Source organism: Procambarus clarkii, chromosome 64 (genome assembly GCF_040958095.1).
Source record: "Procambarus clarkii isolate CNS0578487 chromosome 64, FALCON_Pclarkii_2.0, whole genome shotgun sequence".
Classification (NCBI taxonomy): Eukaryota; Metazoa; Arthropoda; class Malacostraca; order Decapoda; family Cambaridae; genus Procambarus; species Procambarus clarkii.
In genome coordinates, this window is record NC_091213.1 from 13798905 (window position 1) to 13870993 (window position 72089).

The following is a 72089-nucleotide window of genomic DNA, read 5'->3' on the forward strand; positions in this document are numbered from 1 at the left end:
GGTACTCCACTTCATATAGTCTAGGGTAGCTGCACTAATGCAGATGTACCTAATATGTTAATAAAAAAAAAAAATCCGAAATTCATACATTGACTGCAAGGTGAACAGCAGCATTAGGTGTAGGAAAACGTGTCCACATAATGCCCAGAACTCGAACCCAGGATCAATCGGCTGTGAGCAAACTATATATATATATATCTCAATATACTAAAGCTCATATTCCCCAAGATTAAGTCTGCTCTATTATACTTGTCCTGCAGCCAAAGAAAGTCCAAACGAAATATTTGTTTTAAGAATCTTGAACTCCTAAAAATTTAGGCCATGGTCTTGGAAAATAATATGAAAAGTTCTATAAGTTGTTTCTAAGAGCCAAGTTGGAGAATGAAATTAAAAAATGCCACATAATTCCGTTCCATATTAGAGGAAGTTATTTACTTTCCAAAGACTAAAGATATTGTGTAATGGGAGAGTGACTAATGTATACACTTTAATGTATACATTGTATACATTAAAGCTACAATATGTATACATTACATATGTAATGTATACATATTGTAGCTTCAGTTGAGGTCAGTAAAGAAAATAAATTTACAAAAACGCAGACGGTTAATCAAGAAGGGTGACCTTTCTACCCTCTTATACCACCACATACTTATCCCCATTCTTCCCTAATACTGCTCCCCATTCCCTTCCTTTCTCCTACCAACCCCAACCCTTTCCCTCACACCTGTCACCCTCATCGTGCTTTCTACCACCCCTCCACTCCTCATCCTCCATCCAACATTCCTTCCATCCTCTTTCCTCCCTTAGATTACCCCTCTTCCCTCCTCCCTAACCCCAGCCACCTTTTCTCTCCAGACTTCCCCAATAGGAGGGCCCACTGCCTCTTTGACTTACGGTAATATATCACAACCTTCGAGTAATCGATACACCAGAGAATTAAAACCCGATGGATCACTGGTCGCGTTCCCCCATAAAGGAAGAATAAAGTCTCCGGTAAGTCCCAAGCAGAAGGGCTCCGGAAAACTCCTCTTGAAGGGAAAAAACAGCAGCAATCGCTACGCGTAATGGTAGTTTGAGCCCTGTGTAGGCCTGTCTAAGAGGCGGATTTTTGGTATAATTGGGAGTGCTGCCTACGCCTGGCTATGCTGAAGCCTCGGGGGAATCACGACCCGGCCTCTCCACCCACAAGACTTTTATATATATACATTTCTTACTAGATCGTGTTCCCATACTTTGTGTCCTTTTTGGCGCGTGCCTCTTTTGTCTCTATTTCTCACCCTCGATTATTTCCTCTTTGTCTCTTTCCCTCTTCCTGTTCTGCTTCCTCTTGCCTTGTATCTTGCTCTCTCTTACTTCCTGTCTCCCCTCTCTCTCCTCCTCTCTTTCTCTCGCTGTCTTTCGTTCATCTAATATCAGGGCTCATAAGAAATTGTTGTTTCTAATGAAACTACATGCTAAAAGATGTTATCATACATCTGCTCATCTGAAGCCTGACCCTAGAAACTCATTTTCTTCATGAGCTTTTCATTTATTATCCATTATGAATAAACTAACATTTAATACTTAGTAGGGATCAGGAAGAACTAAGAGCCTTCTGTGTGCTGAAGCCTTCATGAGATTGATTGATATGATTTCATGTATTGAGCAATCATCTTCCAAATTCAAGTAGTCTGAAAATGTAAGATCGGTGATGGAATGAAGTTCTGTGAGAGAAACATAATTTGTTGACCAAACCACACACTAGAAAGTTGACCAGACCACACACTAGAAGGTGAAGGGACGACGACGTTTCGGTCCGTCCTGGACCATTCTCAAGTCGATTGTGGTCCAGGACGGACCGAAACGTCGTCGTCCCTTCACCTTCTAGTGTGTGGTCTGGTCAACATACTTCAGCCACGTTATTGTGACTCATCGCCTGCACACACTAGAAAGTGAAGGGACGACGACGTTTCGGTCCTGACAGAGTATCCCCTCACCTGTTGAAATAACAAAGCTTCTCCTTACCTGCTGGAATGACATAGCCTCCCCTCACCTGCTGGAATGCCATAACCTCCCCTCACCTGCTGGAATGCCATAACCTCCCCTCACCTGCTGGAATGCCATAACCTCCCCTCACCTGCTGGAATGCCATAACCTCCCATCTCCTGCTGGAATGCCATAACCTCCCCTCACCTGCTGGAATGCCATAACCTCCCCTCACCTGCTGGAATGCCATAACCTCCCCTCACCTGCTGGAATGCCATAACCTCCCCTCACCTGCTGGAATGCCATAACCTCCCCTCACCTGCTGGAATGCCATACCCTCCCCTCACCTGCTGGAATGCCATAACCTCCCCTCACCTGCTGGAATGCCATAACCTCCCCTCACCTGCTGGAATGCCATAACCTCCCCTCACCTGCTGGAATGCCATAACCTCCCCTCACCTGCCGGAATGCCATAACCTCCCCTCACCTGCTGGAATGCCATAACCTCCCCTCACCTGCTGGAATCGCGTAATATTGAGAAGCGAGAGCTGTTGACGCCTGGAAGTCCACAAACTAATAATGCTGTGAAGTGGATTGGGGAAGATGGTGAGTCCTAGGAAGTGTTATATTGCGCTGACTCTCACATCTGAGTCCAGGAGAGTGTGTGTTGAGTTGGCTGACGTTGACCAGACCACACACTAGAAATTGAAGGGACGACGACGTTTCGGTCCGTCCTGGACCATTCTCAAGTCGATTGTGATGAGGAGGAAGGGACAGGCAATAAATAGGCAAGAGAGAGCTGAGGAGGAAAGTCAGGTGTATATGGTCTTCGTATACATACACGCGTTTGTATGCGTGTATAATGGTCCGTGTTGTTGGCTGACGTGTATGATATTCCAGAGACTCAACAGCTGACACTGGAAGATTGTGTTAAATGAGTTGATCTATATACTATTTTTAAGGACTAATAGAGCTGACAACTATGATGCCTATAACGTCCTGTATAACATTCCATCAAAATTAGTTAAAGACTGATGTCAGTGTAATTTTTAATCTTTACACCAGAACAGAAGGTATCTTGTCAGATCCACACTATTACCTGCGACCCATTTATAATGTCGAATTTCTCCTCTTGTTGAGTATGTCCAAGAGATTCTTTGATACAAATTATCTAAGAGGAGCCACCACCACTTGTAAACAGTTCTTAGGACGTAGAGGACGGAAAAAACACACGAACATGTAATGCGGGATCGAAGCAGGATTAACTGGAAGATAATTTGATTCTGCTGATCATCTTTGTGTGTGTACTCACCTATTTGTGCTTGCGGTGGTTGAGCTTTGGCTCTTTGGCCCCACCTCTCAACTGTCAATCAACTGGTGTACAGGTTTCTGAGCCTACTGGGCACTATGTGTGTGTGTGCGTGTGCGTGCGTTGTGAGTGTGTGGGTTTTATTAAATATAACCGAAATATCTTCTTGGAATTATTTTTGTATTAGATGGGAGTTAATAAATTGCGAGTTTAGGTATGAGTGTGTAGGAGTTAGTCAGGAGGATGTGTGAGGCTGCTTGGAGTGTGTGTGACATATTAAGCGTGAGTGTGTGAGTCAGAAGAACGGTAGTGAGGGTGTTGGAGCGGCAATAAGTAATGGGACACTGAAACGTCGGGAATGTAGCGTTAAGGGGGAGGTGAGGGAAGAGGAGTATGATAGCAAGGCGTAAAGGGAAGATCAGGGCAAAGGGGAGAGGGTAAATGACCGGGGGAGGAGGGTAAAATAACCCTAGCCAGGTGTCAATCACACAGCTATATCATAATATTTACCACAATCCGTAAAAAATACATTTTTTACCTCACCAGAAACTTACAAACTGAGGCAACCCACCTACTCAATCCAGGCACTTGTATAGAAAACGTCAGTATTAAAAGGCTTGCATTTAACACGTTTCAATTCGAAAGGATTGGTTAATTCCATTAAAAATACGTTGTATTAGGTGGGAGAATTGATTGGATAAGGTGGCTGTGGGGTAGTTGTTAGTTACCTATGTTTGGTCTTGCTTGTATACATGGTCTTCGTATACATACACGCGTTTGTGTGCGTGTATAATGGTCCGTGTTATTCATGATTTTAATACTTACAGTATAAAAAATACACAAGAAGACTGGAGACCTGTGTTGACCAGCCAATGGTAGATACTCTCACGGTAACACTGTTTGCGTTCTATGTCAATTACTGCTCTTTCCCCAGCGTTCTTATGGCGCCTGACGGTACTGTCTCCTTCAAGGTCTTGTTAGTTAAGAAGAGCGTTACCCCCTCGTCTTCTCTCTCTCTCTCTCTCTCTCTCTCTCTCTCTCTCTCTCTCTCTCTCTCTCTCTCTCTCTCTCTCTCTCTCTCTCTCTCTCTCTCTCTCTCTCTCTCTCTCACCCATCCACATTCCGTCCGTTCCTCTATACGTTTAATGCCAGATGGTCAGAAAATGAGACATATGTTTACTGTCCACAGCAATTCTTGCGTATTTTTCATGGTTTTAGCATATTCTGAACACAAATCTGCTGTGTGACACTTAAACACATTTTCCTTGTGGCTATAATATTTATAGCACCATTTATTACGACGCTCTACACTTTTGTTTTCGTGAACGGAAAAACCTGGGAATGATATTAATGATTTAAAGTGGAACAAGATTTTCATGAACAACTGTAATGATCTGTTTAATTATATGGATATGATTATCTTAGTTTCAGAAATTATCAGAACTTGATAGTTAATATGAATTCTAATAAGGATTTTCTGCAATTCAGGTTTACTAAATAATGTAATGTCCCGTCTGTTTGGACTTGTCGGTAGAGCGACTGGTAATCTTTTTGCAAGGTCGGCGTTCTATCCCCGAAGGTACAAGTTTCTGGGTACTGTTCCTTCACACCTTTTAATACCGGCTCCTAGTCTTCATATCCTGTGGTATATTGTTATACTGCCTTAGTGTTTTACCCCTTATTATTATCTAGCTAAACAGAGGCATTTTTTATCTTTAAGGCAAAGGTTACCTGCCTTTCGAGACGTTTGACAATGGGGCTAGATGATGGTCAGGAGAAATGCAGAAAGTCATTTCGACTATATAGCACTTGGAAGGGATTTGACCAATAGTGCCCAACCACTTGAACGGTTGAAGACTGAACTTCAACCTACACAAAGCGTGGACGTCGCTCTTCCGTCCACTCTAAGTGGTTGATCGATGGTGCATGAGAACCACTTTGCTTATGGGTGAATTTGAGCCTCAATGTTAATGAGTTTTATGAATAATTCGGTGTTCACCTCGCTCTCCTTTGATGTTGAACGAGCAGTTCTTATTGCAAAAGTTGCGTAACCATAGGGATCAAAGTGGCATACACTATATAATTTGTGTTGGTACATCAGTGTCTGCCTCTAATGAATTATACAATGACTTTCATTCCTCATGTTCATCATTATATTTCCTTTTGAAGTTTGTTATTGAGCTCCACTCAACTAACTTTTCTTGTTGCATATTTCCCCTTGTTCTCACTCGCATCTGCTTCGCTGATGAGAAGCGTCATATTTTTCCTTCTGACTGATGAGAAGTGTCATATATGTTTTTACTCGCCTTTGCTTGCCTATTGACTGATGAGAAACGTTATATACGCTCCCCAGAAAGGAGACGAGAGAGATATCACATAACATAAACATGGAAGATACTGCAAGGCCAGACCCTAAATTTGCACAATAAAATAACAAGATACTGGAGCGATAGATACATTAGGAAATGCAGAATGTACCCGGTGATGGGAAGAGGTGCCATAGGAACACCCAGAGAGCACTATCTTAACACCTGAAGTTTCCGGCTATTCAATATCCTTCCGGCAAACGTAAGAAATATTGCCGTTCAAAGATAAACGTGCTGAAGAGAAAATTAGACACATTCGTGGGAGAAATGCTGGACCAACCAGGTTGTAGTTGAGATGTGGGCCTGCGGGTTCCTTCAAAGAACAGCCTCTAGAACTAAGTTATCATTAGACAAGACGGGCCTCCAGGCTGGGCCCAGGGAGAAGAAGAACTCCCAGAACTCAGGTCCAGGTATATTGGTAAATGTTCCTGCTCGCATCTGCTTGCCTGCTAACTCCCTGTTTATATTACTGATATATTTCCCACTCACTTGATCGTATCATACTATGCCATAAAGAACATAATTTAGATATCTAAATTCACCTGGATTACATTTTAGCCAAATAATTATTGTAGATAGTGTTAATAAATTATGAACACTATAATATTGTTAGTGGAACATTTCGGCCCTGGTCACTATATATTCTTCGCTATACACGTTTTTCACTATATAGACCCAAATGACAATCGTGGCCCGTGAAGCGTTTTGCTATACATTTGAGGATTTACCTGTATAGAATTCAAGAGTATAGGGGAAGATTCCCCGTCGTGTTATGCAGGTGTAAAAGGGAAGATTTACCGGTGGATTGCACAGTAGTATAAGGGACGTTCCACCTGCAAGGAATACAGATGTATAGAAGATTTACCTTCATAGTATGCTGGTGTACATGGAAATAATTCACCTGCTTAACATACAGGTGTCCAGCAGAACATTCACCTGCTTAACATACAGGTGAAGACAGCAAATAAAAAAGAGCAATATCTCGTAACCACAAGAGACAGATGAAAGACAAGAGGAATGTAGCATCAAAGAGATGTTTATAAGATAATAAAAACCCAACGTAATAAGAATTGAAGAAAAATAGGAGAGAGAGAGAGAGAGAGGCTGGAAGCTGTAGTCTTTCCATAGAACTTCGAGCTGTTCTCGTAGGCAGAGGCGTACACACTCCTTGAGCACAGCCCAGGCTTCTCCTCTGATGGGCTCTTCTCTGTGTTGGGAAGAGGGGGCTGAATAGTGAGGAGACAGGATGCTATATCAGGGATAGAGGGTGCAGAAGAGATATGGGGCATTATTGGGAAATGATGTGGCTATATGGGGATGAGTAGGCTAGGGACGGGGCTGGTTAAGGAACTAGGGAGTGGGATAGAGGCCGGAAGGAAGAGATAGGACTATTTTAGAGAGTACTGGGTAGAGAGTGAGTGACTTAGGGACACATGGGTTAGTTGGGGGATAGGTGGTTGAGGAAATGGGACTATGGTGGGGCGAGAGAGCTGGGGAGGGTGGGCATGGGGGATAGATAATGTTCTATATTGAGAAGAGGGGGCTATGACATGGGGCTATATTGGGGAATAAGTACAAATAAGGGGCTCGGGGAAGAGAGCTGGGGCTGTCTTGGGGAGTAAGTCTTTGAGAAAGATAAAAATGCTATGTTGGGAAGAGAGGACAGTGTGTAAATAGTGCGGCAAGCGAAGGGTGAAAATGAGGTGGGGAAAAAAGTAAGGGAAGGAATAGGATAAGATGATGCGTAGCACAGTAGGACACGAGTTAGAAGAGATATGAAGAGAGGTGAGAAAAAGAGGTTAGTTGCTCCTATCCGGGACTCGAACTCAAACCAAAGGGCTCGCGAGGCCTTGTGGAAGTATCAGGGGCTGGAAGTGAGGATGCTTCATGATCGTGTGAGAGTATAAGGGGCTGGGAGTCAGGAAGCCTCTCAGCCTTGTGAGAGTATTAGGGGCTGGGAGTCAGGAAGCCTCACAGCCTTGTGAGAGTATAAGGGGCTGGAAGTCAGGAAGCCTCACAGCCTTGTGAGAGTATAAGGGGCTGGAAGTCAGGAAGCCTCACAGCCTTGTGAGAGTATAAGGGGCTGGAAGTCAGGAAGCCTCACAGCCTTGTGAGAGTATAAGGGGCTGGAAGTCAGGAAGCCTCACAGCCTTGTGATAGTATAAGGGGCTGGGAGTCAGGAAGCCTCACAGCCTTGTGAGAGTATAAGGGGCTGGGAGTCAGGAAGCCTCACAGCCTTGTGAGAGTATAAGGGGGTGGAAGTCAGGAAGCCTCACAGCCTTGTGAGAGTATAAGGGGCTGGGAGTCAGGAAGATTCACAGCCTTGTGAGAGTATAAGGGGCTGGGAGTCAGGAAGTCTCACAGCCTTGTGAGAGTATAAGGGGCTGGGAGTCAGGAAGCCTCACAGCCTTGTGAGAGTATAAGGGGCTGGGAGTCAGGAAGACTCACAGCCTTGTGAGAGTATAAGGGGTTGGGAGTCAGGAAGCCTCACAGCCTTGTGAGAGTATAAGGGGGTGGGAGTCAGGAAGCCTCACAGCCTTGTGAGAGTATAAGGGGGTGGGAGTCAGGAAGCCCCACAGCCTTGTGAGAGTATAAGGGGGTGGGAGTCTGGAAGCCCCACAGCCTTGTGAGAGTATAAGGGGGTGGGAGTCAGGAAGACTCACAGCCTTGTGAGAGTATAAGGGGGTGGGAGTCAGGAAGCCCCACAGCCTTGTGAGAGTATAAGGGGGTGGGAGTCAGGAAGACTCACGACCTTGTGTTGGAACATTATCGCCTTTTATAGCCTCGTAAATTGCTAGTGTCGTGTGACCAATTATACCAGAGGAAGGTCAGCTGACGATGAGGACCCTAGCTGACGAAGGGAAGGCCAGCTAACGAAACAGAAGCAAGCTAACGAAACGGACGCATGCTAACGAAGCGGAAGCCAGCTAACGAAAGAAAGGACTGCTAACAAAACAGTAGCTAGCTAACAAAACGGAATACATCTAGCGAAACAAAAGCTAGCTAACAAAACGGAATACATCTACCGAAACAAAAGCCAGCTAACGAAAGATAGTCAACTAACGGAGAGCCGGATAACAAACAAGAGTGAAGGATATGCAAGAGGAATGTATGTATAATATTCAGGTGGTGAAGGTCTCGGGCCGACAATCACCGCGTTGAGGAACGTTAGAGAAGTGAAGTTCCTCTACGAAAACCCCGTAGTTCCCCCTTACGAAACCTCTACATCTTTTTCTCAACCCACGCGACTATTCACATTTATTAAGCAGTTTTGTGAACTCTTAAACACATCGAGGTTGTTTATATCAATAGTAATCTTGGGTTGTGAAGTTTCCAAGCTTTTAAACTGCTTAATGAATTATTAAGGACGGATGTACAGGTTTTCGTAAGTAGTTGCGTAAATGCTTGGTGAATCCTGGTCCTGGTGGAAGCCTCTATGGGAGTAGTAATACAGAGATTGAGTTAATGTTTAGAATTCACTGCCGTGTTTCAGCCATGTTATTATTAACATCTTTATTGACAAAAATAAATTACAATTGGCCTAATGTGAGGAATTCAATTAGGTCCTATTAGAGTGAGGATAAGGCTGGTATTCACTGTCAAACAGGACAGAGGATAACACACAAGACAATAGGTCTAAACTGTAGGCTGAAGTACTTATATATCATGGTTACAATCAACTACATTAGACTGTATTCCCGTTTCAATGTACGAATATGTAAATACAACTTTCTATTGTGCACTGCCACACAAGGGCAGGGATGGGTTCTTAAGAGATGCAGCTTAAAAATAATATAAATCAAATTATTCTTCATTCTTTAAAAATGGACAAATTTGTTAGGATGTCGTCCAAAACACCAGATTCAGTGAAATAGTTACACAGTTGGTGGTACAAGAGGCCAGGAGATCTAAAGTCTTTTACGGTTTCACATTCAACAATATAATGTTCTAGTGAATGCATTAAAGGTTTTTCACAGAGTTTCTAATCTGAATATTCTGGTAGTGGCTCAGCTTCACTAACCTGCCAGATGTGTCTATAGCCAAGGCGAATACACACATCACATTGCCTGGTCCGGTTACTGTGCTGACCATACAAATACCTATTATTACAAAAGTTGTCATAGCTTTTAATACTGCAGCTTTCAGGTCTCTGGGCATTTCTTAGTTCTTCTAAATCTGAAGTAACCTCTTTGTATGTTTCTAATAATTGCACTAGATAGTCTAAAGTCATAATCCGTTCTCTGTATTTGCCACTACGTCATTAATGCAACTGTTTTACCTAACCACAAGTGTTCGAACCTAAGCAACCTACATACCCAATCAATGCCACAGCTGAGTGCCCACGATCAATCCAGTGACTGGTACCACAATCCAGTGACAGACACCATAATCCAGTGACAAAACTACCCAATATAAACTACTAAATCTAAAAAAAAAAATCTTTTTTAAAATATATTTGCTCTCAAAAAGCCCCTTTTCCCCTTGGGAAAATCTTCTGAGCAAAATAATCATAAAATATCTCCAAGAAAAGCCACAAAAATTTGTTATATAAAAATGGGAAAACAATATAATTACGGCTTCGTGATGACAGCCGAGGCAGGCGTCGAGGTGAGGGAAGAGAGAGGAGGGAAGTGGAAGAGGTAAAGAAAGGAACGAGGAAATGGAAAAGGAGAGATAGGTGGAGTGAAGAACAGAGGGGGATATGGAATATGGGACGGAGATCGGGGATGGAGGAAAAATGAGGCACATGTCGGTGAGGAAAAGGTAGCCGATGAGAAAGAGAGAATGTAGATGGGAGGGGGGGAAAATGTGGAAAAGAAAAACTATTTAGAAGGGAAAAATGTATCCAAAGTGTTTGTCACTCTATCCCACTCTATCTCTCCCACGTTTCTCTTCCTTATCGGCACCAATTATCTCTCTCTCTCTCTCTCTCTCTCTCTCTCTCTCTCTCTCTCTCTCTCTCTCTCTCTCTCTCTCTCTCTCTCTCTCTCTCTCTCTCTCGTCCCTCTTTATTTTATTATTTGCCTATTTCACATTAGTTACTCAACACTATTCAGCAATAAACTCCTGGAGTCTGTGTTGAACAACGACCTTGATTCTTGTCCTCATAGCCGTACCATGTGTCTTAGTCATATTGGTTTGTCTCCTTCTCGTAATTATCTTACCTTGGCCCTCAGGAGCTTATGTTGACAGAAGATTATATTGAAAAAGCAATCCATACGATCGTAGCTTTTCAATTGCTATTTGTGTAATTTTCCTGCCACTCGAGTGACTTAACTCATTTCATGATTTGTTTCCCAGTCTGATCTCTCTCTCTCTCTCTCTCTCTCTCTCTCTCTCTCTCTCTCTCTCTCTCTCTCTCTCTCTCTCTCTCTCTCTCTCTCTCTCTCCCCCCTTCCTTTCTCTATCATTCCTCCCCACTTCTCTTCATCCTTCCCTCTCTCTCCTTGCACCTCTTTACTCTTTCCGAATCCTCATGTCGAAGCCACTCTACAACTACCAAGTTTAGCCCCTCCTCCCTCCTTGAGCACGTAGGGACACCCTGGAGACATATCCAGGTAAATCCTTAAAAAATAGACTTCCTACAGCCAGGCACGTACAGCGAGTGTGTATGTTTTCTTGCAGTGATTCTGGATGATGGAGAAGGTAGTACCTATGATACCTAAGATATCTAAGCTATGGTACCTAAGATATCAAGCTTTTGTTGCTTTTCATTGAGTCTTTTATATAAAAAAGTAGTTCGATTAATAGACGGATGTTTTAATGGTATTGTCTTAGCTGTGATTAGATGAAGGTTTCGATTTTATTTTTCGTGTTTGATTTGTTGTGTTATTTATGAGTATGGTAATTATGAGCCTCGTTAGGAATGTGGTTTGATGATGGGCGTGATTAAGTCCTATCAACTGCGGGAGGATTATTAAAGCCGTCATTGGAGCTTGTTTAAGAACCAACAAGAATATCTTAGTTCTGAACATAGTCCAGGAATGAAGTATACTCTTAGTGATTGTATATTTCTCTCAGTGAGTATATATTTCTCTCAGTGAGAAATGGAAGTTTACCTCTCGTTCTTTCCTGCTTGAACTGGATGCTGTGATGGGGGTGATTTCATTCACAGTTTCGAAAGTTATCATGACAAAGAACAAGAAACGTTGGAGGCGCTGGTCCAGATGGCGCAAGAAAATTGATGTCAGAGAATAAGAAAATGAAGTGATGGGGACAGGATTTACAGGCTTTAAATCTAACGATTTTCGAGGAGAGTAGAACCGGAGAAACTACGATCACAACATAGAAAATACTCTGGGGAACATATATATATATATATATCTATAATTATATATCATCAAGAAGCAGCAGGAGATACCACACCAGTTCAACACTCGGCACAATATTCATCTTCTTGACTGTGTGCTCATCAGACCTACCCTCCTAGAGCTGAGAGAGACTTCCTCCCCCCTTATTAAACCATTTGGGGTGAATTTCCACACAATCTCGCCTGAAAACAAGTTCATTAAGTCTTCATACTCACCCTCACACTCTCTAACACACACACACACACACACACACACACACACACACACACACACACACACACACACACACACGCACACACTCATTGATTTGAACACTTTGTTACCTGTGTGTTTACCTCCACACATTTCCTTCTCTTTCCAGAATTCCATTTCACGGAATATTACTCAACAAAACCATTTGTTTTCACTTTCTCCTGAATCGTGGTTGATAATGGCATTTCCCCTGTCATAAAATACTTCGCCAGAGCCTGAAATTCATTTTTAAATTAGACTGTGGCCATAATCCTATGGAATCTATCAGGGATTTTTCGAAGAAGCTTTTAACATGTTTTGAAAAGGGAAAAAGTTACTTCTTAATTACACCTAAGCTTCCAACTATCTTAAGAGAGCTGGGAACTATAATCTGAGCCCACACAGCTATCATGAGATTACTGGGAACTTCCACCTGTGCTTCCACTTCCCAGCTATCATGAGATAATTGGGAATTTCCACCTGTGCTTCCACTTCCCAGCTATCATGAGATAACTGGGAATTTCCACCTGTGCTTCCACTTACCAGCTATCTTGAGATAATTGGGAACTTCCACCTGTGCTCCCACTTCCCAGCTATCATGAGATAACTGGGAATTTCCACCTCTGCTTCCACTTCCCAGCTATCATGAGATAACTGGGAACTTCCACCTGTGCTTCCACTTACCAGCTATCATGAGATAACTGGGAATTTCCACCTGTGCTTCCACTTCCCAGCTATCATGAGATAACTGGGAATTTCCACCTGTGCTTCCACTTCCCAGCTATCATGAGATAACTGGGAATTTCCACCTGTGCCTCCACTTCCCAGCTATCATGAGATAACTGGGAATTTCCACCTGTGCCTCCACTTCCCAGCTATCATGAGATAACTGTGAACTTCCACCTGTGCTTCCACTTCCCAGCTATCATGAGATAATTGGGAATTTCCACCTGTGCTCCCACTTCCCAGCTATCATGAGATAACTGGGAATTTCCACCTGTGCTTCCACTTCCCAGCTATCATGAGATAATTGGGAATTTCCACCTGTGCTCCCACTTCCCAGCTATCATGAGATAATTGGGAATTTCCACCTGTGCTCCCACTTCCCAGCTTTCATGAGATAACTGGGAATTTCCACCTGTGCTTCCACTTCCCAGCTATCATGAGATAACTGGGAACTTCCACCTGTGCTTCCACTTCCCAGCTATCATGAGATAACTGGGAATTTCCACCTGTGCTTCCACTTCCCAGCTATCATGAGATAACTGGGAACTTCCACCTGTGCCTCCACTTCCCAGCTATCATGAGATAACTGGGAACTTCCACCTGTGCCTCCACTTCTATTCCACTCTTTACAAGCACTGCTGTATGCTCTCCCTAGTCCCCCTCCTCCTCGCTACTTCCCCGGCCCCACGTTGGTGAAGATTCAATATTTACCACTCAAATATGTGCTCTTGCTGACAGCCAGAGTCAGGTGACAGGGTGGAAAGATCCTGTTTGTCTCGGGGTCTTGCTGCTATGTTTTTTCCCCATCCAAACATTTGTTTTTATGCTCGATTATTTCTTTAAGTTGATGGTCCTTTAGCTTGTACAATTACTTTATCCAATAATTTTCTTTTGTGAATTATTTAGGTCGTTCTCGAGTGACTTGTCAATATGGTTGTGGTAGAGCTTTGTTCATACTACTGAGTTGTTTAAGCCCCAAAAATTGGTTCTTCACACTATGCTGTCATTCCATCTTTTGTGATTTTCATTTTCTTTCCCTTGCATTCCCTTCTTCATCTTTTTTGGAGGAAAATGAAGACTAGAAATAAGAAAGAAGGGCGTAGGTGAAGGGAGGCATTGATGATTGAGTGGCGGCAATCACTGAAGGTGAAGATAAGTGATAACAAACATTGAAGGTGAGGATAGAAAGGGGAAGACATTGAACATGAGGAGATACATAGAATGTAAATGTACGTGAAGGATAACACTTAAGGTGAGGGAATATGGAAAGGTAACAAGGAAGGTGAGGGGGGGAAGGGAGTGACCAGAGACATGAACAATGAGGGGAAGTGATGACGGGGAGTGTCAAGAAGAGGGAGAGAGAATCAGCTGATGTAGATGAGGATGATAGAAGATTAGGGAAATGGAAAGGCAAGGGGTGGGGATGGGGAAGACTTAAGATTGGAAGGGGGACCTGAGGGGTAGTGAATCAGCGGGGAGCTGGAATGGGTATGTGAGGATGATAAGCTTTCTAAGGATGATTAAAGTCAAGAAGGGTAGAATAGTGAAAGTTAAGTATAAGTGGTGAAAATCAATTGAGATAGTTTATGTCTAGCAAGGATGGTGATTGCTGTGGTGAATGTTGAGTAGGATGAGGGAATCTCATGTGGGGGATGGTGAATCCTATGGAAGATGACGGCTGTCCCTGGAGCTATGTTGGTTAGATTAGGATAAAGCGCCAAGCCAACACAATTATATGGAACTTGGAAGGGATCAGGATAAGAAATGGGATGGGTCGGATAGAGAGAGAGGAATGGTGCCCAACCACTTGGACATTGGGGGATTGAACGCCGACCTGCATGAAGCGAGCCCGTCGCTCTACCACCCAGCCCAAGTGGTTGGGTGGTAGAGCACGGGAGAGAGAAGAGTGCCACGTGAAGAATGAGTAGGGTCACAAAGTGCTGCCGAATTTGAGACGCAAAGAAAAGTACGAGAGAGAAAAGGGGGAAGGGCAGCAAAATACACAATAACTGTGGGTAAGTGGCAGAAACAGAAGAGAAGAGAGGGGAATTACGCAAAGGAGAGAAAGGGGACACCAGCAATGGGTGAGAGTAGGTGAGGGAGAGAGAATAGGTGAAAGCAAATGTCAAATGTCATCAAATGGCAATAAAAAGAGTAAAATTTTGCATGTTATTTATATATATATATATATATATATATATATATATATATATATATATATATATATATATATATATATATATATATATATATATATATATTAGTATATTTTGGTAGCAGTCTTTCCTGTAGACATATATTATTAAATATGAAGCAATGTATTTGTGAACTAAAGTCTTTGAAAATGTAATAAGTTTTACGAAACGCGCCCGTGTCGCGTCAGACTAGAAATAAAAATGAATTTTGGAGAATTGATTTTTGATTTACCTCCAACAGTGAAGCGTAATGTACGAAAGATTGAGAAAATTCGTGTTAGAATTATTAATCTTACTTTTTCGGTCATATGTAATAATATATATATATATATATATATATATATATATATATATATATATATATATATATATATATATATATATATATATAATGGAAATGTTTATCTTTATGCCTCTCAGTTCAAGGTTTAATACCAGATGTTTGGTTCAACCCAACCTCACCCAACATTGCACCATGATTCCTCTAGGATAAAAGAACAAAATGGTCGGTTTGGGGCTAGTTTAAATGAAATAAGTGCAGCCTGACTCAGTGCAAGTGGGAACCCCACAAATGATTCTTAGATTATCATATTTATTTGACTTAGGATTATTTTTTATCTCTGTTCTTTCCAAGTATAAAATATTATGCACTGATGTCTGCAAATTAATAACAAATTTAGCATTACATGTCATGACCTGTATTATGTGCGTCAGCATAAGGGTTGTGAGTAAATGAAATGACGTTAAGGAGCAGGTTGTAGAGGCAAAATCTATTCATAGCTTTAACAGCAGGTATGATAAGGTGATAGGTCAAGAGGCATTGCATTAGACAATCAACAGCTAGAAAATCGGGGTCCAGAGCTAGAGCTCAATCCTGCAGGCAAAAATAGGTGAGTACAAATAGGTGAGGGCACACACACACACACACACACACACGCCTCACTAATCCTACAATGTTACTAACCGTCACCTATGACGTTAATTAACTCACCTTCAATATGGTAAATGTGTACAGTCTGAGCTATAAGATTAACAACACGAGTTTAGCAAACACTCTACCGGTGGTTTGATGAGCTTATGAAATATTTGCTGTTAGATCCGACAGCATGCATTATTAAATCATTCCTGTCCATTTTAGATTCCTCCTGCTGTTGCTATGACAACTGGTAAAACGTAGATGTAATTGGTTAGGATGCTGCTATTTGGTTTTCGTGCTTTCAGGCGTTTTTGTGTTGGTTGGTGGTGATAGTCGAGTAGAAGTAGAAATAATAATATTAGAAGTAGAAAGAATAGTAATAGTGATAGTAGAGACTCAGTATGAGAAGTAGCATCAGTTATAGCAGTAGCTAAGCTATAGCAGTAGCATCAGTTATAGCAGTAGCTAAGCTATAGCAGTAGCATCAGTTATAGCAGTAGCAGCTAAAATAACAGCAGCAGCTGCAGTAAGTGCAGCTAAGGTTCCACTATATGAAGCAGCAGCTGAAGTAGTAGCCACAGCAGTTGAAGTAACAGACAGCATTAGTAGCATCAAAAGCAGTAGAAGCAAGTAAAGTAGCAACAGCTACTTTATTACCTTTTCTTCTGGTCAGGTAAAGTAGCAACAGCAGAAACAATAGATATAATTATTTTCTTAACCAGTACTAGACTTTGTGGTATGTGAATATCAACATTCCATTTTTGATTTGGTATTTTTGCAGCTTCATCTGAAATGTCATTCCCTAGTATTCCTACATGACTTGGCACCCAGTTGCCAAGTATTTGACGGTCTTGAAATTTGAGTATTTACATAAATCTAAAATGTTTTCAATATATGATGAAGTGTCATTTGTGCACAGAAGGAGCGTTTTCTGTATCATTTTATGCCACTATCTATCTACTAGATCTGTCTGTGAAGTATGTGACGTTATCAGAAACCAACTTTTGTCTCTATGGTCATGTGCATTTGTAATGATACATAGCAGATGTGGGATTAGTCTGATTCCTTTTTACATAAGTTGTTATTCTAAAGTTCGCTCCCATATCGAAATCAGCATGTATTTGGATAGCCGTATTTCGTGATTTTAATTTTAATTTCAGAGGTATTGACGGAGTTTATTGCTCAGTGCGATCACTCGTTACTATTGAAGAGACTCATGTTAGTGTTAATGCTACGGACTCATGCGATTATTGGACTCATGTTGGATATTGGACTCACCCGTGTAAGTGCTCCATTGATTACATCATTAAGTGAACTATATCTTGGTCTAGTTAACGTCTTGGTTGTTTGATCTTAACAAAACGTAGTGATGGTCTAATCTATATTATGACATGTCCTGACACACTGATATCATCACTATTTTTATACAATATTTGCTTAATAATTCTGCATAGTCTGATGATAATAACGATTTGTTGAAACTTTGTTGGTGATGATGATTCCTCATGTTGCTGAATCTCCATGTTGCTATTAAGCGTGAAAGATATGATACACACACTTAATATATACAAGTATATATGGCATAAATTCACACATGACGTAAGATATAATCGTGTCAAATGCGAACGAGCGAGCATATTTTCTGAGCTATAAATACGAATGTGTTAATGTAAGGACTCATGCAAATGATTTAGATATAATTTATAATACGAGGGCATGACCCCATAAGGGAAGGAACTAATAATTATAGATTCTCGTAGTAGCCCAAGACCCCCATACGAGGAGAGGCTAGCAGCTCGTAGGGTAAGGAAGGAAGGGGTGAGTTTACTTCACAACCCAATATAAATACCAACTATGGTCATTTGGACCTATTTCCAGTGATGTACTACCAAAGCTCATGCTATCCTGTAATGAGTATATGGTTAATGGGATAAATAGGGGAGGTGAGACGGTGCTACCTGCGACCTCAATAAACGAGCAATTCGTGTGTGTAATATCCCTGAGTGAATGGAGGTGGTTTCAGTTCATGGGAATGGGGAATGGACTGGACCTCTCAGAGGCATTGTGTGTGAGGTGCCCCTGTTCGTGGGGATTTGCAGGCAGTCATATGTGGGTAAGTACGCCAAAGTGGGGAAGTATATACTCTGTAAGGTCATTTACGTATATCAGAGACAGGATTGGTCCGAGAATTGAATCCTGTGGGACTCCGCCAATCTGAGATCTCACCCTTCACAGAAACATTTTGCTCTGTATGTGTGTGTGTGTGTGTGTATGTGTGTGTGCGTGCGTGCGTGTGTGTGTGCGTGCGTGCGTGCGTGTGTGTGTGCGTGCGTGTTTTGCGAACTATGAACTATGGGAGTTTGTGTGAATTAGCTTATAATAGGGTGTAAATCAGCTGGTGATTCGATAGGGGATTATTTTTTTTATTGTGTCTAGTATGTATTTAAAGTTTTAAAATAATGAAATAAAATTATATGAATCCAAGTTTCAGCAGAAAAAAAAATAGATGAGAGACTGTGTGTATATGTGTGTGTGAGTGAGAGAGAGAGAGAGAGAGAGAGAGAGAGAGAGAGAGAGAGAGAGAGAGAGAGAGAGAGAGAGAGAGAGAGAGAGAGAAAGAGACATATACCCACAAACAGAAAAGGGAAAGAAGCAAAGACAGACAAAGTACTTCCTATTCCCCCTTCCCCATCGCCCCAAGAGCACCTCAGACTCCCCTTTCATTGTTTGGAACCTCTGTCCTCCTGGGAGGGGAAGAGCTGATTGCTTGTGGAATAAAGAAAATTATGTGAGTTTGTAATTATCTTGTAGGGAGCGAAAGCCCAAACTTTAGATTAATTTTTTCTTCGTTGCTGACACGATTCCTGCCTAAACTTCTGTACAGTTATGGATGACGTTAAAGAAAAGTTAGAGAGGTCTTGAATAATGGAAAGTACTCGGCCTTGTTAAAGCAGGACGTTAGGACAGGAAACTCTATAGTCTTATTATCATTTATCATTGTCTTGTTGTTTGAACTTGTATTGTTTGAACTTGTATTGCTTGGACTTGTTTTGTTTACGGTTTTCCTGGAAAATAAGCTGTAGCTGCGATGATAATATTACGTATGTATCTTATTCTTCTGTAATCCACTTGATTTATATGTTTCTTGTGTAAACTCTTCATTTATCTGTTGATTGTATTGTTGATATTATTGCTAGTATTAATCTATTATATCGTAAGCACATGAGCAAAAGAAACTGCAGAAAGGCTATTGGCCCATTCGAGGCAATTACAATTTATACCCAACCAAACTTACTTATATATACGTCTAACCTACGCTTGAAACAATCCTGCGATCCCACGTTTTTTATATAGCCAGATAATTTGTTCCATATATCAACAACCCTATTTCCAAACCGGTATTTACCCAGGTCTTTTCTGAATCTGAACTTGTTAATTGAATATCCATTCTTTCTTGTTTGTTTTGCGTTGATGTATTAAACACCTTTTTTATTATTATTATCGCGTTGTTATACCCTTTCATACATTTGTATATTCCAATCAGACTCTCCGGTCCTATAATTATTGGTGGTTGAACAGTACAAATATTCTCTTTTGATAATTTTCATCTTTGCATGTTAGAGATGTCTTAACTTTCCTTGCTGGAGATGACTCTTAACTTTCCTTGCTGGAGATGACTCTTAACTTTCCTTGCTGGAGATGACTCTTAACTTTCCTTGCTGGAGACGACTCTTAACTTCCCATGCTGGAGGCGACTCTTAACTTCCCATGCTGGAGACGACTCTCAACTTCCCATGCTGAAGACGACTCTCAACTTCCCATGCTGAAGACGACTCTCAACTTCTCATGCTGTAGACGACTCTCAACTTCCCATGCTAGAGACGGCTCTCAACGTCACTTCTCTCTGTTGTAGTTGCTCTGTGGCATTTCTGGTTCTCACAGAATTCTATTCTACTTAACTTCCAATTTGGAAATCCTCGGTGACAGCCTCTGGCAGCGATGATATGTTCAATTATGTTGAGGTAATGTATGCAAAATGATGCAAATTGCAGACTGTGGCTAACATCCTGCATCTCTCCCACCAGAGTATTGTATGTTATTAGTCTCCTCGCTGCGATGCCATGCAGGGAGACACAGCGTCTTGGCATGCAATGTCTCCATCGAGGTATGCACAAAAAGGTACACCCAAATTTTCAGTGTGTATGTATACACTGAAAGTTTTCTTTAGTACTAGTATGTTCAGGGCGGAGGTATACTTACAGGGTGGTTTGGTAAGTTTTAGCAGCGGTTCTAATAACCTTCTAGAGGTTATTAGGTTTTAAAAAACATTTTTATGGTTGATAAGTCTTAATAACCCTACAGTGGTTAATAGCTCTTGTCCACCCTTACGTGGGTTGATAGGGTTTAATACCCTATCGTGACTGACATGCCTTTATAACCATCTTGTGGTTAATTAGCCTTAATAACTCTCTCGTTGTTGATAAGTCTTTATAAACCGCGGTTTACGAAATTTAATAACACTCTAGAGGTTGATAAGCCTTAATAAACCCCCGTTTGGCCCATAGGCACCAACACCACACCTCGTCCCTCTCTCTCTCAATTACGCTCCCAAAATAACATGATTCGAAGAGTCACTCATCACAACAGGGCCGACGGGCTCACGATTGATATGGATTAAATATGCTCTATTCCAGTCAATTATTGTCCATTCTCTGCATATTCGTCGACCTGCAGCCCGTCCTCCTAAGATTTCGCAACGTCGAGAAATTGTCGTACTAAAGTGTCCTTATCTTAACCTTCCAGAGGACTGGTACGACGATTTTTGGCCTTAGAGTATGTGTCAAAATACGTCGCTCTGTTAAGAGGTCTGGTTGATGTAGTTTGAAGCTTCGCTGTGAGCCGAGCTTCGTCCTCATCTAGCCTGGCCTGTAAGCCAAGCCACGCCACACTATCCATGGCCACACCAGACTACAAAATAGCCACACCAGGCTACTCCAAAGTACATACAACTACACAAAAAGAAACCGGACCACACCCGGTCACAGTGGCTATGTGATGGTTATATTTTAAGCAAATCGGTTTTAAACATATTAGCGAGATAATGTCCGGATAACGAGTATAATATACAAAGGAGCTAAAAACTTCAATATTTATTCGATTAGCAAAATAATTAGCATAAAAGTTTGCGAATAACATAATTTACCGGGAAATTTTGCGACCTTTGAGCTCTGGTGTTTTCATGATTCAGTTAGAAGGTAAAGTTTGGCTTTGATCGCAGCTACTGTTACTGTCTGGTCTCGTTCTCTGTTTCCGTCTGTTTGGTCTCGTCCCCAGCTTCTGTTACTGTCTGATTGGTCTCGTACCCAGCTTCTGTCAGTGTCTGTTATCTCTCCTCTCCCGTTTATATCCCTGTTCTATCTCGTCTCCAGCTTAAGTCTCGGTCCGTCTCCTTTCCCCCCATATCCTTCATGAGTTGTTAATTCCTATTTTATCTTACCGTGTTCCCTCGATTTACCTTCGGATTAAACTACGACTGTTTCCCTCACCAGAAACGTACGATGAGTAACCCTCGTAACCTCTCGAGGCCGATTGATTGAAAAAGACAAATCGATGGTGCTTCAATGATTGTTAATACGTCTCCTTCGTAGCGGATTAGTTGAATCTGGTTAAAATAGGACGCACTGACGCGGATTTTGATAGCTGGTGGGTGGAGACTGGAGCTTCCTGAGTGTGAGTCAGGAAGATGGGAAGTCTCATAAGGCCGTGAGTGAAGCCAGCCTCCTGAATATCAAGTGGCGGAGATGGCTGTGAGGGAAGTGAGGGGTGAGAGGTGGGATTGGTTGTTCTTGGTGTGGAAGGGATGATTTGGGATGGATCTGTTAATAATAATAGCCTTTAGAAATCAATGCAAGGAAGCATTCAATAACTTATATGTCACATATGTCAGACCATCCTTGGACTATGCGGCTCCAGCATAGAGTTGTTATCTACTTGAACACAAGACAAAGTTGCAGAAAGTTTTACCACCCTGAAGGGTCTAACATGTTCACTTTTTTCCCCCCTTCAATCGGTACTGAAAAGATCACATGTCTTCCTTCTTGTGCAGAGAGAGAGAGAGAGAGAGAGAGAGAGAGAGAGAGAGAGAGAGAGAGAGAGAGAGAGAGAGAGAGAGAGAGAGAGAGAGAGAGAGAGAAAGAGAGAGAGTGTGTGTGTATTTACTATTTTTCCATGCAGGATTGAGCTGTTAGCTCTTGGATCCCCTTTGCTAACTGTTGGTTGTCTAATAAACTGTGTGTATGAGGGAATGAGTTACTTGGAGGGAGAGGGGAAATATGAGGAAGTGAGTGAGTGCGGAATATACAAACTCCACAATTAATCATTGAAACATAATCGTAGGGGATCATGTGCTGTGGTCATAAATAGCCGCAAAGGAATATTCTATAAATGTTCACATATCCAGAATTTGTGAAATCACAATTTTTTTAACGATAAAATATGAAAATGATGTTATCTGCAGAGCTGTAGAAAGTCATCCTATAGAACCATCTTTACTGGCTAATAAAGTCTTTGGTTATATAGTTATAATCTAGTTATATATGATTATATATATAGCATAGTAAATTCTAATTAAGTTACTGCCACCAGCCAACAACGCTCAAATTACGCTGGTTTCCTTTTTGTCGTAAAAGTAAAATTTATGATACTGTTCATATGGTGATAACTCATTTGTCATTCCTAAATACAGACTTACCTTCATTCCAGCCTGCCTTCCCCCCTCTGTAAGTCGTCGACAGTTATACTTAGGAATCATTAATTATAATTAGCATATCCTTGCCACCAGGCCTCTCTACAGGCGTTGCTGCCGGCCCCTATTGTAGTAATGTATAAAATGTATTACCTTTATGAAAGTCAGAGCCTCGCATTTCCAGTAGCTACTGTATTTTTGGGTCACTTACCTTGTGATGGTTTCGGGGCTTAGCGTCCCCAGCGGCCCGGTCATTGCTCAAGCCTCCTCGTTGCTACACTGGTCAACCAGGCTGTTGGACCTCGCAGCCTGATGTAGGAGTGACAGCATATGAGAAGTGCGAGTCACTTAGTCATATACGTTTTATGATCTGCAAACAAACACACACATGTAGGCTCAGTCTACACTAAACTAGCAAACACACACACACACACACACACACACAAACACACACAAGGGTCACGAGGTCGAGTGGTCAGCGGTCGCGAATCAGTTCACAGTCCATGGACCCGGGTTTGATTCTCGGCAGACAGAAAACCATTTGGCCGCTTCTTTCGTCTGATGCTCCGATTCACCTAGCAGCGAACAGGTACTTGGGAGTCAGATAGCTGGAGATGTGTTTGTGTGTGTGAAAGAGAGAGAGAGAGAGAGAGAGAGAGAGAGAGAGAGAGAGAGAGAGAGAGAGAGAGAGAGAGAGAGACTGACTTACAGTAGATATAATATAGAAAATAGATCGGGAGTCAGTATATTAAACAATCGACTGTGAGAAATGCGGACCCCAATAGCTAAATCTTACAGGCACAAATACTAAATACACACATTCACTAATGTCTTCAAACATCCTAGAAATTATAGCAGGGTAGAACTTTAAATTTTCAGGCTCTTCGTGTGTCATGGGAACTAATAGACGAGGGAGTATTGTATGTATATAAATAACATGGTAATGTATTTAAATAAGAATGTAGGGATTTAAATAAGGGTGGAATGTAGGGATTTAAATAAGGGGTGTAACGTAGGATATGTTGTAAAAGGTGGCATTACAAAGATTATTATGAAACGTGACCAATAGTGGGTGTTATAAAATGAAATGCATTATAAAGGGGGGTGTTACAGAGTTTATTTATGGCTGTAATATATCAAATTCTGTTACACCTGGTGTGTAACATAGGAGTGTGTTACATAGGAGTGATCATAGGACGTCATTCACAGGAGTGTATTATCACAAACCCAAACCTACCCTAACCTATCTTTAATCACGTTAAGAACTCTAAAACCCATATCATGTCTACATAACCTTTGACGGGGGTGTATTCCTAAATCCTCTGACTGCCTGCAGAGACAAAATATCTATATTAGCTGGAAATTTATGTTCGTTTTAATCCAGAAACTTCAATTCATCGAATATATAAACGTTCGGGTCGGTTAATTTTTGTTCCTTAAAGGCATTTCAATGTTGTCAAATCTAAGAGTAAGTTTTCTCTTATCAGCGTTTAATAAATCTGGGGATTCACATCTGGTCGTTTTTTTAGGCTCTCAGCATTCCAAGCTGTCATATTTCCAACCTGATTTTTTGTTTTTGGCTATCATCATTCGGGTTTGTCAGCATCCGAGTCAATCAGGAGAAAAGGAAGGAGAAAAGGGAGATACATGCGCCAATGAGAGGATAAGGAGAGTGAGAGAGAGAGATACGACGGTCACTTAAGTTTATTTCATCATTTAACCCAAGAGCCATTACGTTCAGCATCTTGTTCATTTTTTGTCCTGCTCGCAATTTCTCGCTCTCTCTCCTCTCCCAACCCCTCAGTCCCCAGTTCCTCCTTCTCCCCTCGCTTCTCTCGTTGCTATCCTTCTCCCTCCCCTCTCATACCTCGAGCGATAATTAGCAGAAGGGGATCAGCTGGCCAAGCAGACTCCTTAGGCTTACAGCTCAGTTTGATGCTAATTGTTTGTGGTGACGTGTCCTTCTAGCAAGGGTGTTGATAGTGTGTTGGGGGAGGGTGTGTAGGCGCTGGGGGAAAGGCGACGACGGGAGATAAGGAGCAGGAAGAGTAGAAGATGGTGGTGGTGAAGAAAGGGAGAAAACCAGCAGGAGGAGATAAAGGCCTTCTGGTCTATCAGAAAATACTTCAAATCGTCTCAACAGGCCATTCGGCAGAAATTCTTGGACATTTCCTGAGCTCGGATCCCTTTCGCTCGCGCTAATGCGTCTCGGCTCCAGTCATTAAGTTCGCTTTCCTGCGGGAATTACCGGTAAAAACGAACTTACGGTCCCAGGAGCAACTGCAAGTGACAGTTTTCTCGGTTGAGAACTCCATCGTCTTGGCAAAGTGAGTTTCCTCAAGAGCTTAAGTTTGTTTTATTGTTAAGTAATACTGGAAGCTGGGCTCTGTAGTGCAGCTGGAAATCCGGCAAGGAGAGAGAGAGAGGAACGTCTATATACTTCTTCTGGTACGTTAATACCACGATATACAGTGATATACAATGGTATACCCTACATATCATGGCATCATGATATGCTATGACATATCATTACACATATTTGAGGATATTCACTAACATACACAATCGAGAACTTGGATTGACATACCACAAGGAGGCAGTGATCATTGTATTTGGTTATATGAACGAATTTCGAACCATGAACACAAGACAAGACGTAGAAAAAATAGGTGTAGACTAAAGAAAACGGGATTACATAAATAGTACGAACAGCATACACATTAACAAACTTGCAGGTACATTCTAATAGACTCATTAACAGGCACACACTAACAGTCTCACACTAACATACACACACTAACATTCACACATAGGGGGCCTCGTAGCCTGGTGGATAGCGCGCAGGACTCGTAATTCTGTGGCGCGGGTTCGATTCCCGCACGAGGCAGAAACAAATGGGCAAAGTTTCTTTCACCCTAAGTGCCCCTGTTACCTAGCAGTAAATAGGTACCTGGGAGTTAGTCAGCTGTCACGGGCTGCTTCCTGGGGTGTGTGTGTGTGGTGTGGGGAAAAAAAAAAAAAAAAAAAAAGTAGTTAGTAAACAGTTGATTGACAGTTGAGAGGCGGGCCGAAAGAGCAAAGCTCAACCCCCGCAAAAACACAACTAGTAAACACACACTAACAGGCACACACTAACAGTCTCACACTAACATACACACACTAACATTCACACACTAACAGTCTCACACTAACATACACACACTAACAGGCACACACTAACAGTCTCACACTAACATACACACACTAACATTCACACACTAACAGTCTCACACTAACATACACACACTAACAGGCACACACTAACATACACACACTAACATACACACACTAACATACACACACTAACATACACACACTAACATTCACACACTAACACACTAACATACACACACTAACAGGCACACACTAACAGTCTCACACTAACATACACACACTAACAGGCACACACTAACATTCACACACTAACATACACACACTAACATACACACACTAACATACACACACTAACATACACACACTAACATTCACACACTAACACACTAACATACACACACTAACATTCACACACTAACAGTCTCACACTAACATACACACACTAACATTCACACACTAACAGTCTCACACTAACATACACACACTAACATTCACACACTAACACACTAACATTTGCTGCCTCTGTTATTCAACAAAGTTTCGTGAATAAAATACATACATACTTATATCATATCCAAAACAACAAAAGAATTAACCGTGTTAAGAAGAACACTCCAAGCACATCAATATCAATATCTATTTCAATTTCAAAATCATTACTCAGCCGTGACCAGCACATTACTCGGCTGCCCGTGAACTGAATTAAAATTCGAGAGATTTGTGTAGATTTGAATTAGAATTTAAATTTGATTTGGGTACATTGCCACACTTGTAAAAGGGAAATCTTACCACAGGCTTGGCTTGCCTTAGCATTTTACAAAAAAAGTTTACAAATTAAAAAGGGACTTTGGTTTTCGTTTCAAAAGGGCTTTTGTTGTTTTAATACTGATACAGCATTAATGGAAAAGGTAAAGTTTCAATACGTACAAACTTTATTGGGCGCCAAAAGGAAAAAGTTTACCTGGACCATCAGAGTATATTTAAAAAAAAAAATCCTATTTCTTCCTCCCTTACTGAAATTAATTTCCCCTTTCTTGTGGGGAATCATATGTGAAGCTTCACTTCCCCTCCATCGAAAAAAAAGCTTTAGTTGCGCTAATGAAGCTTAGTTGACGCTGAAAGCAAGCCTGGTCGAGCTTTCAGTCCCGTCTGTGAAAACTTGTGGGTACTTTTGTGTTCCGTAATGATGTCTTGAGATCCAGCTTTGAATGACAAGCGTCTTATCCTCCTCCCCTACGGGAACCCACTCTTGAGAAGCTCTCTGTCAGTCTCCTCCTGTCTCTCCCTGTCTCTGTCTGTCTCACTGCATTTATGTTGAGCCTCTAATTAGATCTGTCAACTTCCTGTCTTAAATCGTACGTCGCGTCCCGCTCTTCAGGAACTCTCTTCTGTCACGGCCTGTCTTTTCCTGTCTCTGACTATTCCCGTCTCTATCTCCCTGTCTCCGTCTGTCTTATTGTATTTCTCTTCATCTGCTTCCTCACTTGTATTTTGGAACGGAACTTTGGAAAACCTTATTTCGGTTTCCTAGCAAGTTTAGCAGGTCTATACAACCCAATTCTTCTGAAAAAGAATGTAAAAGGACATGAAATTGCTTAAGTATTTATGTTCAGTCCTAAACTAATCCAATTAACGAAAATGTTGTTCATATTTTGCACATGTTATACATACAGCCAATGTATTCAGTGAATTTAATAAAAAGCTATTAACAGTGAACATATTTCTAAAAGCATTGTAAATACTTATATATAGGTAATAACTGTGTATATGCCTAAATTCTCTCTTTCTCTCTCTCTCTCTCTCTCTCTCTCTCTCTCTCTCTCTCTCTCTCTCTCTCTCTCTCTCTCTCTCTCTCTCTCTTTCTTTCTCTCTCTCTCTCTCTCTCTCTCTCTCTCTCTCTCTCTCTCTCTCTCTCTCTCTCTCTCTCTCTCTCTCTCTCTCTCTCTCTCTCTCTCTCTCTCTCTCTCTCTCTCTCTCTCTCTCTCTCTCTCTCTCTCTCTCTCTCTCTCTCTCTCTCTCTCCTTTTTTTCTCAGTTCCATTAGCCTCCTCAGTCTCAGAAACAAGCCTTGTTACATTTTTTTTTTTTAAATTCGTGATTCTTTGGGTAGGGGTTCCATGCCTGGTGCTACATACTTAATAATAGGTCTCACAGAGGATATATATATTCAGTTGTAGGATAGGACAGCTGTCCAAGTTCATGAAAGATAACCGGTCGTTTGCCAGTATAGCATATGCTGCCCTCGTAATTCTGCTGAAGTGTGCCTTTGTCATCTAATGTCTCTTAACTCCTCTACTTTCTTCTTTTCTGAACATCTTTTTTGTGCTTTCCCACGGTCTCTACCCTTGTCTCCTTCTACTCTATGTCCTCACTTTTTCTACCTCCACTCTCTTCTGTCCCTCCTCTTCCTTCTTTTCTTCCTTCTTTTCTTCCTTCTTTTCTTGCTTCTCTTCCTTCTGTGCTTGCGTTTTCCCATGGCCGTAGTTCTGTTCTGCGACTCTGCTTGTAACCATTATGCAAATATTAGATAACAAAGAGAAGTATAAGTGATACGCAAAGGTCTTTCTAATGCCTTATTTTCTTGCAAATTCGTAGAAATGAGGAAACATCTTCGCATGAATCTTACTGAGGAAGGATGATGGCAATAGCTTTCCTTGTTACTTTTGTTGAGGTTAGCATTGCCGAGGTTTAACTACAATGTTGTTAAATGAATGTTATATCGTCCACGCACCTAAATACATATGCTTATACATGCTTGTATTCACAGACGCACACATGAGGTATACCGAGACACACATACACAGCGCCTATACTCAGTCACATAAAGCTGTCAAATGCAATTTCGTCTGGAATCGAACACGGGTCATGGAGAATGAACTGGGTGCCAGGTTATTAATGTTCTTCCATTTTTATCTGGCAGAAAGTGGAAACTGGCTGTTAACCGATTGGCAGATCGAGTTCCAGAGAAAGTTGTAAGATAAGGAAAAGCACTCAACTTGCTAACGGGAATCAAAAGGCATCTACTCCTGTAAAAAAAAATATACAAATTGTGCCTTAAACAGCAAAACAGAGCATCCTAAGCTTCAATTTTTCCGTGCCTTTCAATCATTCAAGTCAGCGCCCTTGCTCTAGTGCACTCCCCTACCTTCAATCGACATTTTCCCTAACCCTCCCTTCCCCTGATCCTCCTCCTCTCTCCCTTCCCTCCCTCTCTACCCCACACACACTTCTCTCCTACACTCCCCCCCACTCTACGCACTCTCCTCATCTCCCCGTTCATGTCATCATAACTCCCTATCATCCTCCTCTCTCTTCTCTCCTCTCCCCGTTGAACAAAAAGTACTGACAGCAATGAACACATTCATTGCGTCTAGTGTAGCGCGATTACCTCTGACTCTCGGCTCATTGTCAGCTCCCTGTTTGTAACAGGTTATGAAGCGCCTAAAATCTATGTGAAAGCCGGTGTTAATTTTCACCAATGGGAGAGTAGGCGGCGTAACACCTGCATAAATCACAGTCAAGCTCCGCACGAATGAAATAAAAATGCTGCAGTGACTCTTTATAACCACAGTGACAAATGTTATTTGTTAAGATCTCGAGCCAGAATATTACCGTGAACAGGCGACAGTGAGAATTTACAATTAATAGTGATTTTTATGTTAAAGTTTGGGGGCTATGCTTTGTTTCTCTGGCTGTCTATGTCTATATCTCTGGGTGTCTGTCGCTCTCTTTGTCTCTCTGTGCCTCAGAGTTATCAATTATCTCCATACTACGTGGGGGATAGGTATTGCAGTGATGAAATGATGAGGTCCTCAGAACCTTAAAAAGACCAAAGGAAAAATGGAATTCTCAGGGGAAGAGGAGAAAATATATCCTCTATTACATGAGTGATGGAAACGGCTGATAGAACCGAAGGAGAGTGACTGGAAGCGCCTGCCAGGAAGGAAAGAAACCTATCAGAGGGAAGTGCCAAGTTATTACGACAATATAGAAGGGGTCAGAAAAATTAATTTGGGATGGGACGAGGGGCAAGGAATGGTGCCCAACAACTTGGACGGTTGGGGATTGAACGCCGACCTGCATGAAGCGAGACCGGCGCTCTACCGTCTCGCCCAAGTGATAGCCAGGAGTGATATCCTATTTACAGGAAGGATAACGGTAGTGGCAAGGTGTAAAGACAGGTATGGAAGGATATCTGAAAGGCAGTTGGGTGATTGTGGAATGGAACTGGTATGTTTTTGAGGGCTTGAATGGAAGGGAGAGAGAGAGGGAGCAGATTGCTCGCAGGGAAAATTGCAAATAATAGACCTAGTTACACACACACAAGGCAATATATCAAAATATTTATACATGTTACTAAGAAGAGTGCTAAGCCCACTAAAACATTTCAAACTATTATGACATTATACACAAACAAATCAAAATACAATGACCCCCCTTATCAAAACTCATTACCTGTAGCTACAACATTGTACATAGATAATAACAAATTTCACACAAAGATTGTGTAAAATGTGTTTATATTGTGAAGGCTCTGATCAACTTGGCTGTTAGATGCCGCCGCTACGTCACTTCCCTGAACTCCACTCTTCAATATTTACATAGGAGCGACGCGTCAAAGGAGAGTCCACCTTCAATACCTGGCTCGGATAGATGCTATGATCCGCAGTCCAGCGGCTCCTGGTGCTAACAGATAGCAGTGACTGGTGTCTGGGAGTGGGAAAGATGGAGAGGAGAGAAAGGGGGGAAGTAAAGAAGTGTGGAAAAGGAGGAAGCAAGTGGGAAGGGAAGTAAAGGAATAAGGAAATGGTATGGAACTGAATGGGTGAGAATGTGAGATGTGGAGTGAAAAGGGTGAGAGAAATGGTAGTAAAATGAAATGGGAGGAGATCTGAAAGGGTAAGGAAATGGGAGTAGGAGAAAAACGGTAAAATAAATTCAATATAAACAGATTCATAATTGATCCAGTCGATTAGATATCGTTATTAGTTTGGAAGAGTTTGACGGGAAAATTACTTGAAAAAATACATAGCAAAAAATGCAGCTGATGCAGCTGCTATTTGGGAATTTATGTGCAGGTGGAATAAATCAGCTCACCTGATGTCAGTACATCTGTTGGTGAACCAATGTAACGTCAATTGATATCAGAGATCCATTAGATGACCATCATTTAAGTGGGTATGACCGATGTGCAGCCTAACCATAGCCGTTTCCCATCATCTCTTTCGGTGGTATGGTGGAAGGTCAAAGGAAAGGTCACTTTACTAGCATGCAGATTATTGTCTGATACGCCAGTCCTAATAACCCTGCCATCCCTCGCGAATCTCAGCATGAATAACCGAGTAGAAATCAGGATAAGACATCCCGGGAAACGCTTGCAATCACGAATAGCTTCCTTAAAGATGGAGTCTGCAAGTTCATTCGAAGGTATCTCCAATATGGCTGGGAACCCATCAAAATTCAAATGTCTTATATCAGCCAGAAGATGAGAAACATAAAGTATTTTGAGCACCACAGGATGCAAAGGGTTAAAAGACTCCAGAGTCATGTGGGCACCACGAGGCAACCACAATGACAAAGGAATGTTGAAGTTGTATATACAATTGCATAAAGTTCCACCGTAAAGATGCTAGTCTCCGGACGCAAGCAACACATTAAGGTGTGATCGGGAAAAAATATCGGAGTAGCCAACACCGTCAGCAGCCTTGGACCCATTTGTGAACAGAGGGAAATAAATTCAAAGCAAAAAATGTTCAAGGACTGTGCGAAGGAGAGATGGAACTATCAAGGGAAAGCACTAAGCTATTACGACTATATAGCACTGGGAAGGGGTCAGGATAAGGATTTGGGATTGGACGGGTGGGGGGGGGGGGGTTAGGAATGGTGCCCAACCACTTGGACGGTCGGGGATTGAACGCCGACCTGCATCCGTCTTCACCACGTGGGTCAGGGTTTTTCAAAACTTCACAATCGGGACCCCTCTGAGGGGGGCAAAGTAGAAACAACACGAGGGGGGGAGAACTATGCAATTTTGAACCGAGACCCTTTTCTTTCAACTCCTCCCTTTTCTGAGCTCCCTTCCTCCTTTCAACTCCCTTCCCCTACACATAACTTCTGCCCCCCCCCCGCCCTCTCTCAAGGCAATGTGGGATCCTACTCTTTCCTGATACTCTATTCTATACACTATATGGGATCCGACCCTTTCCTGAAGCCTGTCTCTCACATTAAGCAACTTCATTATCTCATGTTGACCAGACCACACACAAGAAGGTGAAGGGACGACGACGTTTCGGTCCGTCCTGGACCATTCTCAAGTATGAGAACGTAAAAATTGGAAGTTAGAAGGTTAGGAAGGACTGACCAGGAACGGACCGAAACGTCGTCGTCCCTTCACCTTCTAGTGTGTGGTTTGGTCAACATAATTTAGCCACGTTATTGTGACTCATCGCCTTTCATTATTTCATATTTTATCATCTCCCAGATATCATTAATCATTCTTTCTCTTCTACCATGCCTGTCTTCGCTTTCTCTTGTCCAATCTTCCATTCCTCTGCTCCACTCCTTCCTCCTCTCCTTCTCAAGAACAGTCAAAGTATTTAGTTTCAACCAGCCAGTCAGAGAGAAAGAGAAAAACACGGACCTAATTAAAAGTTGTCGAGTCGCTGCTTTAGGTACCGGTCCACTTCGATTAATTTAGATGATTGGGTTGATCAGCGCCCGAGTTAGGAGCCCCATGGAACGTAAAAATTGGAAGTGAGAAGTTTGGGAGCCTCAGCGATGAGTGAGTGAGGGAACCCAATGGGACTTCAAGCTGCGTGTATGGAAGCTGGAGAAGCTTGAAGCTGAAGGAAGCTAGCTCGAAACCTTATGGTTATGAAACGTAGAAATGAACTAAGCTTTTTTAGTGTCTTTAAATTAAGATCTTGAATGGATTAATTAAGCTGTTGTTGACTTCATGCTGATGTCATGAAGAGTATAGATTGCGCAAGTTCTTGTGGAGCTTAAGCTGAAGTATTGAAACTGAAACGCTCTGAATCTTGCAGGTTTGCAAGAATATATAAATACCAATATTATGTAATATCACAAACCCATTGTACCTTCTTTTAAATAAATAATTAAAAAAAATCCTTGTTCATGCACGGTACTGATATTCTCTCTTGTTTAAATTAATTAACGAGAGCTTCTGACGTCCGATAAAATGACTGGAACAGGTATTTAGGGACCAGTATTTACCCGGGTCTCTTCTGAATTTACACTTATTCACTCTACACCCAATTGTCTCTTAGTTTTATATATACTGTGTTGGTAATTTTAAATCCTTTTTGTTATACATTTTCATACATTCATTTGCTTGAATCATATTAGGTCTTACTTTTAATCTTTCTTGAAAATGTAAGCTATTTATAATTAAGTTTATAATTGCCTGTGAATAGGTTTGTCATCCTTCTCTATACGGGTGAATTTATGTCCAGTCTATACGGAGACTAAATTTAAGTTATATTATCAAACAAAAACATATTGTAAGACACACACACACACCCACACACACACACACACCCACACACCACACACACACACACACACACACACACACACACACACACACACACACACACACACACACACACACACACACACACACACCTCTATAACACCACCAACAACGGGGTCTCCCGCACCTCACCTGACCGACACACTCCTCTCTACCGGCCACAAATACCCGTCACACCCTCACTGTTCTTGCAGTCTCCGGTGTCTTTGATTTCCTTTGGGTTTAATTCACATCTCTCGACGAGTGTTGGACTCTCCGTATTATCACGAAGCCTTTTTCCCCCCTTTCATGACACACGTGCATTACCTTGATTGGACCGTCTTCTAGAGACCACCATCGTTATCTGCCGGCAATGATGGCAGAGGGACAAGGAGCCTCCCTGCTGGACCACTGTGAAGTGCACTTCTGACGTGTTAAAAGGGATTGGAATCCATGTTTAAAGAATTGGCTGCCATTTTAATCTGGCTGTCTTTTGTTCTGTTTTTTTCTATCTTCTCTGTTTTTTATTTGTTGTTGTTTTTTTGTTTTGTTCAAAAATTTGTGTTCCTCGTTTCACATAAATCAGTGATGAGTGATGGAGTTGTGTTAATATGTTGATTAAATTGCAGAGGGAATTTAATAATTTTGCTTGAACGTTTTTCTACACTTCTACATGTTATTTTCTCTCTATTCAACTTTTTTCTTCTTCACACTCTCTTTATTAACAGTTCTTTCCTTTATCTCTTGTTTCTTATGTTATAATTAATTTTTTTATCTTCGTTTTCACTTTTTATTTTTTTTATACTCAAATTCTATGTCAGTTGAAATGTAACCAATCACAGGCAAGTAGGCCTCTGACGTCATGCCAGACAGAGGAGCATCAAGCCACTGCTCTCAGTAGCCTCAGTTATCCTCACAGACTCAGAGTAGAAGGACCTCGGCTGGATAGTTATACACCTGTTTGCCTCACTCAATAAATATATACAGAAGCGACTACTGTGTCTACATTCTACCCGAACAAGGCAAACGAATATTTTGGCTTATTTCTATATCAGTGTGTAAGTCCCTCCCTACCATTTACATATTATCATGAGAGTCTGTCTGTCTGTCTGTCTGTCTCTCTCTCTCTCTCTCTCTCTCTCTCTCTCTCTCTCTCTCTCTCTCTCTCGCTCTCTCTCTCTCGCTCTCTCTCTCTCTCTCTCTCTCTCTCTCTCTCTCTCTCTCTCTCTCTCTCTCTCTCTCTCTCTCTCTCTCTCTCTCTCTCTCTCTCTCTCTCTCTCTCTCTCTCTCTCTCTCTCTCTCTCTCTCTCTCTCTCTCTCTCTCTCTCTCTCTCTCCTACTAAGTAATAGTGGTACTAACGATAGTGATGGTCAGCAACAGTAATAATAATGAATCCCCTGTAATCCCCTTTAAACAATGATGCTGTTTAATCCTTTCTTTTTGTCGTTGTCAAGTCGTAGTGAGTCGGAGGGAGAGAGGGAACCCCCTCATCTGCAGCTGTGGCCGGATATTTTCAAGACCTGGAGGTATTTTTTTTTGTCCCTTCAGATATATAATCTCGGTATAGGTCAGATGGCTATCTGGTATTTCCTTATATTTCAATGTTTTTCTGTTGATGCTGCTGTTGGTTTTTCTTCCTAACAATAAAAAAAATAAGAATTCTTATTTTGTTAATTTTCAAATCATATTTTTTTCCATTTTCCTTCAATTTCCATCGCATTCTTATTATTGTTAATTTATTCTCGTCCTCATTGTTCCTCCTAATCCTTCTTCCTGTCGATATTTTACTTCTTTATCTTCTTGTTTAGCTTCTTGAATCTTGATGATTCTTTGCTTCCTCTTCCCACTGTCTCCTCTTCTTGCACCTCTTCCCCCTTTCCTCCTCTTCCTTCTTGATCTCCGGCAGCGACCTCATCACCAGCTCTCGGAAACAGCGTTACTGGATTACGGACGCCTCTGGGAGCTGGCAAATTTCTTTCCACATCTCTGAATTTTCTCATTTCCAGGCGGCTTTTTTGCGCTCGTTTCAGCGACCGTTCCAGGCCAACCTAAACGCTCCGTAGGTACGATGAGACTGGTTGCAGGCCTCCTACTTCCAAGCGGAAATTTCAAGGAATGTTCAGAAAGTATTCATTGGCATCCATGACGCCCCAAAATCTGTGGTCTGTCTCATTTTCGCCGGTTACAGATTTTTTTTACCAGTTTTTGCATTGCTGTGCAGGCTTTTCCACTGAAGAAGTGTTGATGATGCCAAAATTATGGTTTAAAGTCGGAGTTATTCGCCTCTTCTGTTTCGTGGTCATCCCATAGACCCCGGAAGAGGCACAATAAAAGTTCCTATCCCGTATTTTACTCTTGAAACAGTCGTCGGAAGCAGGGATTTAGAGAGAGGGGGAAAGAGGCTGGGGGCCTGGGAGATAATTGTCCCTTTAAAAGCCTTTTATCGATCGCTGGATGTTGTGAAGCTGATTGTGTCACGTGATAGCCAACAGAAACCCGGCACTCAGAGGGTGATTAATTGGATTATTTCGACGAATGGCGGGTAATGTGGACGAGACCCAGTGGGTACCCACAATCCTGGCGTCATTAAGGGAATTCAATGATTCCTGAACATTTGTGAAGACTTCGTTTAACCCGATAATTGATATAGCGTAAGTTTGTTTCAAGTAAGCCGATAGGAGCGAATCGTATGCTCCTCTCTGGTCATGTTTTTTGGTTAAGATTTTAAAGGGTAGAATATGACCTTGGGTAATGTATGGTGGTCAAGCGAGCCTTGGTGAGTGGAAGCATTAGTCCAAAGATACGTAATGGGCGTGTCTGGTGGTGTCGGGGCCTGTTACATCAGGACAGGAAACGTTTGAACTTCAGTCAGCAATTCTGAAGACACGGAAACAAGTTTTCTTCTTAATGGAATGTGCAATAGTTCTTAAGCCATCGATATTTCTGTCTGTCTGTGTCTGCTGTCTGTATGCCTGCCTGACGGGCACTCACTCTCTCTCTCTCTCTCTCTCTCTCTCTCTCTCTCTCTCTCTCTCTCTCTCTCTCTCTCTCTCTCTCTCTCTCTCTCTCTCTCTTCCTACAAGTCAGCCAGCGTGGTCTGCACCTCCCTACCAACCACAACTGTTCTGGAAATTTAATCGAAATCGATCATCGCGGTCCAGAGACCGGCCAGGAGACCGTGAGAGTTGGTGGGTTGTGGGGAAGGTTGTGGGGAGTTACTGAGGTTATTGAGAGTTGTTGGGGTTGTGGGGAGTTAGCAGAGTTAGTAAGGATGTGTTTGAAGTTAGTAAAGAACATATTGATAATTCCAGAATGAAACGAACTCTATAATTAAAGACGGAAAAACAAAACAATACCATTATCTAATCACAATCAAATATATATATATATTTGACTACAACAATTCTCCAGCTGGGAAAGATATCACGAGTATGATAATATCTCTCCCTCGGGGCCCACGGCCGGAGCTACACAAGTATCCATATTAAAAGTCACAAAGGATGCCTTCAGCAGGGTATGAGGCTTACAGCTCCCCCGTGAGCTGGTCCATAGTTTTGAAGAATTTGAGATTAAAATCATTTGTGAAGTTCGCATGCTTTAAAAGTTGGCCTTGAAGAGAAAGAAAAGTGAAGGGAAGAGGGCAAGGGGAAGGGGAGAGAGCAAGAGAGAGAGAGAGAGAGAGAGAGAGAGAGAGAGAGAGAGAGAAAGAGAGAGAGAGAGTACGTGTACAGTACAACACGAAACCACACAACAGTAAACGTCTTGGACAGATATTGAATAGAATAAAGTCAACTCTCTCTCTCTCTCTCTCTCTCTCTCTCTCTCTCTCTCTCAATGTATTATTGTGTTGTTGAGGAGCTCCAACAAAAACATGTTTTTACTGCTCTCTCTCAGACCGTGACACGTGGTTTGAATTTAATATTGACTTCTGCTCTCCTCCCCTGCTATACATATTCTTTATAATAAAAATACAAGCGACGGGTCCCAGTGTCCTTGGGCCAGCGAAACACCCGAACATGGAACACTAAAACATTAAACACTTAAACATGGAACGATAAAACATGGAACACTAGTACATGGAACGATAAAACATGGAACACTAGTACATGGAACGATAAAACATGGAACACAAGTACATGGAACGATAAAACATGGAACACTAGTACATGGAACGATAAAACATGGAACACTAGTACATGGAACGATAAAACATGGAACACTAGTACATGGAACGATAAAACAAAGGCAACAAAAATCGTACCCAGTTTAGTACATGTCATAAACAAGTATTATTTAGTTAGCCCTCTACACTTTCACAAATATCGTTTATATTTGGGATAAATCTATTTCCTGGTAAACACGCGCCGTATATAACGCCACACGCGCCTAACTGGCTGAACTTAACAATTAATGTGAAAGTTAAACTCGCTTAAATTTATTCTGCTTTCGATTTTGTCTAATAAATAAGGAATGTAATTATAATATATCTGCTTGATTTACTATTTAATTAACAGCGAAACAAAATTCATCTCTAGAGACACACACACACATACACACACACACACACACACACACATACACACACACACACACACACACACATACACACACACATTAGGGGGGTCTGGTGGCTGAATAGACAGCGTTCGGGATTCGTAATCACAGGGACCGGGAATCGATCCTGGCGATTGCGAAAACAATTGAACAGAGTTTCTTTCGTCCTGGTGCAACTGTTTACCTAGCAGTATATAGGTACCTGGGAGTTAGACAGCTGCTACATGCTGCATCCTTGTGTGTTTACTAGTTGTGGTTTTTGCGGGGGTTGAGCTTTGCTCTTTCGGCCCGCCTCTCAACTGTCAATCAACTGTTTACTAACTACTTTTTTTTTTTTTTCCACACCACACACACACACACCCCAGGAAGCAGCCCGTGACAGCTGACTAACTCCCAGGTACCTATTTACTGCTAGGTAACAGGGGCACTTAGGGTGAAAGAAACTTTTGCCCATTTGTTTCTGCCTCGTGCGGGAATCGAACCCGCGCCACAGAATTACGAGTCCTGCGCGCTATCCACCAGGCTACGAGGCCCCCCTGTGTGTGTGTGTGTGTGTGTGTGTGTGTGTGTGTGTGTGTGTGTGTGTGTGTGTGTGTGTGTGTGTGTGTGTGTGTGTGTGTGTGTGTGTGTGTGTGTGTGTGTGTACTCATCTAGTTGTACTCACCTAGTTGTGTGCTTGCGGGGGATGAGCGTTGGCTATTTGGTCCCGCCTCTGAACGGTCAATCAACTGATGTGCAGATGTGTGTGTGTGTGTGTGTGTGTGTGTGTGTGTGTGTGTGTGTGTGTGTGTGTGTGTGTTTGTGTATGTGTGTATATGTGTGTATACGTCTGTGTGTGTGTGTGTGTGTGTGTGTGTGTGTGTGTGTGTGTGTGTGTGTGTGTGTGTGTGTGTGTGTGTGTGTGACCCTTTTTCAAAGCAGTTTGCTTTTTCATGAAATACTTTTTCGTATTTTTCTCCCCCGCAATAGCCGAAGGCGGAACACGTCAATCAGCAATATTAATTACCCACGTCCGTCAACACCATCTTTAATACAGAATTAATCAACTCATTCTTCACTCTGGCTCACTCATACACTCACCAGGTTCACTCAAACCCATTACAGCTCCTAAGACTTATTTCAGAGGATAAGGGATTTTCGGCTATTGATAGTTGATTAAAAATGTTTAAATAAAAATCACAATAACAAATATTAAAATATGAATGTTGATATAAATATTTAAATAATTATCTTTATTAAAATGATATTGAAATAAAAATCAGAATTTAAAATTATGTTGAACTAAAATTGTAATTAAAAATATAGAAATAAAATCATAAGTTAAAATATTGAACCCACAATTAAAAATTTTTAGGACAATCATTATTAAAATAAAGTTGAAATAAAAATCACAGTTTGTTGGTCATTATTTGTTTTTACTTTCACGAACACCATTGCTTACAAACTTACGAAAATAGCATTTGTTACAAAATTACAGGAATAGCATTGCTTTCGAAAGGTACAGGCATAGCATTGGATACAAATCTAATGTGAATGACATCATTACAAGCGAACACGGAGTAAAACACCCAATGTATTCAAATGAAGTATATGAGTTGATAGATGGTTTTCACACACCCGCCGATAGATCGTTTTCACGCACCAACCGATAGATAGCTTTCACACACCACGTCTCTCGTATCTTGGTCGCTCTCAGCATTTCTCTCTTAATATAACTTCCTCAACAAGGCATATCTACAAGCTCTCACACAACCACTTGGGCTGGACGGTAGAGCAACGGTCTCGCTTCATGCAGGTCAGCGTTCAATCCCCGATCATCCAAGTGTTTGGGCACCATTCCTTCCCCTCCGTCCCATCCCAAATCCTTATACAGACCCCTTACAAATGCTATACAGTCGTAATGACTTGGCGGTTTCTCCTAATATTTTCATTCCCTTCCTTCTGCTGGAGCGCTCCTGTTGTTGTTGTTATAGATTCAGCTACTTGGAACAAGATCCAAGTAGCATGGGCTATGGTGATCCCATAACTTACCTAGCACAGGAGCGGGGCAAGTACCACGGGCCATGGTTAGCCTCGAGCGTTCCTCTCAGAACATGACAAATGGCAATAAAAATAAGTTGAATGCAAGGTGATAAACATTTGACATTTTCGTCAGGGAATGATCACTAAAAACTCAAGCACCAAGCCCAGTAGAATGCGTAAGTCAATGACGCAATTGTCCTGATTTATATCGCGGTAATAAAATAAGGGGGAAATTAGTTGCATCAGGCAATAAAATATGCCGCATTAATGAGGTACTCATAATAATTTTCATTACGGCTAGGTAATAAACTGGCAAGACCTCCACGCTATTGTAAACATTGTGTTTCAGAGTAATTACATGTGAGGTGGGAGCATTTTCTACAGTGTTGCCAAGCTTGCTATAGAGTGGTCTCTTCTCTATATTTATACGCGCACACACACACACACACACACCTCGAAGCTGGAAAAAGTCCAAAGGTATGCTACTAGACTAGTCTCAGAACTAAGAGGCATGAGTTATGAGGAAAGGCTGCGGGAAATGCACCTTACGACACTGGAAGACAGAAGAGTAAGGGGGGACATGATCACAACCTACAAAATCCTCAGGGGAATCGACCGGGTAAACAAGGATGAACTATTCAACACTGGTGGGACGCGAACAAGGGGACACAGGTGGAAGCTGAGTACCCAAATGAGCCACAGGGACGTTAGAAAGAACTTTTTCAGTGTCAGAGTAGTTAGCAAATGGAATGCATTAGGAAGTGATGTGGTGGAGGCTGACTCCATACACAGTTTCAAATGTAGATATGATAGAGCCCAATAGGCTCAGGAATCTGTACACCAGTTGATTGACGGTTGAGAGGCGGGACCAAAGAGCCAGAGCTCAACCCTCGCAAGCACAACTAGGTGAGTACACACAGAGGACCATCAAGCACTCATTCAGTCTTTATGTATGTCTTACGGTGCCTCACTCTCTCTCTCTCTCTCTCTCTCTCTCTCTCTCTCTCTCTCTCTCTCTCTCTCTCTCTCTCTCTCTCTCTCTCTCTCTCTCTCTCTCTCTCTGTTTCTCTCTCTCTCTCTCTCTCTCTCTCTCTCTCTCTCTCTCTCTCTCTCTCTCTCTCTCTCTCTCTCTCTCTCTCTCTCTCTCTCTCTCCCAATCCACTGCCGATAAGCTCCTGTAATATGCTAATCTTTGGGAAACATTCAAATACTATTCATAAGGAGAATGACTCCTGCCTTCCGGTATATTTATTATGAGAAGCGAGTTTGATAATCCCTTTACAAGGTCTCTTGGACTCTCTTCCATCTCTTATTTGCTTACTATTTTCTCTTACATTGTTTCTCTTGGTCCTTGTGTTCGTCGTAAACGCAGTGTGGCGTTAGTTCTCATTTATCGATCTTTCTCTTATTTCTCATTTATAAGATCTTTCTCTTATTTCTGATCTTTCTTTTTATATTAATTTTCCTTTGCATACTTTCTCAGCATCTCCTTCTCTTGTTACTCCTCTGTGGAGGCTCGAGACGGAAATGAGACAAATAAATGTTAGGAGTTTCTAGTACCCGGTAATCTAGTACCCGGTACCCGGGTAAATCTAGTACCCGGTACCCGGGTAAATCTAGTACCCGGTAATCTAAATCTAGTGACCGGTAATCTAGTACCCGGTACCCGGGTAAATCTAGTACCCGGTAATCTAAATCTAGTGACCGGTAATCTAGTACCCGGTACCCGGGTAAATCTAGTACCCGGTAATCTAAAAATAATAGTCAACAAGTGGAATGCACTGAAAGCAAAAGTTTTGGAAGCCACTGGCATTAGCAATTTTAAGGTCAGATTCGTCTATGAATTTTGGCGTCAGGAAAGTTCAATTATAACACGACAGGTACAACAGAGCTAGAAGAGGCAGGGGGCATGTAAGAGCTGGATCTCACTTCCACACTACCTCTAGAAGATCTCTAGAAGATCACTACGATCTCACTAGAAGAGGCACAGCACAACTACACATTTTACACACATGTCTCATCACGCACCCTATTTCTCCAGACCCTCTTCCTCCTTCTTGTGGTCTTTTACAACAACTACATCCACATCCTTGCCTTCGACACTGTCCTTCTTCCACCCTTGTTCTCCTACACAACCACATCCTTCTCGACCTCGAGATTTACAACCTACTTCTCCCACGAACTTCACACACTCGTCCTTCGCAACCCTCGTCCTCCACAACCTTCTCCTGAACAGCTTTCTCCTGCAGGGCAAGAGAGCGAGAGGTATCATTCTGGTAAGTGACATAGATAACACTGAATGAACTATGGTTAAATCACAGACAAAACAGTGAAAGAGAGAGAGAGAGAGAGAGAGAGAGAGAGAGAGAGAGAGAGAGAGAGAGAGAGAGAGAGAGAGAGAGAGAGGTCATAGGCTGAAAGCGAGGTAAAAAGAGAGAAGCGGAGGAGAAACGGTAAAGAGACAACAGGTAGAGACTATAATTGTCAAGGCGGAAGACAGCAACAAAAAATTTAGGCAGAGAAAATGGCGTTTTTAAGTATGTTTCAGCACAATGTTGCTTCTTCACACTGATTCACTCTCTCTCCGCTAATCTGTATTTTCTCTGTGACTTACGAGATTCCTCCATCGCTGCTTCCTCCCTTCACCATTCTCTTCTCTTCTATAATGCCTCCTCCACTATCCTCTTCTATAATGCCTCCACTATACCACCTCCATCACTATCCTCCTGTGTATACCGCTTCCACCACGACCCTCCAGTCAACCACCTTACTGCACGCATCAACAGACGCAGCCTAAGGCGCAACAGAGCTTTCCTACCTAGGCCTAAGAAAAGAGTCTCCAGGCTTATCCCCCCCCCCCCACCCCCGTCTGTCATTCTTATCCTGGAGTCGTGCGTGGACTGCCAATAGCATCTCCACCGCCGTCTTCACGCGGATGTCGATAGTAGTTCCTCTGCTCTCAGTCGAGCGTCGGCTGTCGATAATGGCTTCACCACCCTGGGCCGAGCAGCGGCTGTCGACAGTAACTCTCCGGCTCTGAGTTGTGTATCGACTGTCAATTGCAACTCTGCGTCTGTGAGTTTATGATAAAAAAAATTCTGTATCTGTGGCTCATTTGGCTCAGCTGTGTGTGTGTGCTTGAATGTTCAACTGTGTTCAGCTTTGTATTTTTGCATTAATTTTAGAATTATCCTGGAAGTTTGTGTAACTTAGAGAAATTAACGAAGCTTAAAGTCTAATTCTATCTAAACCGCTTCTTTAAGATTACTCGACTTCAAGTCAATCGATGCTTTATTGAGCATGTTATGTAACGGATCACACAAATCAACATTTGATACTATTACTCTCGAAAGACTGGTGTACAAGATGGAGATGCAACACAGAAAAACCACAGTGATTTTATCTATCAGTAAGACAATCATTTGAGACAAGAAGGTGACTTAAACAAGTCTTCTAGGGGTTCCCAGACCATTGGCTTAGCCCACTCAGCCACAACAGAACAAAGGCCTTTCAACCTGGAACTCTATTGAATTCACAGGGCGTGAATTCAGTAGCATTGCTGCCCAACTAGAACTTTAAGTTCTAGTTGGGCAATAACTAGAACTTAAAAGTAGTCTCGCTCTCAAAAGACTGTTGTCTGAAGAAATCCCACTCCTTCACGGGATTATTTTCGGAGGTAATCCCTCCCTAGAAGGATTAATGTCGGAAGTAGTCCAATCCTTCACAGAAATATTGTCGGAGCTAATTCCATCCTAACACCAACAACTATCGGGAGTAATCCCACATCTACAAGACTATTGTCGTTAGCAATCCCACCTCCACAGCAGCGTAGATATCAACTACCACAACAACACGTACCACTCCCCGCCCCCCACAGAAGGGGGCGTGAGGAGAAGTCACCCCTTCTAGCACATCCTGGGTGTAAGAACCGGAGGTGCTTGGCTGTGTCGCCACCCGGGCTTGAGGTAGATTAAGTTAATCCTCTTACGGCCTGTAGGAAGGACAGGGATAAAAGCAAGACATGAGAGACAATGGCTGAGGTTGATGTTGCGAATTACTTCCACAAAAGTGCTTCGCGAGGCTTGCTGAAGGTTTGATATATATATATATATATATATATATATATATATATATATATATATATATATATATATATATATAAGGCACAACTCTCCTAAACACGAGAGTCAAGTATACAACTAAATCTCTTTTAAGGGTCTGAGCAGGTGGTGGAGAGGGTTAAGGCGTACCTGTTATGCCAGTTGCTGGAAGGCTTCTGTGCTGGCTAGGGTTCGAGTCTCCTGGTGGGAAAGTGTTCTAAAGTTATATATATATATATATATATATATATATATATATATATATATATATATATATATAATATATATATATATATTATGTCGTACCTAGTAGCCAGAACGTACTTATCAGCCTACTATGCAAGGCCCGATTTGCCTAATAAGCCAAGTTTTCATGAATTAATTGTTTTTCGACTACCTAACCTAACCTGACCTAACTTTTTGGGCTACCTAACCCAACCTAACCTATAAAGATAGGTTAGGTTAGGTTAGGTAGGGTTGGTTAGGTTCGATCATATATCTACGTTAATTTTAACTCCAATAAAAAAAAATTACCTCATACATAATGAAATGGGTAGCTTTATCATTTCATAAGAAAAAAATTAGAGAAAATATATTAATTCAGGAAAACTTGGCTTATTAGGCAAATCGGGCCTTGCATAGTAGGCTGAGAAGTGCGTTCTGGCTACTAGGTACGACATATATATATATATATATATATATATATATATATATATATATATATATATATATATATATATATATATATATATATATACTCCGTCTCCGTGGTGCAGTGGTAAGACACTCGCCTGGCGTTCCGCGAGCGCTATGTCATGGGTTCGTATCCTGGCCGGGGAGGATTTACTGGGCGCAAATCCTTAACTGTAGCCTCTGTTTAACGCAACAGTAAAATGTGTACTTGGTTGTAACAACGATTCTTCGCGGCGGGGATCGTATTCCAGGGACCTGCCCGAAACGCTACGCGTACTAGTGGCTGTACAAGAATGTAACAACTCTTGTATATATCTCAAAAAAAAAAAAAAAAAAAAAAAAAAAAAAAAAAAAATATATATATATATATATATATATATATATATATATATATATATATATATATATATATATATATATATATATATATATTTATATATATATATATATATATATATATATATATATATATATATATATTTATATATTTATATATATAATACCAAAGGCAATTGTAAGTCATGGAGAGTGAGATGAAGCAAGACGCATGGGCCAATAGGTCTTCTGCGGTTCACAAAATTGTATGTTCTTATGTTAGCTTCGACAGTGTGTGCTGGATATTCTCTCTCTTGGTCTTACCGGCAGAATGTACTTGAGTATGAGCTGGCTGTTATTATTTGGTTTAGATTGTTTTATATCTATTGCTTCGCCAATCTCTAATCTTTTTTTGTCATTGTATCCGTCGATTATTTCGGTGTTGTTGGAAACAATATCTCTGGTGATGATCAGGTTGTGTATTGAAATTATATGTTCTTTGATGGAGAATTGTTGTTGGTGCATTCTTAGGCGCCTTGGAAGAGATGTTCTTGACTTGCTTTTACGGAGATATCGTTGAAAGCTGACGTTTCTAAGTGTGCATGTGAAGGCATAGTCAAAGTTTGTGTCTTTCAATGTGTTTCATTTGGTGTTGGGAAAGTTTTCATATATGAATTGACCATCTTCTTTATTTTTGTAGTGGTTTATCAACTTTTTCTTGTTATTGGTGTCGGAAGAGATCACGTTTATATCAATAATATCTCTCAAGATTCTATCTCTGTGTTTTGTGAGGTGTGGAAAAGAAGTTCCCGTTGAATAGTTAAAGGGTGAAGCAGAATCTGTAGTACTGGTTCTACTGACTGGAATGTTATACTTTACTGACAGGAAAGCAGCACTTTTACTTTTTTTACTGAAAATTACAAAATGAAATATTTTTCGCTCAGTTTAATTGCACACCAATTCTGTCCTTCTCTACTTGCCAGGCTGTCACCCTTGGATTAATTACTCCTCTTCTCTCCCCTCTCTTCGTCTCCCCTCCCTTGCCTTCGTCTTCCCTGCCTTCGTCTCCCCTTTCTCACTCACCTCTCACATCTCTCCTTCCCCCTGCCACTCCAATGTTTGGATAATATTGACACATTCATCAATTTTCATCCTGAGTTTATAGTGGTTTCCAAATTTTTTGAGAAATAATATACACAGTGTCCTGTAAATATCGGTTAAATATTCGGTGTTTATGAGGAATATAATATGATTCTTAGGTTGATAACTTATGTGTTAGACGCTTGATGTGTGCCTTAGATGGCTGACATTTTTCTTGCACAGCTGGCATGTCTCATAGATATCTGAAATGTTTGTTAGAGTACAGACATATCTCTAGATTACTGAAATGTCTCTTAGACAGCCAACGTGTTTTTTTAGACCTCTGATACGTCTTTTAAACGGCTGAAATATTTCATTGGCGGCTAATATATTTCTTAGACGACCATCATATTTTAATATTTATTTCACGTTCATCACTTTCTGGTAAAGAAAACTATGGACTCGGCAGTCATCTTTCACCAAATTTGTGTAAGGGTCACTAGTGGGCTTTGCCTTAATCTCCTCAGAATAAGGCCAATAGGACCGATCCGACAAGCTTATATCCATCCCGAACCCCCAGGCAATCCACCCTGCAAAGTTGGGTGAGGCCTTCCCCAAGCATTTAGACTCCAGCCTTAGACAGATAAACATGCAGACAGTCTCTCACTTATATTTACAGACGTATCTTGCTGTTTTCTGAACTTGGTCTTATCATCTGCATGAACAATTATATAGTACCGAAAGTCTTATTGTTTTTTCATGTCTAAATTTCCATATCCATTCGTAATTTACATTTGCGTTCTGTTAAGAAGCTTGCGTGTGTTCGTGTAAGACTGGAAGTCAGTGTGTTCATATGTGACTGCTAGCATGAATGTTATTGATTAGAAAATTGCTCCAATCTAATTACAAAGTTTGAGAAAAGAGATCACACTCGTATATACATGAATAAAACATATGTATACATCAACATGAACACTGAAATATGTGAGGATTTCAAAAATATTTTCAAGCGGCAGAACCAGGCAAAAATCTTAATATATGCATCTTAAGCATCCGTGATTTAACTTATTTCAATGCCCTATAATGTTGTAATGAGAACAGGGACGACGAGAACACAGGTTGTATATACGATGGTAGGATGGTAAATACTTCAGTTGCAAAACATAAACGATTTGGGAGAAGATATAACACCAAGTGTCATTCACAAACAATTCTCTAATTCTCCATAAATCTCTACGAGAAGCACACTAAGTCTTTGGTCCAGTAAAGAGTACAATCACTACCAGTATCACAAGAGGAATAAGCTATAATAACGTGGTGATGATATGATAACCAAACCATACATCAGAAAATTGAGAAAGGACGACGTTTCTGTCCATCCTGGACCATTATATCAAGTAGTGTGGCCCATTATATCACACGACTTGATAATGGTCCAAGATGGATAAAAACGTCGTCGTTTCTTCACTTACTGATGTGTGGTTTGGCTTTACCAGAGGAATAAAACTCTTTCTCAAATTTTTAATCGTCATTGGGGTCCTAATTCATTTGTCGGGCCTACCACATTCATAATTAATTTTCTTAACAAATTTTCAAAGTTATTCATTAATTAGATTATTCAACGCTTCTAAATAATTCTCACTTAGGAAAGAAAATAATTTCAGGCTCCCAAGTAATTTCATATGTATGTAATTATTATTATTTGTTATAAGTATACCCACAAATATAAAGTTTTCCTTAATTATATAGTTACATAGTTTGAGTCAATGTTTGTCTATGTGATAATAAAAATTATCTTCTCGCAGGATCGTTAGTCACACAGGAGCATGTTTGCCATGCACTAGCAAACTTAGAATAAATTAGCAGAATATCCTAAAAATACGAGAACTAATAAAGTAATTATAAAGGTCCAAGTATGTCATACCGACAGGTCTGAATTATTTAATAATCGGGTATTCAATTATATAGTGTGTGAGATCATGTTCCTGCTCGCAGAGTTTACCGTGTAAAACTCAGTAGGATTTAAGTATATATATTAATTCGAAAAACTCTACGGTCACGTAACCCACGTTTAATTACTGTCATCCAATCAGGAGAAAAGGAGGCTTTAATATGTCTCACTCCATCCACATTGTAATTGCTTCTGAGACTCGTTTTTTAAGGTGGAAGAGAGGGAGGGGAGATGATAATTGAAAAGGGACAGCAACAGAAGGGTACAATTTGATGGGACTGGAAGGAAAGGAATCTGGCAATAAAAAAGGGGAAAGGGAATAAAGGAACATGGTGAAAGGAAGATTTGTTGAAAGAAGCATGAACGGAAATGCCGGCAGTTTGAGCCATTAACGCCAGCAATATTCCTGATGCAGCAAGGTTTATGCAACCTGTATCCAAACTTAATGCAGCGCAGTTTTGACGGTGCAATTTTGGTTATCTTGAGGTTATCTTGAGATGATTTCGGGGCTTTTTAGTGTCCCCGCGGCCCGATCCTCGACCAGACCTCCACCCCCAGGAAGCAGCCCGTGACAGCTGATTAACACCCAGGTACCTATTTTACTGCTAGGTAACAGGGGCATAGGGTGAAAGAAACTCTGCCCATTGTTTCTCGCCGGCGCCTGGGATCGAACCCAGGACCACAGGATCATAAATTCAGCGTGCTGTCCGCTCGGCCGACCGGCTGTCGTAAAAAAAATCCGTAACTTTAGTGAAATCAAAAGCATTGAAAGATTGACATTTCCTCGGACTAACGAGAATTGGCCTAGACTGAATGCGTTTTTCCAGGTTCGTACATTTCTGTTAAGGGCAAAACCCCTACAAATTTGACGTTAATCAAATCGTAAGAACGGGAAATGCCATCTACTTCAAAGCCACCTAGAGTCTGTCCTTCAAGCTAAACCATCCCTCCTTTATGTTTATCTTCATCGTGATCTTCTTCTCTTGTCTGCTGCTTACTCTTCTTCTTTACTCCCGTCCCTCTCTCCTCAAAAGGAAATGACAGTGAACGACCAAGTGACCAGACTATGGAAGAGGGGCGGAAAACAAGCAAGAAATTACAAGAAAGTTTGAGATGAATTAAATGCCATATTGCATGTAGTCTTCACTGACTGAGATGGAAGAGCTTAAAGTGATAGGAGATGGAACTAATCCATGATAAGAGGACAGATATTGAAATAACAGCACAGGGAATTATTTTCGATGCTGGAAATGACAGCATCATTATATGATATGAAAGCTGTTGAACCAAGTATTGTATCACCAGAGAAAATGACCAATGAGCCAATACAACACCAAGTCTAACTCAGTGCTCATGTATAAATAGATTAATGTCAACAAATTCTAAGCTGACAAAGGTCATAACTTCATTCAGGAATGCATTCAGAACACTAAACACCACGTACGTGAGACCAGTCCTAAAGAATGCCGCCCAACGAGAGTCTTCACCGCCCCGTCCCTTGAATATCGAAAGTCTTCCCGCCTCTCCCTTCCCGAGTGAAGATCCATCCCACATCGTGGAAGTGGAAGGCAGAGTTAATGATGATTTACCCTGAACTTTAGGGGAAATGGAGTCTGAAAATTAGCACTGGGATCGTTGCCCAGGGAATAAACTTTTGAATATTAATAATATTATTAATATTATTTAAATATTTAATAATATTTAAATAAATATTTTATTTTGTAGGAGAGCTACGTAGGTATCACAGCCACTGATAAAATCCAAAAATTTATATATATCTTTTCGTAATCTTTAGCTTAATATATACTTGTAAACATATATACTGACACTGTAAACATATATACTGATATATATTTAGCTTAATATATATACTGACCTCTTTCCACCCTCATACTGAACAAAAATATAGCTATATAACTTTTCTGATCTATCCCCTAGACTTTTTCATTCCTAGAAACTGTTAATATTGTTTATTATAACAAGGAAAGTTTTTCAGATGTTTTATACGAGTCTTGGGTCCCTCGTCATAATGATCTGAGAGCCGTAAGTTGGTGAGCGTCTCCAGCTTCGCCCCTACTGAGACAACGACCCACTTTACCTCTCACACCCAAGTCCCCCTCGTCTGAGATGCAGATGACTTGGGAGATAAGGTGGAGGGGAGGCTGGGTCTCTGAGGAAAGGATAGGGGATGGAGGGGAAAGGCTGGGTCTCTGAGGAAAGCATAGGGCATAGAGGAGGGAGGCTGAGTCTCGAAGACAGGATAGGGAGGGTCTATCCAGGATAGGCTGGGTCTCGAGGAGAGGCTGGAGCTCTAAGAGGAAAGCTTGATTATTCTAAGAGGAGCCAATATTTTTTTATGAAGATTCAAAATGCTCCACTAACTCTGCGATTAGAATTTCGAAATAAAAACTGAGTTATGGTTATGCATACCAACTAACCCTTTAGAACAATTCTCATCTGTGTTAAAAGCGCTGAAGTCAACCAACTGTATGATTTTGGCTGAATTCGTCTTCAAAGCATCAGAACTGTTCAGGCGCTGCAGCGATAGTTTGACTCAATGAAGGTCCTTACTCATGAGAACACAAAAGTGTTGCTAAACACACATGTGAATGCAAACGTTTTAATGAACATCCATGACCATATAAACGTATTACTGAACTCCGATGAGGACATAAAAGTATTACAAAACATTCATAAAAACAAAAGCCTTTCCTAACCTACGTATATGGACACAAAAGCATTACAGATCACCCAAGAAGACACAAAAGCATTATAGAACACCCATTACCACACAAACGAGTTACACAACACCCATGCGGATACAAAAGTATTGCAGACACACTTGAGGACGCAAAAGTATCACTGAATATCTCACACCGTAAAAGAGTATCACACAGAACGCCGAGAAACTGGGAATATTTGACCCGTTAAAAAAAATCCTGCACAGGGGAAATAGAGTAATTCTGATGTTGACTTGATATACGCACGTTCAGCGGGGTCTGAAACTAAGATGGCTTTCCCCTCATTTACCCTGGAAGAGAGGGGAACAGAGAGGAGAAGGAGGGAGAGAGGAAATAACGTAAGGGAGAAAGAGAAGGGGAGGTAGAGATAAATAGTTGAAGAGGGACATTCTATAACATGGGGAGAGTTTGAAATGGAGCAGGAAGGAGGATGCAGAGGAGTTAAGAAGAGTTGAAGGAGGCAAGATGAGACAGAGAAGGAAGTAAGAGATGAAAGGGAGGAAGAGTTATAGGAGTAAGAGATAAAGGAGTAAGAGACAAAGTAGAGAATAAAAGATGGAGGAGACAGAATTAGTAGAGGAAGTCACAAACGAAAGTGACAGTAAGAGACAGACGAAGAAGAAAGAAAAAGACAGAAGAGAGAGAGAGAGAGAGAGAGAGAGAGAGAGAGAGAGAGAGAGAGAGAGAGAGAGAGAGAGAGAGAGAGAGAGGAAGAGATAGAGGAAAAGATGGATAAGTTACGAACTAGCACAGAGAGGTCCAAAAATGATAGTTGTCATAATAATCCATCATATAGGAGTTACACAGGAGCCCAACAGCTGAGCTCCTATACAACACCTCCATCTTCATTATCTGTGTCACCATCTTCATCTTCATCACCATCCTCACTTTCATCTTAGTCATCTTCGTTATCAGCTTCATCTTTATCTTCGTAACATTGTTCACCTTCATCTTTATCTTCGTAACATTGTTCACCTTCATCTTCATAACTATTTTCATTATCACCTTCAGCTTTGCCACCATCTTTAACTTCATTCACTAGTTATCTATGATATATAGTTCTCGTTATCACTAATATATATAGCTCTTGTTATCAAACATATTTTGGTCTTGTTACCTATAACATATCCGCACCATTATCTACAATATCGGACTCGTTATCTTCGATATGTCGGTCTCATTATAAAATATCTCGGCCTCGTTATCCACAATTTATCGATCTCGTTGTACGGTATCTCGGTATCGTTATCAGGGGTCGCATGTGTATCTTGCTATCTTCCTCGATCACCTGGAAAAACCAGTTTTCGATAGAGAGGATTTCTATTAGTGGAATTCAACTTAGGTTTTTGATGATTTCTGATGATTGTCATTGTATCATTTTTCTTGTCACTACTTATTTGGCTTTGTTAAGAGTGATCTTGTTAGTTTCCCCGTGAACACATCTCTTGTTTGACTTTGTTGAGAATGTTCTTACTAGTTCCTCCTTTGAAGCTTCAGTTCTTTGGCTTCACTTAGAATACTATTGCTAAATTAACGTTAATATTGGTAAGTTTTCTTGTACTACGAAAAATCTTATAGCGATTGTATTTAAGGTATTCTGGGACCCAGGAGCTACAAGTCGTTAGTTTTTATTATTTCTCACTGATGGCAGTTTTCGTATACAGATAATTTTTTTGCTTGTCATAATCTCGATTGTATGGACGAGTTTCATGATTGCTCAATTTCCTTAATAATTGCATAATTGAATGATTATACTAAACTACCCAAGACATTTCGTTTCAGCGTTGATATGATTGTTTTCATGTGTGTATATTATATTCAGCATGACGTGCTTGAAGCTCCATACAAGGTAAACTTTCTCCACCGTCACCTAACATTCTTAAACGTCATTTAACATACCCCCAACGTCTTACAACATACCCAGACGTTCTTCAACACTCATCAACATACCGTAACATTTTACCATGTTCCCCAAAATCCTCTGACATTCTCCAACATCCTCCAACATTCACCAACACTTTCAACTGCATGCGTCCGGGATACATACACATCAACAATAAACAAAACTAAAAAAGGGATCCATTTAATCCGAGCTCTCCACCATTCAGGTATAAATGGCCAAATTTTCCGCGGTGGAGGAGTCATGCTGTTGTGGTATTGTGGCCCTATTCTGAAAGGGACGAGTTTCCAGAGTGGTTCTGCCTCGGTAGGAATGGGAGGGAAGAAAAGCTTGGTTAGGGAAGGAAACATCGGAAGGAAAAGGGGGAATATTTTGGTGAGAGATCGACAGACTGAAAAAGAGTGCATATACGGACATTCGTAAGCTATATATATATATATATATATATATATATATATATATATATATATATATATATATATATATATATATATATATATATATATATATATATATATATATCAGAATATTTATTGAATCACATTAAAGTTATCTGCTAGAAATGAACAAGAACGTTACTTAAGCTACTAACAATGCTGACTTATAAATCACTTAGCGGCATAGAATTTAAAGTTCCGATCTATCTGTTTTCAAAGACAGCATTAGGTTCTCGCTTGCAACATCAGAGGACCTATTATTCCATAACCCTGCAACCTTCAAACAATGAAAGCCAGCTTCAAGTTCATATGCAGTTAAAAATGAAACATTATTACATCCAAAGGAGTTCCTCTAATCTTGGTGTATCGAATTTATTCAGTATTCCGGTTTTTAAAATGAGGATCGTATACTTTCAACAGTAAAATAATTTAGAATTTACAATTTATTTTTCAGTGTCTGTCATAGTTTACCCGACAATGTCTGTCTTAATTTAGTCTATGTCAGGCTTACCGTCAGTTTCCTTTAATTACGAAATCAGACTTTTAGAATGTGTTCCAAATGCGGTCTGACTCATTATATACTGTGAGATCAATCTCTTGACTTCTTATACTCAGAATTTGTTGTTATGACACTCTCTTCATTCTATTATCACCCCTTAGATGTGGCAGTGTGCATTTGTGATCGACACTAATGATCTCTCCAAAATCCTTCTCCTCCTTGACTTGGCAAACAGCTTTTTGCAAGCATTTACTTAATGTCTTCCACGGCTAAGGTGGAGAAATTGTTGTGAAAAGATGAAGGGGAGACAGACCGACAGGCAGACCGATAGACAATGAATTAAGTAGAAAAGTAACCAAATATTTGGAAATAAAGACAGTCGAACCAACGGAAGACCACACACACACACACACACACACACACACACACACACACACACACACACACACACACACACACACACACACACACACACACACACACACACACACACACACACACACACACACACACACACTGTTATACAATGTTATATAACGCAGAATAAAACAATAAACATTTTGTCTCTTTTATTAATAAGTAGAAAAGAGACAAATTGGAAAAGAATTTAATTACAATAAAGAGAGAGAGAGAGAAATTCTGAGAGGAAATACCAGAAACCTGAGACATCGAACGAGTGAGAGTGAAATTCAACACTTTACATATATTTGATAATAACTACAGAAGCCTCTGTGATGAATATGGACCATTCCTTGTGGCACCCCCGGCAATCAGAGTCACTCTTGTAACAATCTCCTACTCCTCATTCCCTGTGAGGACCAGGAATCCACCCTTACGCCTCTTAATCCTAGACCCTAAAATCCCTCCCATTTAGAGTAGCTCTCAGTACGCCCCTACGTGTAGCGATAAGAAAAATAAAAGTCCCCAGAAGGAGTAAAATCGCACTCGTAGAATAAGGGTATAATGTTTGTGTTAACTGGGTACTCACCTACTTGTCCGTGCTGGGTAGAGCTTTAGCTCTGGCACCCTGGTTCTTCTATACGTCGGTCGTCTTGTTGAATGGCACTGATATACATTATTTTTATTTCATATAATTATAGGAGTGAGGCAGTTGGTTCTTACTGCTTCCTCGTTTTGCTTCCTCAAAACAGCAAAGGTTACCTATGCCGTTGTAGAGGCAAGGTGTTTGATTTTATTTTAGTTGCAGCGTGTTTTATTTGTTTGGTTTCAGTTAAATATATGTTAAAATAAATTGGGATGTTGTAAAATGTTACTGTTAGATGTGTTCCTATTTATAGTGCCCCCTATAAATATTGTCCCTATTGTAAATTCAACGCATTGTGAATCCAACAAATACAGATCCCACATTACACAAAAAATGTGAGATCCAATTTGTGTATCCAACAAACACAAATCCGTATTTCTCGAGGCGTACAAGCAATCCATATCCTACAAAAGACACCAAACAAAATCTCCATATTTTCCATAATTCCCACAACAAAAGTGTCTCACCACGTTAACCGTGATAAATGTTCCTAAGTCATCCATCATATACAACGGTGAGGATATGAATACAAATGTATTCTATGGATGTGTGTGTGTGTGGGCCCATTGTTCTGGGGCCAGATTCACGAAAGCACTTACGCAAGCACTTACGAACGTGTACATCTTTCCTCAATCTTTGACGGCTTTGGTTACACTTATTAAACAGTTTACAAGCATGAAAACTTCCCATTCAACTGTTGTTATTGTTATAAACAGCCTCCTGGTGCTTCGGAGCTCATTAACTGTTTAATAATTGTAAACAAAGCCGCCAAAGATTGAGAAAAGATGTACAGATTCGTAAGTGCTTTCGTGAATCTGGCTCCTGGTCCCTGGCTCTGTATGTTATCGTCCCGCGATGCTTCTGGCGTCCTTAGCAAAAGTACGGTCTTCGTTAGTATAGAAATGTATGCCTCCTCCACCAGAGTTTGTGTCTCTTTCTGTTGAACTTCTGTTTCTTTCAGCAGGGCTATTGTTTCGTTCAGTAGAGCTTTTGTTTCTTTCAGTAGAGCTTTTGTTTCTTTCAGTAGAGCTTTTGTTTCTTTTAGTAGAGCTTTTGTTTCTTTCAGTAGAGCTTTTGTTTTTTTCAGCAGGGCTTTTGTTTCTTTCAGTAGAGCTTTTGTTTTTTTTCAGCAGGGCTATTGTTTCGTTCAGTAGAGCTTTTGTTTCTTTCAGTAGAGCTTTTGTTTCTTTCAGTAGAGCTTTTGTTTCTTTCAGTAGAGCTTTTGTTTTTTTCAGCAGGGCTTTTGTTTCTTTCAGTAAAGTTTTTTTATATTTCTGTGGACCTATTGTTTCAGTAGGGCATCTGTCTGCCAGCAGAGCTTTTGTGTCTCATCAGATCTTTTGTCTCTCCCAGTAAAGCTCTTGACGATGAAACATAACATCCTTCTCCGCAATAAAGTTCGTGTGTCCTACAGAACAACTTCAGTCTTTTCAGACTGATCTTACGTCTATCCCAAGATTAATTTTGTTCTACCCTGGAAGAGTGTCCGTCTCCCTCACAAAAAAAAAAAATCATTCTCCTCCGTTAGGCTTTCAAAATAAATCTTCCATTTCCCAGGTTAAGCTTCCATCTTGCCAACAAAATTTGGGATGAGTTAGACTCTTTGATGAGTCTAACTCATCAAAGATTTCGTTTGCTTTAGCAGAGCTTCTTACTCCCCCTTGTATAACAGTACGCAAATTTTAGTTTCCCAACAAGAACTCGACATTAGTCTCCGGGTTCTACTTGTGTTCTAATTCTATGTTCTCTGTCTTTGAGCACAGCAATAGGTTTGTTGATCAATGAAATCCTGGAAGAAAGCTACAAGTTTTAGATCACATCTTTTAAGAATGAATAAACTTATGCACAGTTTGGCTGGCAATTTTATAATGGTAGAAGGCGAACCGAAACGTCATCACACAAGAGCCTCGACCAGCTTATGACCATCCCCGGACAAAGACCAATCATCCTGCAAAATTTGGTGAGGCTAGCCGTGAGCATCTGGCCCCCAACCTTCAAAAGACAGATATTATATTTTATAGATAAAGATTATTGTTAATATAATGATTATTATAACTGGGTCTCTAATCTAACACGTGTTGTAAAAACGTTATTTCAACGTTTTGGATTTTAACAAACATGAGACGAGAAGTGAAGGAGGGAAACAAATACCTGCTTCACATACTTATTTCACACGAACGTGGCTCTTTGACATGGGAGAACGTTCATAGGTGAACAGAGTGTTCTGGTACTACACACTCTGCTCGAATACTAACTATTCCGACCCAAGAAGTATACACTAAGGTTGGACTCTAAATATACTTGGCCAAAAACCTCAAAACAAAACTAACTTTAATCAGTCAACATAGACTTTATCTAACTTTGATTCATATAAATCACTCAATTATGAAGACGATGAGTCACAATAACGTGGCTGAAAGTATGTGGACCAGACCACACACTAGAAAATGAAGGGACGACGACTTTTCGATCCGTCCTGGACCATTCACAGTCGACTTGAGAATGGTCCACGACGGACCGAAACGTCGTCGTCCCTTCACCTTCTAGTGTGTAGTCTGGTCAACACTCAATTATGAACAAGAACAAACAGAGTTTCGGAAACATAAGGCTGTGCAATATACGGCCGCGAGGCAGCGAGCCTCTGACAAACATCCACTCCGATTCCCTACCAAAAGTACCTCAGTGAACGGATTCAGAATGTCCAATTTTTTTAATGGTGGCTCTCGGAATGTCCGCAAACTCTTCATAACTGTGATGAAAATCCTACCGCACGGAAAATTGGGTCCGTCCCACATACTCAGTTTAGAGCAGCACGGTCAACAATTCTAATTCGTTCATGCCCTTGTGTTGCTCGTTCGTGCTGTGCTCGTGCTATTGTGATACATATTCACCATATTTCAGGGAGAGAGTTTCCAACGTTGTCCTTTTACACAGCTGTTTTTATTCACCTATACAGTCCTGGTGAATCGAGTTGAAGCTTTTTGATTCCGCCTTTTGTGCTGTATATTGGCTAAGCGCTTTATCCACATGACTGTGTAGCCGCCTTTCGATCTGTCTGTCTTCTAAGGCATTGACTCCCTACAAAAGGCTCATCCCTCATCTTCACTTTTATGTGGATGGAGCTTCTTTCAAATTGCTGTTCTTATTGCAGGCGATGAGTCACAATAACGTGGCTGAAGTATGTTGACCAGACCACACACTAGAAGGTGAAGGGACGACGACGTTTCGGTCCGTCCTGGACCATTCTCAAGTCAATCGACTTGAGAATGGTCCAGGACGGACCGAAACGTCGTCGTCCCTTCAATTTCTAGTGTGTGGTCTGGTCAACATGCTGTTCTTATTCATTCTATTTTACTACTTTTTTTAAGTGTTGTGTACTCGCCTAGTAGTACTCACCTAGTAGTGCTTGCGGGGGTTCAGATATGGCTCTTTGGTCCCGTCTCTCAACCGTCAATCAACTGATGTATAGATTTCTGAGCCTACTGGGCTCTATCATATCTACATTTGAAAATGTGTATGGAGTCAGCCTCCACCACATCACTCCCTAATGCATTCCATCTGTTAACTACTCTGACACTGAACAAATTCTTTCTACACAAAATGTGTGTGTGTGTGTGTACTCACCTAGTTGTGCTTGCTGGAGTTGAGCTCTGGTTCTTTGGTCCCGCCTCTTAACTGTCAATCAACTGGTGTACAGATTCCTGAGCCTACTGGGCTCTATCATATCTACATTTGAAAATGTGTATGGAGTCAGCCTCCACCACATCACTGCTTAATGCATTCCATGTGTTAACTACTCTAACACTGAAAAAGTTCTTTCAAACGTCCCTGTGGCTCATTTGGGTACTCAATTTCCACCTGTATCCCTTGTTTGAGTACCACCCGTGTAAAATAATGTCTTTATCTACCCTGTCAATTTCACTGTGAATTTTGTATGTCGTAATCATGTCTTCCCTAGCTGTTTTTTTTAACTTCCAGCGACGTGTGGTGCATTTGACGCAGCCTTTTCTCGTAACTCATACCTCTTAATTCTGGAATTAGTCTAGTAGCATTCCTTTAAACCTTCCCCAACTTCGTCTTCAATTAAACTCGTCATGTCTTCCCTCAATAATTTTTCTCCAAGTTTAACAACTCAAAGTGACTTTGATATAGCCTTTCCTGAGTTTATTTCCATTTGGCCACTATTCTATTTGTTAAAAAAGATTATAATGTTCTTTTCTGTAACTTTTCTTCTTCAGCTTGCAGCTATATCCTCATATTTTGTCTCACGTGCCTCTCTGTCATGCAAAAATCATTTACGAGTTTATATGAAGATATGTCTCCTCTTTTTCGCCCTTTCTCAATATAAGGCGTGACCAGGATACACGAGACATCATAACTACTTCACATTCTGGTTTGTACATAATGTTATGAGTAAAGTTTATGCATATAATCATTCATGCATATGAAAGCTATCCTTCATGTGTGTGTATTGTGTGCGTGAGGTGCATGTGTGTGTGCGTGCGTGAGAGTGTGTGTACATGCATATCGGTACAAAAGACAAGTTGTCGCCAACTCCGCCATAAACCACCTCCCTCCCTCCCTCCCTCTGGGCCTCTCACTAATAACATCGTCGTCCCTCTGATAAGTAAAGGACGCCAACAATAAACAACATTCTAATGTCAGCTCTCTCGTATTGGCTCTTAGTCGTTCCCTTCAACACATTCGCGCGATACATCGCCCAGTAATAAGTAGAGAGCTCGTGGCGATTTATGAGGTGTAGCAATGATAATGTTGCAGGACGGAAATTATGTGATATTTGAGACTCTGAAATTACTAAAGCCATGTGAGTGAATTAGGGTGGAAAGGATAGATGTGGGGGGTCTAGAAGGGAAGAAATAGGGGGATAGGGAGGGATAAGGGAAAGAGGGAGAGGTGGAAAAGGATGATGGGAAGTAAGTGGAGGTTGGGGTAGAGGGGGGAGGGGATGGAAGGAATATTGTAGGGAAGATGTATCTCTTTTTTTTCCATATTACTTTCTTACGTGTTTGTTTCCCAAATTTTTTCTCATTATGTAGCTGGTTTTTAATTTTCAACAAATATTCTTTTTATCTCTTGATTCTCTCTCTCTCTCTCTCTCTCTCTCTCTCTCTCTCTCTCTCTCTCTCTCTCTCTCTCTCTCTCTCTCTCTCTCTCTCTCTCCCTCTCTCTGTTCACCCTATCATTTTCGCTCTGTTTACAAAACATTATTCCCACTTTAACCTTCTCATTATTATCCTCACTTATCGTATCACTTTAATCTCAGTCATCTATTATATCCTCATTCATCTTTTCTATTCTCACTCATCTCTACTATCTTCGCTCATCCTTTCTTCTCTCTACCCACTCTTCAGTTCTAAACCCACTAATTATCTACCTTGGCATTCTCCCCCCTCTCTCACATTACCCCATGGGCACCAGGCAGCCACACCAGGGGAACTGGGTTCCTTTCACTCCCCCTTTCTATGAGTCCCCTGATACCCACTAACCACTCTATCCCCCTCTCTCCCCCTTTTCCTCCTTCCTATTCACCCCCTAAGGATGAGAGAATGTGACTTACAAGGCCGCAAAATGTATCCCTATTTTTCCTGTATATATTCTAAAATCTTTCCCTATTCTTCCCTTCTTTACATGTCCTCAAGCTCTTGTCGGCGTTTACTGTTAAGTATTAGGCAAAATCTTCAATCTAACCACTTGGGATGGACGGTAGAGCGACGGTCTCACGTCCTGCTGGTCGACGTTCAATCTCCGTCTGTCCAAGTAGTTGGGCACCATTCCTTGCCTCTTAATTATCCTAAATCCCTATCCTCATATCCTTTTCATGTGTTATATCATCATAGAAGTGGCTTAGTGCTTTATCGTGATTATTACCTTGCCTTCATTCTATGCATTAGGTTGGAATGAGGAAATACTGAACATCAAATTGACACACACATGAGACTTTTTGACACATTATATTCCCTGTGAACTATTTCAAGATGAAACGTTTATCACAAGCACCAGGGATCCCCCATGTATCACATGTGACAGATGGACCGATATAACAGCAGTTGAAGGCCACACACCTCTAACACTATTTAATCTCTCATATATATTACTACACAATCAGGTAAGACAGATGAATTCAAATCCATGTCTCTAACCTGTTGTGCACGATGATATAGAGATGGGTTCTTCACAAGCTCTTATATCTGCCTAACCTCGTGCTTGAGCAAGATGATGGAGCAGATGCACCCTAATAGACTCATTCATCTTTGTGCAGACGAGGATAACAATAACGTGGCTGAAATATGTTGACCAGACCACACACTAGAATGTGAAGGGACGACGACGTTTCGGTCCGCCTTGGACCATTCTCACAATCGACTTGAGAATGGTCCAGGATGGACCGAAACGTCGTCGTCCCTTCACTTTCTAGTGTGTGGTCTGGTCATCATTCATCTCTCTTACATCCAGCATGTGCAAAATGATGGAGCGAATGGTCTCTAACAAACTCTTATGAATAATTCATAATACAACAAAAATTTGGTTCCTGGGTAGCACGTGTTATATTTCCTAATTGCTTGCTCCTAAAAAGTGTAAAAAAGGGTCATTATTCCTCCCAAACTTTTGCGTTTGTGACCAGAACATTGATATTTTGAAACACCTGTTTCCAATGAGAAAACAGACGAATTTGCATCTTTTCACTCGCTTAAAATAAGAAAAAGCAATATTTTATTCAAAATTAACATATATTTATAACTAAAGTCTTACAAAAACGACCACAAAAGATTTAGAAGTGAGTAGTTTTTCGAGATTGACGATTATACGGTAAATCACCTCCTCCAATCAACCCCCCACTATAGTCTCCAATCATGTTGTTGTAATACTGTCGTTAATAACGGCGTTCAAAGAACAGTATATCCTGGTGGAAGCCCTCGCCTGCCTCCTCCGAGTACGCCCCCGTGTTCTCCTTTAATTGATCAAGATGAGCATCAAGGATATTGATTTTGTGGGGACATCCTGCAGCCCGTTGTCACGTAGCTGTTTGAGGCTTCATCAGAGTGTCAAACAGCTTCTCGTTGACCAATCCACACACTAGAAAATGAAGGGACGACGACGTTTCGGTCCGTCCTGGACCAGTCTCAAGTCCATTGTGGATTGTCGATTTCTAACTCCTGTGAGTTTCTCGTTGTTTTCGGCCTTGTGATTGATCTGAGAGACTCGAATTAATGCAAAACAAAGCTGTTACAAGCTGCCTTTTTCTTCGTGTTGAGCTTCTTGGGGATTTCCTTACACTCCAAGGCCCAACCTCTTGGACTGGACGGTACAGCGACGGCCTCGCTTCAATCCCGGCTGTCCACGAGATCGAACGCCATTTGTTTTCTTAATGATGATAATACATCATTAAGAAAACGATGATAAGGATGATAATACATTTACACCCTAAAGTGGTTATACATCAATGCGACAATCCACTTGGGCTGTGAGGTGGGGTCGACCCCGCGACCAAGGCATTGCCAGCTTTATATTCTACCACTGTACCATTGTACCATTGGGATTTCTCATTGATTTTCTGTGTGTAACTGTTATTAATATATTTTCCCTAATGATAATAAGAACTAAATAATTATAAAACAATTATTTAAAAAAAAATAGTATTATTTTAATGTTCATAATTCTTATTTTTCTGTTAATACTAGTTTTTTGTATGCCTCCTCTTCGTCTCATCATTCTCATCATTTTTGTTTACCCTCATTTGATTCCCCATTACCGTCTAATTCCCTATTCTAACTCTTAATTTCTCACTTCCACTTAATCTCTTTCCTCGCTCCATCACCCCTTGGGCATTTTGGAGGCGAGTGCATTCCCAAAAGCGTATACAACTTCCCCCATTATATTTGCAATCACAATAATGACTCTATAATGATCCCAAGCGGACTGTGTGCTTGTAGCCGAGCACTCAACTTAGCTTGACAAGGCTATAATGACTTTATAATGATCGCTGATCATTGTATCTCTAATGGTGCTTTGATGGGAGTCACTACGCATCGGTAGGTACAGATAATGATGATTCTTAATGTCCAAATTGCTCTAAAAGCACATTTATATATATTGTGTATATATATATATATATATATATATATATATATATATATATATATATATATATATATTAGTATATTTTGGTAGCAGTCTTTCCTGTAGACATATATTATTAAATATGACCGAAAAAGTAAGATAAATAATTATAACACGAATTTTCTCGATCTTTCTTATGTTTCTTTTCACTGTTGATGGTAATTGAAAAATCAATTCTCCAAAATTCATTTTTATTTCTAGTCTAAATAGATTTATAGTCTATTTATTTCTAGACTAGAAATAAAAATGAATTTTGGAGAATTGATTTTTCAATTACCATCAACAGTGAAAAGAAACACATAAGAAAGATCGAGAAAATTCGTGTTAGAATTATTAATCTTACTTTTTCGGTCATAATTAATAATATATATATATATATATATATATATATATATATATATATATATATATATATATATATATATATATATATATATATATATATATATACGCACCCTATTCCTCCCTACATGCTATACCACCTGTATAGCTATATTATAGTACTGTATACTATAATCCCCTCATATCTCCCCTATACCAGTACTATGCTTCAAAATTCCCCGCCACAAGGTTTCGTATTTCAGGGCTAGGTACTATCCTACTGGATCATGGGGCTAGGTACTATCCTACGGGATTACGGAGCGGCCGGCCGTGGTAGTGTGTAGGATTTTATACCATACTGCAAATAACATGATACCCCGGAGGGGGGAGCTGAATATTGCAAGAGGGCTTGTACCAAATTCAGGGAAAAATTGAAGGGTGAACGAGAGAGAGAGAGCAACTGATGGGGAAGAGGGAGGAATTGGGGGTATATCTAGGGGTGGGCAAGGGGAGTAAGCGTCCCCAATTGTGGATCGAAAAGATACTTTTTAATAACGAAGATAGTGTAATGGAGTTGGTTACAGGGATGAAGATAGTGTGTAGCGAAGATACGGCCCTCGTCCCTCGAGCAACACTGGATACACCTCCTCCTTCCCTTTTTTCCTAGTTTAATATAATAGTTTCTGCTGCGTAATTTTTTACTCGGAGCATTACTGCAGATGTGTTCAATGGCTCAGAAGTGTTTCAGTTTAATGAAGTTCAGGAGTTCGAAGCCAGCAATAATGGCATCACCGCAAGCTTCTGGTGTGTGTGTTGGCCCACACACACCAGCTGATGGCTTAGAGGTAAACAGTGCGTCGACCCCGAACGACCCAGCTGGCTAAAGTCTCTATTTGGCCACAGTCTATCAACTCACTAACATCTCTCCACCACTGTTGGCCTTACTTACCTCTTCATCACCTTCACACAGTAGGTGATGAAGAGGCTTATCTTGGCTTATCATATCAGATGGGTCAGGAGAGAGAGGGAGAGAGAGAGAGAGAGAGAGAGAGAGAGAGAGAGAGAGAGAGAGAGAGAGAGAGAGAGAGAGAGAGAGAGAGAGAGAGAGAGTTAGACATGCATTTGAAGGCAAAATAACTAATTAATTTTTATACTTGTGTGGACTATGAAGTAACGATGACAGATTTGGTGATATCCCGTTTGCGATCTCTGATGGTAACGCAAGATTAGTATATAATTAGCATAGTCTCTTTAAAATAAACTAAGTTTATATTTTGCGATATGTTATATTGACTTTTTGTATCGTCTTCAGCTTTGAAACACCAGTAGCTTTCAAAAACACAGTTTCTTTATCCCGAGTATTACTGTATGGCATCACAGCTACTCAGCGTGGCACAGCTAGCGTTGTTGTTGTCTAAAAAAGCGACCGCTGTGCATTTTGTCTACAAAAATAAACACAGTGTTCTCTGTTCTCTGTTCTCTAAGAAAGCAACCACTCTATCTGTTGTCTAAGAAAGCAACTACTCTATCTGTTGTCTAAGAAAGCAACTACTCTATCTGTTGTCTAAGAAAACGACCACTATATCAATAGTCTTAGAAGCGTAGCCACACCTACACAAGGCAGACCAGGAACATCTCCGGGCCCCAAACAACTCTCCCTCTATCATACTTTTTTATCATAACTCAGTAATTGTCATATGGCTTTCCGCTGAATAAGGTCTCCGCGCAGAGGAGCTGCTTCCACTTCCGGGAGAGTGACGTGGCCAGGAAACATGGCAGGGGTGAAAGAGGAGGAGGAGGAGGCGATGGATGCTGGAGGAACAGCGGAAGAGGAAAGAATAGAGAGGGAATGAGGGAGTAGAAAGGGGAGAGAGAGAGATGGTGGTGAGAGAGGAGATTAGGGATATGAATGTGAGAGGGGAGAGATGGAAGGATGAGAAGAGCAAAATAGGTGAAAAGAGGACGGGAGAAAGAGGAAGGAGAGGGAAGGGAGGATAGCACAGATATGCTCACGTTGTTTCTAGATGAATAGTTTGGTTGACTCATGGTGGTTAGTTTGAGATGACATGCATTTAATCATTCGTCTGAGATGCTGTGCATTAAGTAGCTCGTCTGAGATCCTATGCATTACAGAACTCGCTTGAGATGCAATGCATATGGATAGTTTCCTTGTAAGTGCGAAGTACAATTTTACGGATTTATCAATAAAACTACTTTGTAAATATGTGTGAGTTCTCTCGGCATCTGAGGGAGATGAAGCATCTGATATAACGCTGAAGATGAAGGGAGAAAGACAGGTTTTGTAGATGTTTACTGAGGTGTTGTGGGAGATTAATCATTCTGGTGATGAAATATTATCTCCAGATCGCCATCTGGAGAAATAGTCTCTTTACGTACAGGCTTCGGATGATAAGTTCCATCCATTTATATTGTATGGTGAGAGGTTAGATGAAATAGCAAGAGTTATATCAACGAAAACAGAAACAAATTAGACATCAGCTTCACGTCCACTATCACCAGTATGAAAACACCTTCGTCACCACTGCTCTAAACACCCACCTTTGGAACCTCACTGTGACCACCTTCAACATCCTCCCACTAAAACAAAACAACCACTTCTTCAACTACTGCCATCACAACCACTGCTCCATCCAACTCTACTCCCACCAACTCTACCATTCCCCCCCCCCTACCACCACCATCCCTACAACTCTCACTATCTCCCCCACTATCACCAATATTAAAACCACCATCGCCATTATAACGACCTCAACCACTACCAACTACCACCCGCAGTAACACTACCCCTAACAATACCACCATTACCACCACCATCGTCCCAGAACTACAAGCAATTGAAAAAGTACAAGGGTTTGCAACAAGATTGGTGCCAGAGCTTAGAGAATTAAGCCACGATAATAGGCTAGTGGAACGAATTCGCCCTAATGGATAGAAGGAACAGAGACTCGGGGGGGAATAGATACGAGTGACAAACATAGCCTCTGCAAATTGAGAGAAAATCAAACCAGAAGACACTGTTGGAAGCTTGAAACGCCAATGAGCCGAAGGGACGTAAAGGGAACACTGTTACCCTGTACTGGTAGTCAACAAGTGGAATGCACTAAAAGGTGAAGTTGTGGAACCCACCTCCATGCACAATTATATGGCCAGATTCAACCAGAAATTAGTAAGCAGGGCATTAAGAGTGGTTCTCTTGCTCCCAAGTAAAGACCCTGCTTCCCCGTAGACACTGATAGGTAGGCACCACCACAACCACCACCTCCACCTTTAGTTATATCTGTAAAAAGTATCCCAGACTCAAAAGATATTCCAAAAGTTATCAAACTCTCCTTAGCCAACCCATCCTCCAGCCCTCGTGTACCCACGCTGCCTCCCTCTCTCTCTCGTCCTCCCAGCATCATTCTCCATCACCCTCCCTCTTTCTCCCACCATCCCCCGTCCTCTCCATCAACCTGTTTCTGTCTCTCCCAGCATCCCTATTCCTGCCCAATGGCTGCCCATCACCCTCCCTCTCTATGCCAGCATCGTTTTTCCTCCCAATCACTTTCCCTCACCTCAGCATCTCTCTTTCTCTCCCTCACCCCTCTCTATCTTTCATTCCTACATTTCGTTCTATTCTCCATCTTCTCTGTTTCAATCCCTCACTCAACATGTGATTCAACCTCCTCTTCATGCTTATCAGTCTAATTTGTACACTCTTTATCAATTTGAAATTTATTTATTCTTTTCTCCGTTTTCTCTGTCTGTCTCATTTTTAAAATTTACCGTCTTCCTTTGGTCTCTCTCTCTCTCTCTCTCTCTCTCTCTCTCTCTCTCTCTCTCTCTCTCTCTCTCTCTCTCTCTCTCTCTCTCTCTCTCTCTCTCTCTCCCTCTCCTCCCTCTCTCTCTCGCCTTCTCTCTCCCCCCCTCTCTCTCTCTCTCCCTCTCTCTCTCTCTCTCTCCGACCCAAATTTACCACTTTCCCCCATCGTTTCCATCTCCCTCTCCTCACCTTATCAACTTTCCAATACTATCTCTCATTACCTCCTCTCATTTCCCCTCCCTCTTCCTCCCTCACAGACTTTCCTCCCGTCTCATAGCGCTCATTTTACTCATTCTTCCATCTTCCCTGGTCATAGTCGACATTCACCTGCTGTGGCCACAAGGGTATATCCAGGTGAGAGGACACACGCCAATCATGACACCCCAATGAATAAATCCACAAGGGCCGTGACGAGGATTCGAACCTGCGTCCGGGAGCATCCCAATTGGGGTGTTATGACACCCCAATTCCATCGCGCCTCTGGGGGGAAAGACAATTCTACTACACTATTCCTCAGGAAAGGAAATTCCACAGTTCTATTTCCACACAACATCCAATGGAACGCCAATTTCACAGCCGTATTTTTTGCAAGTTTCTCTGGCCATCTCGCTCCCTAAAGCATTCAGGTAGCATCCTTCTCCTCACAGATCTCTTTTCATAACTATCTCCCTACAGTCTTTTTCTTCATATCTCTCCTCACGCCCCTTCTACGCGGTCCTCTGTACAGTCCTTTCCATATTCTTTTCCACACAGTTGATTAGATTATCTGCTGCGATAATTTTTGCGCAGATATCCAGTAAAAGAGGAAGGGAAAGAGAACAGAGATCGAAGGAAAGGTAATTATCTAATTATCATGAGTAATCACAAAGCTAGTATGACTATATAACACTTGAAAATCCAACCATTTATACCACTGGTATCGAACTTCGACCCTGCAAGAGGCGACGGGGTCATTCCACCCACCCCAAGCCAAGTTGTTGGCAAGTATGAACGAATCTCCGTGGCAGTTTGTTTGTTTCAAACTGTTTGAAGTTTGACAGTCTCCGTGGTGTAGTGGTAAGACACTCGCCTGGCGTTCCGCGAGCGCTATGTCATGGGTTCGTATCCTGGCCGGGGAGGATTTACTGGGCGCAAATCCTTAACTGTAGCCTCTGTTTAACGCAACAGTAAAATGTGTACTTGGATGAAAAAACGATTCTTCGCGACTGGGATCGTATTCCAGGGACCTGCCCGAAACGCTACGCGTACTAGTGGCTGTACAAGAATGTAACAACTCTTGTATATATCTCAAAAAAAAAAAAAAAAAAAAAAAAAAAATACTGACCGGCGCGATATTGCTCTCAAGGGTAGAATATTATGCCACAAGCTCCCCACCATGAGTGTGGAATCTGGTCTATGGAGATTAGATCTCAAGGTGGACTTTAGGGCTCAACGATACTGTAGGCCACTGGGGGAGTTGGTTATATTTGCTGCTCGCTCACGAGAGAAACATGTTATCGGACCCCGATAACAAGTAATGTGGTACCAATCTTTTGAAATTGAAATCAGATGATGCCAGATCTCCCGAGAGCGCTCGTCGACGTTCCTTTAAACAGCTCGTTCTCTTGATCGGTCGCAGAGTACAGAATACAAAATCCTAACCGAACGAGGAACGTACGAGCCCAAACCACCTACCTATCATAACCTTGCGATGTATAGAAAACGTTGCTACTTTTCACAATATATTTTAGTTTGTGCGTTAACGTACACAATTAGACGTACTAGTTGAGAGGACGGGATGCTTTGAGAGCGTCGAAATGACACTGGATGATGAGACAGTAAGACTGCTGGTATACAAGACTAACAGTGATAACAGAAACCGGACACTGAATACTTCCGTTGAATGCAGAGGTTACAGTGATTTTAGGCGAGATAAATGATAGATAAACGATGAAGTCTAAAATATATATATAAGAAACCTAATGTATTGTGTAAAATATTTGTGTGTCAAACAGAACCTTCAGATCCACTTAGGGTTGTCGTCAGCTTCTAAGGGTCACCTTCATTGTGACAGGTTGTCACCTTGTGATGACTTCACATGATTGGTGAATACTCTTATTGGTGACTGAACTACTGTTTATAACTGTGCGTTTTGGGGATTCCTGTTTTGACTTAGCATGTCTACTGCGAATAGACTTGACTGGCATCATATGTTCTCTTCTGATTCCACGTATGACTAACCATCCTGAGAGATGGGGATATTAAACAGAGCTAGATTTTGATCTATACTTTGCTACCCTTCGTATAGAACAGGGTAGCAGCACAGTGCTGCGTGTACCTAAGCTTGTTAATAAACCCTTTTCCACACATGGCGCCACTGTTCAACCCTTTACTGTTCCCTATCCCTTAAACCCCTTCTTCACCTTCCCGAGATTCCTTCGCTGTCCACCCAACGTATCACCCTCATCCTCCCTTATCTCCCCCATCTCCCCAACCGTGACCATCCCCCCAGCAACCCCTCCCTCCCTCCCTACCATCAACAATAACAGCGGCAGCAGCCACAATCTGGTCCAGCCCCGCCCATCATCCTACTCTTGGATTCAATCAGTGAGAAGTTGTGAGAATTCCCCGCTGTTAAATGTGGAAGCTGGGTCGGCCCTCGACCACGCCCTCGTCTGAGTGGGAGAGAAGAGGGGGAGGAGAGAGAGAGAGAGAGAGAGAGGAAAATAGGAATGTTGGGAGGGAGAGAGAGTTTAGTGGGGAATGGAGGGAAGAGGGAGGAATAACTTTTAGGGAAGGAGGAAGGAAAGGTTGGAGGGTTTTTTTAGGGAGGAAGAGATGTAGAGAGGTGGAAGGGGAGATAGAAAGCATTTAAAAAGACCAATGCAAGAGAAAGGAATTAAGGGAGAAAGGGTGGCGGGATGGGTAGTATTTTGGGTAATGGAAGGGGCAGGAAGTAGACCAAAATTGATAAGTGTTGCATTACAGACAGAAATAGCGAGAGGGTTTGTGTGGGAGAGGAAAGGAAAAAAGACACAAAACAGAATGGGAAAGAACAGTATAGGGAGATCATTGTACTATCCAGTACAAGTATAATTAAGTCCTGAACATTGTGAAGTACTAAACGTAAACTTCTCTCACTCTCGATACTTCCTCCCACGCCTCTCTCTCTCTCTCTCTCTCTCTCTCTCTCTCTCTCTCTCTCTCTCTCTCTCTCTCTCTCTCTCTCTCTCTCTCTCTCTCTCTCTCTCTCTCTCTCCCCTCTCCCCAACTTCCCCTCTTCTCTCCCTCTACTCCCTCCTTCGTGTCACAGTGGCCTTGTGCCAAGAAACATCCGCAATTCAGGTTATTTTCTCCTTCACCGACTCCTTAGTCCTCAGGCGGTCGTGTTTGTGTATTGTCCTCTTGCTCCTTGGCCACATTATGGAATTCAAGGTCACTTGAATATGTATTTCCATGTCTCTATTTCCAAGACCCATAGCCTCAAAGAAGAGAATAAAAGGCATCTAGGGGTTTTCTTGACCTTACGGGTTCTCCCTCAACATATTTTAGTGTTTTGTACTTTATCCATTTGCAAAAAATGACAGTAATAAATTTTGTAGGTCTATTTGCATTGATATGTTGGTAAGTGTTGTTGATGAACGCAACGAATGTGTCGCCTGTCTGTCTGTCTGTCTATCTGTTTGCCTCTTTATCTCTCTCTCTCTCTCTCTCTCTCTCTCTCTCTCTCTCTCTCTCTCTCTCTCTCTCTCTCTCTCTCTCTCTCTCTTTCTCTCTTTCTCTTTCTCTTTCTCTCTCTCTCTCTCTCTCTCTCTCTCTCTCTCTCTCTCTCTCTCTCTCTCTCTCTCTCTCTCTCTCTCTCTCTCTCTCTCTCTCACTCTCTCTCTGCTAAAAATATATAAAATAAATAAAAATAATGATAAAGTTTAGCGTATGGATGTTGTCACTCAATCGCTTATCTAAATAAACTCACTTGAGCGCGAACCAATCGTATTACTTGGTCAAGAAAATCCTGGGCATACGTAGCGATAAAGGGGTAGGAGATTGGGCAGCGGACCCATCTTCTCTATCTTCACGCCATTAAAGGAACCAAATACTTCCCATCACCCATAAAAGTGGAAAAGAAAATGGCGGGTCGAAGCAACCTAGAGGATGATGGAATTTTGCTAATGTCGTTCAGGACAAATAAGAGAGAATTTTTTAATTGTTCTGTTACTCTTTTCTTCACTTGCTGTCTTATATGGAGCTGGATCGGCCGATGGATGGGGTGATATAAATATATATATATATATATATATATATATATATATATATATATATATATATATATATATATATATATATATATATATATCGCTTATCTAAATAACACAGAAATCATCGATAGATACAGCGATAGCAGGCGGCTTGACGTTTGCGAGGCACTACACATCAAGAAGTCAACACCAGCAATCAACAGCCAATTCACAAATATATATATATATATATATATATATATATATATATATATATATATATATATATATATATATATATATATATATATATATATATATATATAAACAGAATCCCAGTAAATTTTTTACCGGCTATTTATACCCGTGCCAGGCTGTGTTTTGATCAACCAGGCTGTGATTCGTACGTCAGGCTGCGAGCAGCAGCGTCCAACAGCTTGGTTGACCAGTCCAGCAACCAGGAGGCCTGGTCGACGACCGGGCCGCGGGGACGTTAAGCCCCGGACGCCCCTTAAGGTAACATCAAGGTGCCACCTCTTGGGTGGCATGAACTTCTTTGATCAATCGGCAAAAATACTCAAAGCCATTTCGGAACATTGCATTGTTATACCTGTTGCAGAGTGTAGGCATCTGGCGGAGAGGATTTATATTGGAAAACACAGATTAAATGACACATGACAACAGTGGAGAGTCTTAGGGTGGTGGCCAGGGGCCAGATTCACGAAAGTACTTACGCAAGCACTTACGAACGTGTACATCTTTCCTCAATCTTTGACGGCTTTGGTTACATTTATTAAACAGTTT